The sequence below is a fragment of the Rhopalosiphum maidis genome, chromosome 2 (assembly GCF_003676215.2).
Source record: "Rhopalosiphum maidis isolate BTI-1 chromosome 2, ASM367621v3, whole genome shotgun sequence".
Taxonomy (NCBI): domain Eukaryota; kingdom Metazoa; phylum Arthropoda; class Insecta; order Hemiptera; family Aphididae; genus Rhopalosiphum; species Rhopalosiphum maidis.
This window is the reverse complement of record NC_040878.1, coordinates 44,211,040-44,283,128: the sequence shown is the minus strand read 5'-3', so window position 1 is coordinate 44,283,128 and position 72,089 is coordinate 44,211,040. Positions and strand designations below refer to the sequence as shown.

The 72,089-nt window shown below is 29.6% G+C and overlaps 1 protein-coding gene across 1 annotated transcript; it reads right to left on the bottom strand.

Moving 5' to 3' along the window:
* Positions 1-29,953: 29,953 nt before the first annotated feature.
* Positions 29,954-71,486, bottom strand: LOC113551013 (homeotic protein labial-like). The gene is made up of 3 exons (XM_026953001.1): positions 71,151-71,486; positions 65,643-66,870; positions 29,954-31,812 (listed from the first exon to the last, which is right to left on the bottom strand). The coding sequence occupies exons 1-3, from the start codon at positions 71,181-71,183 to the stop codon at positions 31,220-31,222; spliced, it is 1,854 nt and encodes a 617-aa protein (XP_026808802.1). The 5' UTR covers positions 71,184-71,486; the 3' UTR covers positions 29,954-31,219.
* Positions 71,487-72,089: the final 603 nt, after the last annotated feature.

The following is a 72,089-nucleotide window of genomic DNA, read 5'->3' as shown; positions in this document are numbered from 1 at the left end:
TTTACTCTTTAGTCTTTATTATACACTCTAGGGTTTTTTTGTACATTAATTTTAAATATGTAATATAGTAATTTTACAAAATATACACTCTGGAATTTTGCACATAAAATAGCTTTTAGAGAATTATACATAATTATATTATACTATATTTACTATTATACTATACTTGAGTATGTTTGAGTGAAAAAAATAAAGAACAAATAATTAAACATAATATTCCAAAAGTTAAATCGTTTTATTATTAAATTTATACGATAAATTATAGACATATAATCTTGTCATTTTTAAAGTATAATTTAACATAGTAAGATTCAGTTCTAAATTATCTTATAGTTAAAATAATAAATATAGCTAAAAATAGTCTTAACACAGTATTTTTACAGCCAATATGTTATATTTACAATATAACTTTATGAGTATATATATTATACATTCATAGTATATTATATACCTTTACCTTTGTATAATAATATAAATATTATTTTACTCATATATATTTTTAGAATCATTATAACTATTTAGAAGTAAGTTATTGTACAGTATAGTATTTATGTATTAAGTCAAAAAAAAGTAGTGAATAATCGAGCAAAACAAAACTAGACGTATTATAAATCAACGTATTACATATAATACGTGTCTGATGTGACTGAGCAATGTATGAGACACATAATAATATTATTATATTACATTGTATTATATTTATAAGACAGATGTGGATGGCAGATGAATTTGCTATTATTATAGTAGTTAAAATATACATGTTATAAAAATTGTAATTAATATAATATTAAAATACATAACAACAGTTAGAATCTATGTGGATTTAAATTGGTTAGAGAATATAAATTCTGAGTTAAAAGGAAATTCGTTAGAATAGATAATTAAATAGGAGAAACGTACACATATTTTGAAGGGTAAATAAGTGCACAAATCAACTTTAAATAGTACTTGATAACAAATAGAATATCAGGACTCAAGAACCTAAGTTGATTTAGTATAATATTATAATTTAATGTACACGAAAATTATTCAAAAAGAATTGAAGGAATAAAAGATAAGTGGAGGGTATGTTTAGTATGGAGCTACATAAATAGAGTTACCTATATGTAATATGTACGTAACTTGTTCAAATGTTAAGTTGTTAAATTAATGAATTATTAGAACGCATATTATATAATAAGCAAAACATTTATAATTTTAAAAGAATGTTCAGAATTTAGATATACAAAATAATATACAAGTTGTAAGTAATTTTTTTTTTTATAATAACTATAATAAGTAATAAACATTTTAGATTACAATATACAAATACAATGGTTTAATTGTTTAATAATATAATATAATGGAAAAATTGTTTCTAACTTCGATGCAATATACCTACTTTAGGTTAATAATTAAAATGTAATTATCTATTGTCTAGTGACAAAATTGATGCGGCATATAATATTTAATAATGTATTATTCACATGCATTACATATGTATTGTGTGTGTAGTAAATCGTTTAAATATAGTGCTTTGTTACTCGCTATGGTAATAATAACGAGCGTAGGTACCTCGTATATCTGAGAAATATTGAAACCGTATTAATGCTTACATTTTATTTTTATTTTTTTGGTCGTATTACTAAGACTGTCGCAAAACAATAAAAAAAAAATGAAAAATGAAAAATACTTGATCTCTTACTCTTATCAAATTTTATCTGGTTATAGGGTTAGGTTTGGGCATAGTCTATATATTATATTTATATATGTATATAATATAGGGTGGCCCTTTATTTTATATTGGCATCGGTCCAGTCATCTGCTCCGTTTTTATGTACAAGCTCTGTTTATTATATGCATACACTTGCATAACCCTGAGCAGCAAATATCGTTGGTATAATAATTTTACATTTTTTTCTTTTCCGGAGATAAACGTTAAATAAATTTAAACTTTTGATAGTTATACATATATATTATATAACAAGGTTTCTTTCACATCAATCCTCTTTCCTCCTGTACTTCTAAACTTTATACAATAATATCATAAACATGTACTCTCTCTCTATCTATCCCTATTATTTATTATTATTATGATAATTACGATAATAAATATTAATATAAGTATGTGCTTGTTTGTAATTCGACTATTGCGTTTGGTGGACATGTCGAATCCGCTGGGTATGTTCGGAAGAGGAAGGGCGTTGGAGTGATTTTTAAAGAAATGGGCCTATGTATTATAATAATAAACGGGTGCGCTTTGACCTCGTAAGAACGATAAACAAAATCATATATTACACTATCACACAATATTATAATATACGAAATTGTCTATAGTAAATAAAAAAACTTTTTTTTTTGAATTGGACGACAACTTCGATGACTTTTACGTGGTGCTTTAAATTTTCATGAAAACTCCCGTGGAAATAATCGGATGAATCGTGTATTCGTGTTTAATGTAAAAAATGACAATCGATTTTTTTTACAATATTAAATGGCTAAACTCAGCAAATAATTATCAAATCTAAAAAAGTTATCACAAGATATCTTGTATGCATTGTATAATATAAACTCTAAATTGTTCTTCAAATAAGAATAATTAAATTATTAAAAATGTTTTGATTTCTATTTTGACGAAATTATTAAGTACTTAATTACTCTTGCATGCACTTATAATCGATACCAAACATATTTTAATAAAATATCAAAATAAATAAATGCATAAATAATTTATAATAGATATTCAGTTTTGTTCAATGTATTAGATTCATTGTTTGTGTTTTATATTTATTTGTATGCCTGTATACATAATTGTCTATATAATTATTATTAACCGAAGATACTTAGTACTCATATACTGTCAAACATGAAAATATGAAATGCGTGTTCTTAATTATTTTTCAATTTAATTTTAATAAAATATAATAATCAACCAGATAAAATATAATTTTTTAGATTGGTATTGATGGATGATCTATGATTAAATAAATATAACTCCGTTTATAACGTATTATAAAATATTATCTGCAATATCTACATGACCATTAAAATCTGAAAAACTGTACCGTACTGCTGTGTTTTTTATGTACATTAATTTTAAGTAATTTAAGAGCTTATGTTTGATTTTAAGCTATTTGAATTTGTTTATTAATAAATGCAATAATTAAAATAAAAATTGTTTAGATTTTATTTTCTAAAATACAATCTGTACTTTTGCTTAAAAATAAGTTATTTTGGTACTTTGTTTATAAATATCATAAAATAAATAGGTATGATGGTGATTTGTCATTGTTGATACTCTGTGACATGATAGGACTTAGTTTTAGTTCGTTCGAATATCTTTACACTAAATACGCCCAAGATGTTGAAAAGGGAGAGTTCCAAGAATAATATAAACCGTATGCGTTTAATGCGTATAAGCGCAAAAAAATTGGTAAATCTCATCGCTTGTTATGGGAAGGAAGGGTTGTACACTAAAATACTATATTTTTGCAATTTCATGTATTTTATATTATGTAAACCTAGCGTTATCGGTAATAAAATAATACCCAGTACAATTTACTATGTTTTCTTAATTAACCAGCAATTCCAAAGGGTATAACCGTCACTACTCACCACATATTATTATTGTCTCATATGATATTATAATTCATATATGAACATTGAGCATGTGTGAGTGTGGACGCGTTTATATATATATACAATGTATGAGATATATATGTAGTACACATATTATATGCGCGTATTCACGACAGCAGCTGCTCGATACATAGTGGCAAAGGCTGGCAGGCTGCAAAGGCGGGCGGGAAGCACTGTAACGTAACCAAAATTGTATTTTAATCGCACACGCGGCTTTCGTCTCCTATACACATATGCGGCGGCGTGCGTATATAATGTATATAATACGTGTACGTGGATATCATAATCTCGTAATGTCGACCAAAACTAGAGCGTCGAGATTGCCGGTAACAGGTGGTAATAGTATATATATATATATATATATTTACATTTATATATACAGTATACCACCCAAAAGTGGAATATAAGAAAAGCTTTGGGTAAAAATCTTTCAGGGAAAAACAAAAAAACAAAACAAAAAAATAAAATGTAAAAAATGAGCGTGTACTAAAAAGTGGAGTTATATGGTTCGAAAAAATATTACATCCTACGGTTTGATACATTCGTATGAAATTCGTTTTCTCTGCAAACTATACTAGCATTTATGCGTACACACATACTCAGATATACACACGTATACTTCTCGTATTTTTTTTTCTAATTTTTCACCGATATGTTATTAAAATAATAACACCATTATTTCAAAGGGAATAATACGCACTCACACACGTCACACACATACACACTCGCAAATGAGAGAGAGTAAGTGAGCGAATGAGAGACAGACGACGCTACCGCGCGCCGTAATTTAGCATCATTAGTCACGAAGACAGTTCTTGTGGTCCGAATTATATCGTATAATAATATATGGGTAGGTGTACTTGTGTTGTCCGTCGTATATACATAATAACGTGTCGGGTTTGACCGATCTAACGAGTATATATATATATATATATATATATATATACACAACCAGACGTACGAACAGTCGGACGGACGTGCAGGTTAATTTCAGGGTGGTGATAGGAGGGAGAGGGGTGGCACTTGGAAGGCAAAGGGACTATAATTATTTGTAATATTATTATGTTCATCATACTACATAATACTATATCAATACGGCTAATATAAATTGTATATCTTAGCGGTTTTATTTAATTTTTTATCACTTTGTTTTTTATATTTTATTCATTGCACGTATGTAGCAATAATACGCATCATCAAGCTCAGAATGTTTACGACCATTAAGAATCTGAAAATGCTTATAAATAATAATATGCCAAATAAATTCCAAATTGCGCCCTTCTAACAATCAAATATTACATAAATACATAAGAAATTTTATTTAGGATAAACTACACATTTTTAAATAGATTATTTACTAAAACTACGAGTTTAATACCCGCGCATTTGCGCCAGTTGTGACACCATTACACCAACAATAATATTATAAACTATTGTAACGGTAATATACAATACTATGTTTAACTACTATAAATACGTCCAAGTACAGAAAATTCTTTACAATTCACTTCACTTATCTTTACTACACTAAGCCATCAATGTATAGAATACCGTAGGTAGCAATCCTTAAATTTTTCCATACAATTAATCTATCCTAAAAATTGTAAAACTTTTAATTATTGTTAATATTATATTTTTAAGGTATAATCTTTAATTAAGTTCGATTTTATTATTATTAACATTTCAAAAAAAAATTGTTATTAACAATATAATTAAATATTTACAGATATTTAATATTTTGTTAAAAATGTAAAATTATGTATGTGTGTTATGTGAACATTGTGAACTCTAGCAATTTTGGATTCCTCTCTTTATATTACTTATTTATACGCTGAATATCACGCCCGGAACATGTTCGTTAATAATACGTGATATTTATTAAAAACATATTTAGCCAATTTAGGTATATGAATAAAAATTATAAACATATTAGTTTTTAAGAAATCGATTTAATGTAAAGGAATAATTATTAATTAGTATAAGTCAACAATATGTATTGCAACTTGTGTTATATGTAGACAAATAGATTCGGGACTCAAATTTACTTACATAACCTCATTCGGTGAAATAAAATGGTGTTTATAGACTCTATATAATATAGAGCAATAGTATTAAACCGGTGGGTCACGTAAAATTTAAAATTGGATCACGATAAGTCTTCTTTTAAAAAAAAATGTTTATAAAATATATGTTCGTATGAGTTCTATACATTTTTAATTGATAATACCTATAATTAAATATTTTGCCTACTAAAATGTAACTTTTATTTATTCAGTTTTAATAGTATACTACAGCAAAGCATTAAGCAATTTTAGTTTTTTACAAAGCCTACGTGGGTCGCGAAAAAATTAATCCTAAAAGAGTGGGTCGCGAGTCCAAAAAGGTTGAAGACCACTCGTATAGAGTATGGGCTATGATAAAAAAAAAAACATGCAGAAAATATGTTTTTAATTCAAATTCCTGGCAAATTGTATTTGTGTTAATGAAATCACTTATACTCTGGCACAGAGATTTTTAAATTTTTCCTTGAGAATTATATCACGAATTATTAAAAATTATAACCACCAATTTATAGTAAATATGTAACTTAATTTTAATTCCTTCAAAACAGTTTTTCTTGGTGCCATGGAGTCCTCAAATTCTCAATAGACGTATTTATGTAATGTGTTCTTATAATCCTTTGATTAGTCCTCGAATAGTAAAATATATACTGTTTTTATCTAAGCACTTTATCCTGTATTATTTATGTATTGCAACTTTGACGTTACACTAAACAACATAGTTATAATACGAACAAGTGTATATATTATGCATGTTTCCTAGACTATATAATATTATACACACTTAGTTGGATAGTCCTCGATAAAATACTTCAGAAACTCAAAACAATTGTCAATTGAACAACATTTTAAATACGAGTAGTTGCAGTTTATTAGTGATTTACATTAGTTTCAAATACTGTAACACATATATAGGTGATATTATATAGATATGTTATCGTTGTTTATATGTTATTGGTTATTGATATATTGCACAAAAGGATATATATTATATGGATTTTTTGAAAATTGTCCATACTCAAAAAAGTTTAATTGTTTAGGAATAATATTATTATTACAATTTATAATATTATGAAATCTTTTAGTATTAGTAAACTTACATAATATACTATATACAATATATATATTACCTATATAGGTAATTAAATTAAGTCTGTAATAAATTGTGCATAGCCAATATTGTTAAATTTATCACCAAAAGTCAAGATGATACTGATAAATAACTATAATTACTTAAAAGAAACTAAAATAAAAAAATATTATACAATGTGTTCCGGGGGGGAGGTGACCGGCTGACGTCATATGAAAGTATACCTAAAATGATGACGAAATGCCCTTTAAAGAGGGGGTCTAACATTTTTATTTTTTAAGTTATGGGCTAATCAACTTTTTTTAAATAAAACTAAACCTCTCACACATTTTTTTATGTTTCTTCAAAACTTTTCAACATTTTAACATAATTCTTTTTTTATTTTAAAGCTATTTAATAATCCTATCAACCAACATACGCAATTAAGCCAGAATTATGCAAATTATTATTATTAACTTGAAAAAGTAAACATTTTTTATTAAAAGTTAGAACTTTTAAAAATAAATCTCGTATTACTCCAAATAATTCAATATTTAGTATGGGTTTTTTGTTTGTGTTTTAATTTAGTGAATAATACCTAGAATACCTTACAAGTTTGGTTTTCATATTTTCCATAATTGCAGAGTTATACGCTGTTAATGGTTAGTATCTTAATTTTTGTAGAATCGATTATCGGTCGTAAAACAAAGAACTAGTTATACAAATGTGTTTCATTTAGAGTTCAAGTTTGTTTACAGTCAGGTGGGGAACTTTGAAAATCTGATTAACTAATTAAATAAACATAACATTAATTTCTTTGTTATTTATTTTTATATGAAACTACATTATTATTATTTTGTGTTTTTTTTCGTTAGTTAGGTTCCATTTTGTTCTTAAAAAATAAACTTATACTTATTAAATTATTTATATCGCTTCTGGTGAGTTTATGTATCATGTTTAGTAAAATTATAAATAGCCAATAATTACGATCCCAAAAGATCTGAAGATCAAAAGATGTTTAGCTGCGTATAACTCTGCAATCATGGAAGTTATGAAAACCGAACTTATATGGTATTCTAGGTATTATTCACTAAATTAAAACACAAACAAATAACCCATACTAAATATTGAATTATTTGGAGTAATACGAGATTTATTTTTAAAAGTTCTAACTTTTAATAAAAAATGTTTAATTTTCAAGTTGATAATAATAATTTGCATAATTCTGGTTTAATTGCGTATGTTGGTTGATAGGATTATTAAATAGCTTTAAAATAAAAAAAGAATTATGTTAAAATGTTGAAAAGTTTTGAAGAAACATAAAAAAATGTGTGAGAGGTTTAGTTTTATTTAAAAAAAGTTGATTAGCCCATAACTTAAAAAATAAAAATGTTAGACCCCCTCTTTAAAGGGCATTTCTTCATCATTTTAGGTATACTTTCATATGACGTCGGCCGGTCACTCCGGAACACATTGTATTTAGATAACTAAATCGTATACTACTCGCGAGTTATATTGTAAATTGGACATTGTCTCTTTGAATTTTAAGTAAATAAAATAATAATATAATATGTATACCACTTACCACTATATCAATATTAAATTGTTAAAATCCCATATCCTTTTGATATAATAAATAATAATAATAATAGTAATGAATAACAATATATATACCGACAGTATTTTTAACATGATTTATTATACATATATCATCGTTGCGGGTTGTATGAAATAAAAATTAAAAAATGTGTTGTTGGCCAACTCTACCTACATGGGAACCTACGATTTTTTTTTCCATTAAAGTTGTACTGCATATTTCCCTCTTCGTCGTGTACACACTCTGTAGATACAGCGGTGGTCCAAAAGTGCGATCGAACTTTATTTTTTTTCGCCTCCCAAACATTTTGAGCGGTTTGACGGTAGGTAAACTCGATCGAAGCTCCATGAACGAGTTTATTATTATTATTACTATTAGTATAAGGCCGTTGTCGTGTACACATTTTTCGAAAACTTCACGGCGGCAGCTAATTACGGTAAAAGCAAAATATTATTACAACACACGCATTTCGTATATACATATATTTATAATAATATTATTTCCATATAAACTATGTTCATTAATAATAAATCAAACAATTTACACACCTATATCGGCTGGTGTTCCAACGTCGAACATTGCTGAACGTTATGTATATAAGTACATAAATGTATATGTATAAAGGTAGTATATTTCTGGTATATCGTATATAGATTCGCGCATCGTATTTTCCGTACGCTCTTTAAGTGTCGAGTTTGATTAAAAATTATATAAAAATAAGCCGGTCGGTATTAAATTATTATATTTGAATTCAAATAAATATATATAATAAACATTATAACCTACAATATAAAAAAGTGAAAAATTATCGTCTGTAATATCGATCTGAACATACACCATATTATTCATAATATAAAATTATTAGTAAATATACAAAGATCAAAGACATTATTCTATTTAAATAAATGCAATAATTTAACCTAACCTAACCGGCTTTTCAATTGAATTACTATAACTATAAGTAGTAATAATATTATTACAAACTCGCTTTACTATAATCAGGCAGTTGGTTAAAATATGAAGAGCATGGTAAATACGTGGTATTATTCTAATTGTATTAAATTAAATCAAAAGTATTTAAAATTATTATACACGCACCTAAAAATCAAGATTTATTCTAATAATTTGAATTTTTCGCAGTCGGTCAGATTGATATCTGTATATCCGAATAATATTTCTAAACTAACCCATAAATTTGCTTTTTATAGCTTGTATACTATTATATTTTACAATAAGATTTAATTTAGGTTTATTATACCGACTTATATATTATTAGTGCGCGCGTGTCGCGTAAGTACACGCGTACGTTAATATGTAAATTTCTGTTGTAAAAACAAAAAGTACGTTTTAAAATGATACGTTTTTATTTTGCACGCATCTGTTAAGTGCTAATATAATTTGATATGATGCCTGGTATTATTATACTTTGTGAGCGAGTATATGTTTTAATAAAATATATTGTATTGTTGTTGTAAGAAAATTATTATTTTACCGAGACAATTTTATTCCATTAACCGCGCGGACATCGAAAAGGGTCCCTTTTCGAGCGAAGGGTTAAGTAATTGTTTTATCCTATATATTATATTATGTATAATGTGTATACGTGGCTTAATAATACAATCCTTATACCTTTTACGCATTTCATACACTTGACTAATGCACAATATACATGCTATAATATAGTGTTATTGTGTGTGGTGCGTGGTGCTTTATATAATAATAATAATTGTTCAAAACTTTTTCATTTTTAAAGCATTAACTAGTGATTTCTGATGTATTAGTGAAATTTATTAGTAAAAAAAAAGTGTACGTGATAGGCTATTTAATATAGTCTATGTAAACATCACTGGTTTTTAATTCATTAAGTATTATATTATAAATATAAATTTATTAGTTAATTTATCATAACCATCGTGTATATTATTATTATTATTATTACCGATTATTATTTATGTATAATAATATTATACATAACTATAAAATAATATACTAATGTAATATCGTAACCGTATACATTATTATACTTAATTTAAGTAACCTAATTTTTGTAGTATTACGGTGAGGTAAATTATTATTATTTCCAATTTTTGAAATTTAAATCTATGCATTTTCCTCAAACGAGACACCAACAACCCAAAATATACAACTATTATATTAAAATACTATAAAATATACACGTTTGTTTTTAAATACTTGTTCCATAGAACATAACATTCTATTATAGAAGAATTAGAATATTTTAATCATACCATACCTATTACATTATTCGTATAGTTTATTGCTGCAGTAGGTACATGCATTCATTTTCTATTATATATAATACGAATAATAAAATAAATAATAATTATAGCCAAAAAAACTGAAATATAATGATTAGGTAGCTAGGTAGGCAGTACTGTGGTAGTAAGGTACCTATACATAATTATAAAAATTATATAGCTACAACAGTATTACTATGTATACGTATAAGGAAATATACGACATAAATGTGAAAACTCCGTTAAAAAAAATCACTTAGTGTTTGTAGGATATTATTATTGTCTCTCTCCGGGTAAAAAAAAATAATACTCTACTTATATAAATATATGGCCGTACCTGGCGATAATGTTAGATAATATCATATTTTGTGAAACGGGCGGATGTGTGTTCGTCAAATATAAAAATTGTTTTATACTTTTTAAAAACAATATAAGTATAGCCAATCTTAAATAGATTATTATACCTTAACAATATTAATACTATTTTTATTTTTGATTTTCGATATTATAGTATTTATAATATTGGATTAACATTTTAAAATGTATTTATTTATTGGGGCTAATCAAAACGTTTATCAAATGGACATTCAATAATGATTCAAAAATGTCAATAACCTTGACATTTTGAAAATAATAATAAAAAAATATATATTTCCACAGTTTTTAAATTTTCTTTGGTGACGATATAAGATACAAAATTTATTTTTTTTACTATAACGTGAATTCAATAAACTCATAAATAAGTTCAGTTCTTAACTCATCTTACACAATACATTTTAGACATTATAATAACATTTTAATATATAAGTAATTTTAGGTATGTTATGATTCTCTTCGCGTGACTATATTATATTATTATTTAAATATATCGGGCCCAGAATGATGAAATAATACTTCATAATATTATACGTCCAACTGCTGCCAAAACGATCGCCAAGACGCTGACAACAAGCTTGCATGCAATCATTTGAACATGTCAAACATGGCTGCTGTTGTGTGGAGAGCGCGGATCGCCCCTCACGACCCATCACTGTGTGAGGCAATACGAGCTGTCTGTCATAATATAATATCGTTACGACTTTTCTACTGTGAAAGGGCAAACAGCCATGCGTATAGATACACATCATACAGGTATTTGCATCAAAGATTAGAATATGTGTTGAAGGGAGAGGGCAGGGACAACGGTAGGATTTGCGGGGCCTTATTATACATTTTAAAAGGTTCTAATATAGGTATGAAAAATACTAAAAATTATAATCATAGAAGTTCTTTGAACACCTTAAACTTTTTTTGTTAGTGAAGGGGGAAAAAAAATAATGTTTATTATTGCATGTTTATAAATTATAAGTAATTATACTATTAGTCTATATGTTATTACCTACTTTCAAAAAAAAATGTACGTATATACATCTTAAATTTTTATTTAAAATTATAAAATATAATTTAATACCAAATATAAATAAGGTATACTCACTTAATTATTCATGGAATATTTGTTTTATATAAACTTTGTAGATAAACGTACCTCCTAGTGTTGCTATTAAAAAATAATAAAATAAGTTAAATCAGTTCACTTGTATAAATATTATAAAATTACTTTGTCGCGCGCAAGCAAAATTTTGTTATGCATATTTGAAAGTTTGAGCATATTATTTATAAAATATACTTTGCATATTTTAATAGTTAATAGTATTTATACCGAAGCAGGTAGCAAGATTGAAAACACATATTGATATATTTACTTATATCAAAACGCTAGAGATCTGTAATATAATGTAATATAATCGTCGGCTTATACATAGTTACATCAAAGTATAGGTAGGTAGTAGTTACTAGTTATAACTCATGAGTATTGTGACACATTTAGGAAAAATACCTTTGAAGACTCACTGATACTCAGTTTTCATTTTTTTTTTTTTTTTTACTTGACAAATGAACTAAAATACTGTTTAGTAATATTGCAATCTCGTAGGTATAACGTGTATAAATATAGACCACGGTCCACAGCGGAGGTTACAGACCTTATACCATGGTTGTGATATATGTATACCTAGTAAAATTTTTTGTAGTGCATTCGAATATTTGCAAGCTTCGTCACGGATTTTGGCCAGTTTTCAGAAAATTACTAACCTATAATGGAGCATTCAAAGAAAACATACCTGTCAAATGTGTATATTTTATATCCACACGGGAACGTATACAGTGGGTTTGGAGTTCAATCCCCCCATGAAATAATTTCGAGTAACGAGGAAAAATTGTTTTATTATGTTGCGGCACAATTTGTATTGCTATATTTTGTAAACCCCTTCCCAAAAAAAAAAAAAAAAAATTGTATACGTGTCTGTATCCACAGCCCACAGGTTTTTCGTAATATGCAAGACGTTATTTTAAATTGTTTAGTTGCACATAATGTAGTGTGTATAATACACTGCATAGGCCAGATGCAGTTTGTCAACCTATGTTATACACGTATGTTCTATTATAATATAGTTGTTAATAATTGATAGGTTGAACCAATTTGTATCAAAAACTAATTTCATGTATCGTATTATAATTTATAATTATTACTATTTTATTTAATAGACGATTTCTAGCTACTATTAATTGGTGATTATTTATTTATTTATATTTATATTAACGGGCGAATCCCTATACAACAATTTAAAATTTAAATAACATATATAAGTTTAAGCATGATAATAACAATGATAATAAATAGTGTTGGCCAACGATATCGATAATTCGATACGATATCGATATCGTGGGTATTTTTTCAATGATTTCGATATCGATATCTAAAAATAATTATCGAAAATATCGCAATATCGGTGTGATTAAACACTAAACTGAGTATATAATAAATTATTATATCTGATAGATATAATAAAGATAAAAACGTAGATTATGATACGAGGCGATATTAATATGTCCCAAAGAAATAACCACCACACCAAACAATTTAATCTAAATTTACGGTTATTTAGCGAAGCTGGAACAATCATTTCCAAGAAAAGAAATAGATTATCTCCTGAACGACTCAATCAACTGTTATTTTTGAATTCATATTTCAAATCGAACCCAAGTTCTGAAACATTGATGGAAAAACTGCTCGAAGAAGAAATTTTTTGATTAAATACATTGGATACTTTTCAGCTTATACAAAATAATATATAATTGTTAATTAATAATTAATTTACACTCATAATATAATATTAAAACAATATGTATTCTATACTTTTAATATACTTTCAATACACTCATAATATAATATGCATTCTATACTTTTAATGTTTTAAATTTTTAATATGCTTCGATATCGATATCGGTATTTTTCCGATATCGCAATACGATATCGGGGGGAAAAATACGATATCGATATTGAAAATTATATCGTTGGCCAACACTAATAATAAAGCATGAGTAACAATAATTTATAATATTTTAAGTTATGACTCATGATAAATGGTGCTCTCTTTGACCAACCGCTTCATGTGGTCTATTGGATAATTTCTGCCATAGTTAGTTAGGTTAGGTATGCGCAGGAACTACGAAAAGGATAATATGGTGTCTAGTAGGTAGGTATATTATGAATATATTTGTAGTTTAAATATCTTAAAATTAATATAAATTTTTTGAAAATTTTAATGTGTATAAAAGTAAAGAAATAGGAATATAGGATACTCTCAGGTAAAATAATTTATTCTGTATTAAAGTTTTATAAATTATGTTATTAATTAAAATTATGAATTATAATAAATTATAGTGTTTTTTGGTTAACCAAGTCAACATTTTTATTTTTTTAAATGTTGAAATCTATGTGGTTCAATTTATATAAATAATTCAAAAATTGAAAGTATTATTAATTTCCACGAAGATGTTAGGTACATATATTTAAAGACGTGTTGACAGAACTTGATGTGACTTCACTACTTCAAGAATTTTCAATGATATTTAATGTTTTATCTTATATTCGTTTCGTATTATATTTATGGACACCATTGATGAATAATATACGTCAACCTATATAATATCTAAATTGTTATAATTGCATCTCAAACTTGCTGAAGTTGCCGTTTGTTATAGCTCGATTGTGACATTGCACTATATTAGAATGTTAGAATTTTATTTATTATTGTTTTCGTATATACGAGCGCCATCTATGTATTGTCGGTCAAATGATTACTACCATAAAAATATTTATAAACATTTTACGTGTGGTTATAAATTTAACCACTGATATCGTTGTACCGGTTTTTTTAATAATGTCAGTATTATTTTGAATATTATATTAAGCTTATGCATTCGTATGTAAGAATTACATCTTATCAACGATATTACTCAGTGTCATTAATAAATTTATGTAAAACATAGAAATGTTACCCTTTTTTAAACAATATAATTTAATAATATGATCGAGTTATTTGCTATTACTTATTAGTTATTACTTTATTATATTTTTAGGTACGTATAATATTAATTATGTTGAATGATATGCAGAAATAACATTTAAAAACAAATACTATCATAATATTCATAACATTTTATTTTCAATAAAATAATTTAATTTATAAAAGTTAAGATATTTGAAAAAATGTATATAAATATTAACATTATTTATTTTTATTAATGAACAAGTGAATTAATAAAAATGTATTCTTTAATTTACATTAGGTGTCTAGTGGGCCACTGTAATGGATGTATTATATTATTATTGTATAGGTAATGTACGAAAAACTATTCTGAGGTTTAAGCTGATACAGTCTGTCAGCTTAATATATCACTCGATTTTTCAAAAATAATAATTTCATAAAAGTTTTCATTTTCTTAATTTTTTTCGCTTTTAAATTGAACATTTTCAAAATGTGACTGTAAATCATTTATGTATTGCCACCTAGTTGTCCACATAGTGTATTTGAATACGACTACCGGACAAAGTATTATTGAACTTGAAGTATAGATAGCGCTCTATGTTTGAATTTGGAATCGACAATATCAAGAGCATTGCCATAAATAATAGATAAGGTATCTATTATCTATAGTACCTATCTACATGACACATGGATAAGTGGTGACTTTCGACCATAAAAAAGATATCAAATATATTTTTGTTCTCAACACTCAAATTCCTTTTTTTATATACATGTACATAAAAGATTCACACATTCTTAAATAAATTCTCTACACTCAGATTATTTCATATTCGGTTCAAAATGAGATAAACACATTACGTTTTTAGTAAACCCTTATAATTTTTATTGTAATGTTTGACCTAGCATTTAAAATACATCCGACGTCGAGGACGTTAACTCATATTTTAAATACCAATTAAACTTACTGAATATGCGAGAAATACGAGTGGTCCTAATAGGTTACAGTATTCAATATTTACTGATGATTATTGTATATTATATTAATTTACATTTCGTACACGATATTGATATCAGATTGAATTTAGGGAAATTAAAGTATTATTCATTATTTAAAATGAATAATCAATTTCAAAATATTGGTTTAATTTTCATTAGATTTTTCAAATAGATAATAATTAAACGTTTTAATAATAATTTCATGCTCAAAAAACATCAATACCAATACAATATCAATTTTTATAAAAATTAATAATCTATCCATCTAATATTTAAATGTGTGCATATAACTTATGATACGAATATAACCAATATATTATATAAAATATTATAATTTATTATAATATAATTCCAAAATTCTTAGAAAAATAGTATGCTTTAGAATAAGATTTATTTTGTAATTTAAAAAAATAAGGACTTATTAATAGTTATAACTATAAATAATGTTATGTTTTATTCATTTAATTGTGTAAAAAAATTTTAAAAATATAATATTTATATAATCATTTAATATAATATCAATTAAAAATTTGATATTAAAATATATACTTTTAACCCTGTAAATCATTTTTTTTTTACTCACAATCATAATCATTTTTATTTAAAAACCAATATTCATTACGGTATGGTGCCTTGTCTGTATTGGATGGTTACTTAATATTAATAAAATGTATTACATTTTTTTTTTTTATTGTGTTACTGTTTTTTTAGCCAACAATTTGGCTATCAAATAAAATAATATAATGATCAGAAATATAACTAAGGAAAAAAGTCATCAATGGAAACAAATTGCAGTCAATAGATATTGGTACATATTATATACTAGCTATTATTAATTATTATAATACATTTATGCTGAATTTATAATGTAATAGCTATATATAGTCACAGCATATTGTTGCGTATATTATAAACCCATATATACTTTCGTTCTATACCTCGTATACATTATGGGAAACTGGCTTTAACCATAGGTTTATGCAAATGAACTCCCGTGCATAAAATCTAAACACCATTACTCTAGCTGATAGGATAGTTTTGGATAAAAAAAATTGCTTAAGTGATTACTAGTTTTCTTTTTCACATATTTCGATCGAGGTTAAGCAAACTAACAAGGGAATGTACAGTAAGTATGTATTATGTTAGGGGATCTTCCAAGTGCATCAAGCAATTATATTTGTATAGGTTGTATTAGTGCTGTATCTTAGTGCATCGCAAAAAAATATGACCAGTTTGTGCCCCAGTTCATTTCAGTGGCTTATACAAGGGGTGACGTAGGGGGTCAGATCCCACGATCATTGGCTTTTTATTATTTTTTGTTTTTCCTTACATTATACAGTGTTTAGTGTAATGTAATTTTTTTGATAATATGATCTATCGATCTACTCAATTTTGATAATTTTGTTAATACTGATTACCATAAAATACTATGTCTCAACTGTGAGTCTGTTTTTAAAATATTATCGGATATAAACGTTATTATTAAGTTATGAGAAATGAGATCATTATCGCTACGGGTTAAGTTCACCGCGTATACATAGTACGTATAGTATACACCTATATCATTCATTTATCTGAAATCTAAAAAAAGAAATACTCATGGAATGTATGAAAATGTATTTGTTACAAGAACGGTTAAATGGCCAAACATTTATGGTAGTTTATAGAAATTTTTAATTACAGTGAAAAAAATTTTTAGACGAACTAGCAAAAAAAAAAAGAGAAAACTAAATTTGTTAATTTAATTATTATTTATTTTATTTATACATTTAATGATGTAAAATTTTATAATACAGAAGTTTTGACTTTATGGAGTATTCGAGTGGATAATCTTCCACAGTGTGTTTAATGTGAATTTTGAATCAATTCAAATTATATTTATTGTTCTTTATTTATTCCTATATTTTACTACCAAAGTTTTGAGAGGTTAAGTTTTTCCCCTTCCATTTAGCTATGCCGTTTTCTTTTTTTGACCCCCCCTCCTCAGAAATCATGTCTACGCCACTAGTTAATTTAGTATTACTCATAATCATGTGGAGGTAAACTTGAAGTACACCAAAAATTAGTTTTCTTTTAAATTTTAAATTATAAAGTTATTAGATTATTAAGGTTCTTTGGTTGATTTTTCAATGACACAATCTTCATAAAATTGATATGATAGATTATTCGTTCTGTTTGATACTCGTATTTTCAATATAATTTCTTGAATGAATTACATTTTTCTTTTTTGACCAATCATATTTTGTTAATTATATGATTAGAAGATTAAATCTAAATAGTTATGTCTATTTAATTTATTTTTAATATTTCTAAGTTGTTTTAGAATATTACTATTTTCTTATAAAAGAAGTAGTCCAGTATTAAGAGTTTTAATTCCTATTGAATTTAATATATTGTAATGTAACTATCGTTTTACATCAATATTTAACATTTTATGAAATCTTATTTTATAACCATTCATAATATTAAAAGTTCTTTATCACGTTGGCTAAACAAACCTACCTATTCGACGGCGATATACGTCAAATTAATAATAAAAAAAAAATGTTATAATAATAATATATATTATATTGTTTATTTAACATAATATTTAAATGAAAGTATTTGCTGTATATACAAGCTGCTTCGTGGTTTTCAAAAACTGCAAAGTGTATACTGTGGAACTGTGGTGGTTATTTCAAAAATAGTATATGGACTTACAACGGTGTAAAACAAAACAATATAATATTATAAGTAGGTATCATTATTAGGTTATAAGTAATGGTTTTTTATACACGGTAGTACATTTGTAGAAGTTTCCCGTGCGATCTATACACAAAAAAATACGTAAAATTAGTCTTTTACGGATTACGACAAAATCTTAAAAAAGTGACAAAGGCCAATAAAAAAGAATATTGAAAATTTCGCGTTTTTTGTGCGTAAACTGTTTCGGCAACACTTCTAACAATGCGTGTAGAGTTTCGAAGTTCAAAAACAAATCCTTCATCCCCAAAAACCTATACACAAGTTTTTTTTTAAAAAAAATAGTTTTTCGTACGATATACTCTTTATGTAAATGAAAAAATGTTTCATTTCTATACGCAGTTAAATTATTGATTAATTATTGTTGGACGAGTTCATTTAATGAAATAAGTGTGATAGAAATGTGTTTCAATGTTGTATATACATATATGAATTTTCTGATTTTCTTATACTATAGACATACCTAGGTTATATTAGACATCGCGTAATAGTTCTGTATTGTTCATAGCCAACATTTTTTTTTTTTTTTGGTCACTTCAAAATACATTTAGTCGTGTTATCGTTGTCACAAACTATTTGTCGACGAATAACCTGTGCATCCCCAAGATATCCACAAGATCTCCGTTTGCCATTGTTGGGTGTTGTGTACCTACTTAAAATTATTATTCACAATATACATTTATTTATTATTAAGTGTAAATGACATTTCAATTGTTTATTTTTGAATGTTTTTAGATATCTGCTATACGATTTAAATCATTTCACTCAGATTACTTTAATCAAAAATAAAATGATAAGGTCAGATAATAAGCTAAATAATTATAAATCTACAGTTACTAAAAATTCCCTTTTATCTAGGTATAAACTGTATAAACTTTATAGTTCCTCGTAATCATACAATTTGTTATAATAAAATACGATGCAATAAAACTAAATTTCAACTGAATTCGATCACAGCTCTTATTTTTTAAATAGAAATTCTATATTATACTTAAGAACTAAATAAAATAAGCCTAACATTTTAGACTGAAACTTAAAATATAACGTGTACAACATTGTATTAGATAATAAAATGTATTTTTGCGCATTTATCCCATTATACAGAGATTCAAAAGTATAAATCTGCGCTTTTGGACTATATGAAAACATTAGCCAATTTGGCCAACCTGACCTTGAGTCACTACTATTGATAGATCTCATTGTATAAAATAATAATAACATAAAATAATGGACCATAATATATAATACTATGTGAGTATAATGACTTTATAAGTATTATTAATATAATAAAATAAACCAAATACTGAATATAAAAATAATGAGTATAATACTTAATCATACGAATGACTCGTTATTATTATTTACGTGGTTACGCGTATACTCATTCTACGATCTCAATAGTATAAATATATAAAGTTTGTTCGGTATCAATAATAATCAATAATAATTAAAGTATTGCCGAAATGCCAAAAGTCCAAAAAGGGTCAATTTATTTTATAAAACAATATTTCAATGTATGTTGGTCATCACGGCGCATTGAATAACGATGTTAAAATATATTCTGTTTAAAATTTAGAGCTTCAAAACTTAATGAATTTTGATCATAATTTTAAGCCTTTAAAAAACTATTCAATAGCGTGCGGATAACATATCGGTTAATGACAAACTTTTAAAACAGATAACGTATTAGAAAATAACAAACGATTGAAATATAATAGACATTAGACAATAAACGAAAATATCATTAATTATCAGTATAACATAAAATACTGTTAGGCAGTGCCTAATGTAACTATTTTGAGACCCAAAATTGATTTACCTATCGTTTTTTTCAAACGCATATTTACAATTATTTGGGAACTTGTTATTTTTGTAAAATTGTTACTTGACTAGTCCTAGTGACTTTTAAAATTAAAATACATTTATAATAAAATATAATAAACAAAATAAATGTGAAAAGAAGTTTAAAAGTATTTTCCTTACATTTAGTAAAGTCACATCCAATTGCCCACTGATTCTGAGTATTTCATTAAGTATCTGCTACTATAGTTTATTTTTAATTATAATTTAATTATTAAATGATCAAACAATAAAGTCTGGGTGTTGATGGACAGAATTTAATGATTTGTGTTATGGCTAGTGGCTTATATTCATTTTATTATTCGTTTTTATATAATAGTATATTATTATTTATTATAAAATAAAAAAGCAATAAACATAATATATATACATAAAAATATTATTATCCACTCGAATCATGAGATAACAATGATAACATGCTACTAAACTAAGTAATATATGTATATTATATTTTAATATTTATTATGTTTTTCTTTAGTGGAGTTGTAAAATGATATTATTATTAGTAATTAATTTTATCGACAAAGTCCAACTCTGATATGACGAATAATTATTTTAAATCTTACTGTGTGCAAAGATAAGATATTTCTTGTGTTCAAATCGACACTTTTACTACAATTCGTTATTAATATATTATTAATATTTCGTTCTGAATATTTATAGGATTTAAACTTTAAACTTTTAAAGTGTGTAGAAGTCTTTAGAAATGCATTAAATTTGTTGATATAACATCAAAATGCATACTACAGTCAAGAATTTATAAAATATCACTGGTGTGTTTTCTATATTATAATATTTATATGCATATTATATCCCATTTGACGTCTTATAATACCAAACTACCTGCTAAAACGAGTAACAACTTACTAATATTAATAATAATACTTATTAGGTACCTATGCAGTTCGTAGGTACTGGAACGGAAGCACTGTCGACGATGTACAGAAGTACAAAACAGTCTCGTCTCGATTCCCACGTGGTGACGACAGCGGCAATACTATATTTATATATAAATAAAATTATATTATATACCTATTATTTAGCGGGATGCGATGTACAAAAACCGTGTTGGAAATTTTGTAACACGCCATATATCAGTTGCCCTTTCTGCAGCACACGGTCCTCCGTATACACGGCGAGTGTAAATATATATATTGTACACCAATACTCACACAGTATCCCGCCGTATATTTATGTATGTAGACGTCTCTATATGTATGATGGATCGGCTTGTCTTCGGCAGATCGGCGGCCTTTGTCGACTCGACCGGCGGTGGCGTACATAATACCGTATGCGGTGGTATACGCTATATATATATATACGTACCTTACGGGCGTTTTTTTGATTTCTTTGGCAATTTCACCGGCCACGAGTACGCGTCGCGCCCACGCACAATGAACGCTATTATTGCGCGCGTTCTTACCGATTGACATGTTTTATTCTTATCCCGCCCGACTAGGAGGATATAATAAGTAAAATATACATTGCACGCGCGTATAACGTATAATACTGCACGGAATCCTTTTCGATCCGTCCCTTTACGACAGTCTCTGCCAAACCCACCCCCTCTCAGCCACGGCCGATCAGTCAAATTTGCTCAAGATATATCTATATATATATATATATAAACAGACATTGACCCTTATTTGCGCCTTTCGTCCGTATCGTGGACGCGTATTTAATAGTGAACATGTTTTTTTTTTAATATCATACTAACTCGCGCGTTCTGCGTAAAGGATTATTTTGGAAACAGGCAGAAACACATTTCCAATCCAATTCATGAGCTGGACTCGACTCAAATACGTTAAACCTAGTAGCATATAATATATTTTGTTCATATAATATGATAGTCACTCATAACTGTTTGTTAGGTTACCGGAAGAATCCGATGGGTTCGGAGTTCACTCCAAAAAAAGAACATCGCTGATGAAATGTATGTTTACCAGCAGTATATTAATAGATACATATAATTTACCCATCACAACAAATTTTAGTATTAAGATTTAGATAATTTCTTATTATAATAGTTAATAGATAATTTTATAGACATCGTAGATAATATTTTTTTACAATTTATGCTTTTTCTCCACGAGCAAGAGAAAGAAAATTACATTATCAATACACGTGACAATGACTATACAAAGTCTTGTTATATGATTTTATTATTTTATCAAGCTTTATACAATTTACATGTTAAGGCGATAAAATTATAAAATTCTGTAAAAAATTGAATTATTTAAAATAAATTAATCTATTTGTTTTTTACATTACATTATATTTACGTTTTACAACCTACCAAATTTCTCATTTCTCTTATTTATTTTTAAATAAAATTTATTCTTGACACAAATAAAATAAAAATGTCGTGGTCATGAATATTTTTAAATAATGTTTAAATATATATTAATTCATTTTTGTTTCACAATCATCTTTACAATGTTATGAGTTAATATCAAATATATTTTATTTGTAGAATACAAGTCGTAATGGACGTCTTATACACATATAAAATCAATTAATTACTATAATGACTTAATTATGTCACAAACTGATGAAAGTTAACATATTGATGCCTGATAAAAAAATGCCTAATATATATTGATTACAACAAATACTTTTTTTGTTAAGTAATTTAATTTATTTTTATTTGAAATATAATTAATAAAATCCAAAACCCAATTGTAAAATTAATTTATGGCGTTTAAAAATTTCAATAACGTATTTTTGGTTTTTATTTTGGCTACTGATAAAAAAAAACTCAGAAGGAACCTTGTATTAAGTTTTAAATTTTTTCTATCAAAGAATAAAATATACATCAAACAAATTGAAAAAATACCATATTCGAACTGCTGTATAGTAGCTATGTGTCAAGCGTAACTCATCATTGACTATATGGGATGATTCTTTTATCATGAACCGCTCATTATTTCAAAAACTATTCATGTTTTTGAAAACATTTTTTTACATAGTTTCAAGTTGGTTAAAAATCAACGATTTTATTAAAAATTATATTTTTAAATATTTTTTATCCTTATACGTTTTTAAGTTTTTACTTTTTTGAATGACAACATAGTTTTTATTTTATATTCCAAAGCAAAATAATTTTTTGAATATTTTGATACATAAAAATCGAATTTAGGGCGAGTAGTTTATGAGTTATACGTATTTAAAGTTTAGACAAGCAAAGTACTTGACAAACATTTTGCCACTCCACTCAGCAAATCAAAACTTTAAATACTTAAAAAAATTAAAAAAATTAAGGATAAAAAATATTTAAAAATATAATTTTTTAAAAAAACGTTGATTTTTTTAACAACTTGAAACAATGTAAAAAATATTTTCAAAAACATGAATACTTTTTGAAATAATGAGTGGTTCATGATAAAAGAATCACCCTGTAAAGAGATACTTAATGATTCCATTATTCAGAGTATAATAATGATATGAGATTACACATTCAAGTGGGTCATAATTGTTATGACTATATTGAATTTGAGTCAATGATAAATCATTACGTACGAAAAATTATTTTGAGCGAACACTCCATTTGGATATTTTCTAATTCTACATTTATATCACTATTATTTAGTTGTTAGTATGGTAATCTCATTTTTTAAATTGGTTAATTCTTGCCAACAATTATCCAATTTATTATATTGTTCTTAACTGTAATTATACTAAACATGTATTTATATCATTAATAATTGTGATTAGCTTTTTTAAAAATATTTATCGATAATAAATACACACTAGTTATTGTTTATATTTTTTTTACTCAAAAATAACAACATATTTTCAATATAAATTCAAACTAAGATGAGTTCAATCCAGTGTTGTAGAATATATATATGGAAAAAGTTCAAAAAGTGTTAATGACAGTTATAACGTTTTTATTATTCTTAAGTAATATTTGTATAGATTACAGAGATATTCAATGTATTCTCTAAGTGTTTCATACTTAAGAAGTACCAAAGTCAAGTAATTGAAATTTATTGTAATAGAAAATGAAAATATATATGTATTGTTATACTGCTAGTATATTGGATTTGCAATAAACGAACAAATCAAACTTCAAAAAAAAAAAATGTCTACCTCTTATTTTACTTGAGTCTCAGCAGTAGCATTAACTGAGGTAGCAAAAGTATCGTTTTAAAATCCCAGAAAGGTCTATATTAAATACACTATATTAAATTAGTTATTGAAAAGCATTTATTTTGTTATAACCCGTGGTTACTTAAGGTTTTCAGTCAAAATTATTTACGATCAACATATATTTAAAACCCCATTACGGACTTTAGTATAACAGTATTATTGTATAGACTGTAAGTGGTTAAATTATTTTTCGCATGCGTATTTACACTATTACCGGAATAGGAATAAAATAAATGTCAATATTTAGCAATTTCCGATGAAATGACGGATTGTTTTTTGTTCTCGACTAGTATAGTCAGTATAGATATCAAATTCTTAAAGATATTATACCATTCTTCCTTAGTATATTTAATGCTATCATTCTTCAAGATAATTTTTTACCAAGTTATTTAATGATAATTTTAAACACAGTTTCATTATATTATGAATAAATTAAATTAAATATATTATTGTTTTTTAGTTTTAGTGTAAGTAGTAGTTATTATTAATTTATCAAAATCTTTATATTACAAATTATACTAGATAAAAGTTCTAAAAAGTATAAAAAAATTAGATAAGCAATTATAATTTGTATAAAGTTGGTTTTCGTGATTAATTAGAAAGGTAATTTAACATATTAATTCTTCACGAGGTAATGCTGTATCGTATAAAAGAAGTTTTTTTATAATTTTATAATATTATTTACAAACTATAATGGGATAGTAACCATGGAATACTTCAGATTGAACTCTACTAATCGTGTATTATAAATAAAGAGGATACAATTAACAATATTACAATGATTTGTATTTTTTCTTTTTTTTTTGTGAGTGAAGAGTGACATAAAACACAGACACTTTTATTGTATACAATTGCATTCATTTTAAAATGTGATAATGGTTTCTAGCAAATTAGATTTAGATTTTAGCTGGTATTTTTGATTCCTAAGAAGTTAAGAATGCATACAATTTTTGTTTTAAATATCAAAAGTATGAAAATCGAGTTCAACATTTTTCATTAAATGATATTAGAAAACTATAAAATTACTAAAGAAACTTTTTCATTTAAAGTACTGATTTTAACAAAATGTGATATTTATTTATACATACATAAAATATACGTAAATATTTAAAAAATATTTTTAGAAATAGTGGTAGACACACCGTTTCCACTAAGAACAGTTTTTTTGTACGAATATGCAATGAATTATCATTGAACTAAAATTGAAACATCTATTACTCCATGACGAAGTACTTTTGAATTTTAATACACAGAAACACGCGTTTTTAATGCATTGAATTATAACACTACTTAAAAAATCTTTTTTTTTTAAATTTTTAATCTTTAAACAATGCTTGAAAATTAACTGCATTTATACTTTGAGTAGTCTAAACATTGCTACTAGTTATCTACCTACTTAGCCTGTAACACATATACGTGCTAAATACTAGTATTTATAATCAATGGTACTACATTCCAATATAACGTTTTCAATTAAAAGTTAATACACTGTATTCTAAAAGTCCTTTGGATTATTTTTACATCAGGTTGTTAATTGTCAAAGCTATAAACGTGTAAATGTTTTATTTACATGACTCGATTCGGACATATATTCGCGTCATGCATATGTACAAATCCTAACGAAACATTTACAAAATCTTAAGTACACTGGATATGGTTTATTTTATAGTTTCACTTGGTCAGAGTGAATTTTTGCCAGCCTACAATAGTATCATATAAACTATCATATGATAAATTATAAAAGACTTACCTAAACCTATACAAAAAAATAAAAATCTTTGACCTACAAATTGTAATTATCATTGGGATAGCGTTAAAGTTTAAATTAAATTAAAGTCTTAATGTAATTTGGATTACACTTCAAATCGATAATTTTTCTGATATATGACATGATACTTTTGGAGCATGAATTTTCTTTGTATGAGTATTAACTAGGTATATTGTAATGCTAAAGAAAAACAATTAAACGTCTGTTCGGTAAGAATGTAAAAAATGTGCGATTATTTATAATGGTGCCAAGCTGATCCATCGTCATATCCAGGTATATTTATATAAATTCGTATAGTACAATGCATTATTATTAAATATATTATCAAAACACATCACGTGGTTACATTAAAGAATTCGAAAGTTCGAACGCGCACTCGCCAAAATACATTGCATGATGAAAATAACGCGCGAAATAATGGTAGTAGTAAAGGCGAACGAAACGGCGAAAAAAAATATATAATCGAAATAACCGAAAATTCTCTGAAAAATATAATAATAATAATAACATAACAGACGGCGTCGTATGTATAGAACACGATAGCTGTATAGGTATATATACATATATTAAACGTATTATATATAGGTGGGAGCTGTTGGCGCGATGTGCAAAGGTCGTAGAGCAGTTTTGACGTAGGTTTTTGCGGGTCCCTGTGTGTATATGCAAGAGTGTGTGTGTGTGAGTGTGTAATAATAATAATAATAATAATAATAATACACACGCCACTTTCTGCGCACATGCACCGGGTCGCCCCCGGGGGGAAACTCTCGCGGGCGCGGGGTCTCTCATAATCCATCATTATTATCAGCCGACTGCCACTCACTGCCACTGCCTGTTCGCCCCTGCAGCCCGCAACCACCCCCGATAACGCCGTGACCGGCGGACCCCCATTGTGTTTTATTTTTACTCTTTTTTCCTCTCTCTCATTTTTTTTTTTTATACTTCGTGTATGAGTGTTTCACCCTCCCCCCCAAACACTATCGCACCCTCCCCAAAACTATCCGAGACACTCTCTCGCTCACACCCGACACTCTCCGACGAAACATACTCTCTCGCTCTCTCTCTTTCTCTCTCTCTATCCCTCTCTCTCTCACTCACCTTATATCGACGCGTATACAAGGATAAAGTCATCCGCACGTCCGCGTGTGCGTGTGTAATATATATGTACATAATATACGCGAGGCGTGCAGACAGGCAGCAGGGACACATAATGGTAGATTAAAATGTCCGGTCCCTATTGCTTGCTTTCGGCCCCTTGCGATGATCGGCCGGCGAGAGAGTGGCGAGTGGCAGAGGAGACGAAAAAGTGGTCCGTCGGACGATGAGAGTCGTTCAATTCTCGCCGCTCGATCTCTATTGTCCACGGCGACGGCGTCCCTTCGCTTGTACGCCATTGGCGGGCGGCGGCGTGTATGCGTATTATTACATAAACGTATAATGTAAATGCATACAGATTATTTATGTGTGCGCGTGTCTAGTTAGAAATTTGGACTCCGGTCCCTAAACGGAGCGGGCTTGAAGAACGTTTTTGGTGCCTAAACGTTTATATATTATAACCCATATACTTATTATACATAATAGATGCATCCTGTTCAGGTCCATCGCCGATTGCACGACGTTGTTCGTTTTATCGAGTCAACTGGTGTGAAACAACGCGTAAATATCATACAAATTATTACAAATTTTTATTCGTAAATTCAATTGATATTGTACATTAATTAATTGTTACTTAATGTTAAATCTATTATTAATACTTAACAATTATTATAAAATCTTATACTATTATATTCATTTTTTAACCAGTGTGTTTATTTAAGTCTTTATTGTAAATTTATCTTAGTTGTATTAAAGCTTTATAGGCGTTTATATCAATAAATAAATAATGCGTGTTTAAAACTTTCGACGTCCAAAAATACGTTTACTTGAAATAATGCGATGTAGTCGGGTATCATATACACCTATAGATACCTAATATTTTTTAAACGTAAAATATTATTTTTTTTATATCAAGTTTTGTTAAAATTTGTTACTTTTGATATACATAAATATTTTTATAAATTATTAATTTTTTTCTTTACAGCAAAGTATCATTGTCATTCTTCGTCTTGGTCTGATTATATATTCTTAAAAATGTTGTTGCATAAATATAATATTGAATTGTGAACCAATATAGCTTATTATATAATACAAACCTTTAAAGTTTTTCGCTCCATTTTTTGTCATACTTTTAAACATATTTTTAAACTTTATTATTTTCTCCCTTAGTTTTTGTAATAACTTTGTGGCCTATAATTGCGAATAATGTAATGTCTACACGTCTATAATCTACAAATTACATTATTTATAATATAGTATATTACAATTATGTTTTTCAAGAATTTATTAGATCATAAAGGTATAATTAAATATGTGGTCTAACAAAAAATTTAGTTATACTCAGCTTAATAATACCAATTAAAAATAATAACTTATTACGTTGGACATTCAAATAATATTTCAACATTACTATAAGGAGGTTGGATCGATTACTAAATTTCATAAGCAATACAAAGAAAAATAGTTGAAAAAGGATGGTTGCTGTTTATTTTGAAAAAAGTGGTGTATTGCATACACTTGAAATTCAAGTATTAAAAAAAAAAATCTAATAATATAAATAATGAAACTTTATATTAAAATATTTAGGTCTAAATAAGTCTCAGTATTGGTTTGAGGTGTTTGGGTGTTTCCATTTTATCGTGGATATGTAAAAAAAAAACATTTGCCAAGTAATATATTATGATTTGTTTGTTTTTTCTTTATTTTATAATACATATCGTCCACTACAAATAGTACAACACAATTAATATATAGTATACATAGGTATTATATTATATAAATCATAACACGAATATAATTACATATTATTATTCGAAATCGTGTTCTATAATCCCCATTGTACATACTTAATATAATTAATAAACCATATTTGAATAGATACTTTCACACTACAAATGTATAATATAGTTTAACATTGTCAAAATATTAAGTCCATACAAAATTGTCGATTAATTAATATTTTTTTATTTTAATCTCAGTAAATTGCAATCAGAGGAGAAATACTGTTTTCAAACTCTTGCGGTACAGTAATAAATATAATAAACGCATTTATACCTATAATAGGCCATTTCTCATACGAATATGTTAGATATTTAACGATTATACTATGATATAATTTATCATACAAATTAAAAACTGTACTGGAGGATATTGTGTATAACATTAAAATTTAAAATTGTTTGGATAGGTACGTGCAATGACATAGTCATAATTGTATAATGTATAGGTACTGTACAGTCTTTACATATGCATTACTACATAATTAAACACGTAATAAGTCATATTATAACTATGTAATTATGTAATATAAATATAATAATAATAATAATAATAATAATAATACAAATATTATATAGGAACTAAAGAAAACGCGACCGCCATCATACAATAACAGATTAATTGTTAAAAAGCGCGTTTTGATCGCCGATTGTGAAATGTGGTAATACATTGTTTATCACTTTTATGCTATAATACTATACAATAATAGTGATTATTAAAATTATACTTTTATGATTTCTTCAATTAATAGCAGATAAACTCGTTTTTGTGATTTATAAATGAATAATATGAATTTATTATTTTCCATACTGATAAAATTTAACAAATACCATATAATTATGTATAAATACGTAATTGATAATTGATATACGATGAACGATTTTCTAGCACTTTCGTGTGTTTTCATAAAATGCTTTCAATTACACTTAATTAATGTGCCTAGCTAAATAAAATAACAAATGTATTATAGTAAGTCAATAAAAAAAATATAACTCAAAATGTTACTTTTAATATATAAGTTATGTTTTTCGATATTTTGCGACTGTTTGGCATATTAGAAAAAAAAAATACTCTTGATCGATATCAGTATACACTCACTGTATATTAGACGTCGGAATTGAAGATATTTTGTTTTTAGTTTTAATTTAATTTTTATCACATAGTTGTATAATTTTGTTGTATGCATTAACATTGCATAATTTTTAAATATAATATTTTATTTTCACAATGTAGTGTAACACATCATGGTTTTCGATCTATTACTCAAATCGTTTTATTATTCTTCAACGGGCGCCAGTCACAAAACACAACAATAATTTTTATACACAACCACACGTTTTATAGTACCATTACATTACAATATGCCATATTTCTATTGCATATATTTCGAGGTACATGATAGAGGGTTAGATTAGAGTTTGGCGATCAGATTCAACATATGCCAGATTACCAGAAAATATGAGATAGAAAATCGGATAGATAAAAAAGCGTGTACATCAGATTCGTTATGATATAGTACCAACGGACGGTATGTTATTATTCGATTACAGGCTACGGTGTCGCGGAATCTACAACGACGGGGACGCGCGGGCGGCGGACGTCTACGTAGATGTATACGCGTGTGTACGTTTCACAATCGGATCACAACAGCGCGCACAATTTGATCTATCGTCGTCTCGTATGATAACCCTTTGATGAGCAAATTTTATGATGAAACGCGCGTCGGCACAACCTCTAAAAACGGTCGTCAAAGGATTAGTACACGGGTATGAGGTAATGTGTGCCGCTGGGTCACACGCTTTCATATTATTTTATAACTCGCGGCCACTGGATCCTGTGCTCAGTGGTCCGGACATTACACGTTCGAGGACGCGGTCGGCGAGTTGCTGGTGCTGCTCGCGCCGCTCAGGTGCATGGTCTCCTGCTGTTGCTGTTGCTGTAGGTGGTGCTGTTGCTGGGCCACCGGCAGCAAGCCCTCCCGCTGCCGTTTCTTCTGTTTCATCCGCCGGTTTTGGAACCATATCTTCACTTGAGTCTCGTTGAGCTGCAGCGCGGACGCGATCTCGATCCGCCGGGCCCGCGTGAGGTACCGGTTGAAGTGGAACTCCTTCTCCAGCTCGGTGAGCTGCTTGTTGGTGAAGTTTGTCCGGCCAGTGTTGTTCATCAGCATCATGGCCGCGCTGCTGCCGCCGCAACCGCCACCGCCGCCGCCGATTGCCTGCGAACGGGTCACGGAAACCGGTGACTGGTTCAACATGTTTTGCAGCTGCTGTTGTTGCTGTCCACCGCCGCCGCCGCCGACGCGAGACGCGTCCGCAGCCGATATCTGCAGGCCTTGGTGGTGACCGGCCGCCGACATCATAGACTGAGTGCCGCCGAACGCCACCGCCGCCGTGTTGGCCGCCTGCATTTGGTGCTGATGGTGATGATGGTATTCGGTTTTCATCACTGCAACAGTACAGGTAACACGTAATTATATAAGTATAGATTAAGGGTGGTAAATTACAACTTGTAATACATGACAATACTTTTTTTCATGCAAAACTTTTCGTTAGAACTTTTGGGTGGAATTTTGGTAGCGACAATAATTAATAATGCTAATCAATAGCGGTAACACGAAATTTATGTCATGGAACCTATTATAAAATTACCTAAATAACTGATAAAGACAAACGATGGCCAACAACTCGTTAATGATATTATATTATTATGAATTGAGAATAATATTTACAGCGATGAATTATCACTATCATTTTTCATAATAAAAATATAATTTTACCATGTCTACCTAAGTTGTTTTAAAACTCACTCTGATTATAATAAAACATTACATTGATACATTATAACCGATACTCACGAAGCTGTTGTTGGTGTAGCACCAACAAAATGTCAAATCAAATTTCTTTTAAAAATATTTAAAACGAGTTGTCAATTATTTTTCAAGTAATGAATATAATGTTATTGAATGCTAATCTAAACCTACTTTTCATTCTCGTATAAAAAACAACGTTATAATGGAATATTTGGCTCTTTTTCATTAGATTCCTAAATCATAAAGTAACATATTTTTAAATTTTTTTTAAAACATGTAACCCATGAAGTGTCATCAATGGGTTGCTTCTCCATTCAAATTGTTCATGTTTTCTTTCTTTTTTTCACATAGCTCATAATCTTATTGTACCTACTGGTACAGATTGTGTATAATTTATAACAAATAAAAATTTAAAAAAATGTGTGACATTTATTTAAATTTAAAAAAATCATATAATGCTTATACTAAAATTATTTTTATCTCTCGCTATTAAGTACATAATATACACTATAAATTATAATTTTAATGAAATTATTTGCACACACAATTATTCAATCGGAATCATACACCATTTAATGCGTATAATAATTGAGACTTTAACGTAGTAAAGTTAGGCTATGAATCAAAACGTAATAACTGTATCATAATTTGTAAAACAAAAAAACTAAAATTAAGATCGTTGGTTAATTTACGGGACTGTGTGGGAAACCGAATGAGTTGGGCGGTGCAGGTATAGCGCACTATTCTGCGGTTAAAAGCTACCTACCTATCTATATATTTCTTTTGTACTATAACAGGTTGACGTAATTTATCAGAATTTAAGTAGGTAGGTGTATTTGATTTGCGATGATTGTATAACTATACGAAAGGGCTGTTTTAAAAGTGATAAAAATGTATAAACGCATCAATTATTATATTTTTGATTTGTATACAGGGGCCAAATATACGAGAATCGTAGGGTTGCTTTTTAATGACCGCTGCTATAGTTGGGATTCGAAAAAAATAGCATATCCCTTGGGCGATCCATAAGGTCCACCACGACATATTATGTGCACATTATTAAATCAGCAATGTGTTTTACTTTTGCAGAGACCACATAACAGGTATATGTATAGTGTAAGAACAGCCTAAAGTGTTGAAAACCGTTTGGGAAAGTTTTAAAAGCAATGCCAAATGTACGTTTCTATATACATAGTATATATACTTTGTCCAAAACTCTGAATTCATTTTTTCGTTTAAACTTTATATCTGCGCTCTTCCCTTAAGCTAAATGACCGATGGTGAAACTCTGATAAATCACTTAGTTTCGGGGCGTAGACACTAATTCGTTCCATCCAGTTAAAAAAGACGGATTTGTTTTGATTCGTCTAAACATACTTCCCAAATAGGATAGGGAGAGAAAATGCCCGTACAGCTTTCACGTCTGTTTAATCATTTCGCTTTTACCCAGAAAACTCCACGTAGATAAATTATGGTCTTTCGACCATTTCGTAAAAATGACGACCGTTACTACATGTAACTTGCGCAAGAATATATTGTTTCCGTTTTTGTTATTTATTTCATATGTTTCCACCACTTAGATGATAAAATATTGTCGAGATACCAACAGTCTATAATATATACGCATATTACTTTATTATACGACGTAATACCTAAATTTATATTATATAATATTTAGTTTTTTATAAAACTATAAATCTAGTAAAATCTATAGGTATATAATATAGTGTATATAATATTTTGTCAGTACTTCAATAAAATTGTTGCTGCAGGAATAAATACAATTCGACAATCTACCAAACGAAACATTTGTTATGTACTTAGCCAAAATATATTTTCCGCAACAACGTTGACGGAATAATAATAATGCAATATACGATTTTGTATGAACGGTTTGTAATAAAAAAATAAATAAATAAGTATATGTTTTGTTTTTGTCTATATTGTTTCACCGTCAGTGATAAAAATTATTAAATTGTATACCTGTAGTTGACGCAATAACGCGCGTTAAATCATTATTATATATAAATATAATAAACGCATATTGGTCACGTTTTATCAAACATTTATCGCATGATTTATAATTAAATATTTATATTGTCAACGTAAAGAGTATAATCATATTGGATTTTGAGAGTTTTTAGACGGTCTTGGCAGCGTACGTTTTGGTACGTTTGATAAATCAAAATATTAAGAGCATCGGTGTAAGGGAGACGATAACACGTTGGATTATTAAAAACTCGTATCATAGCCCATAGGTACGTATATATTATAAATTATGTTTTTCTATGTGTGTATATTATGCGTGTTTGTAGAAAACTGCGGTTATACATTACATTACGGGAAAACTATACGGCCCGTCGGTGTCCGCGTGACGAGTAAGAGACGATGAAACCTGCTGTTGTACATCGCAAAATTCAGCACGCGCGTGTAGGTACACGTACACGATTTTCACATTATTAAATTGACACTGTAGTTCGTATACATCATAATATGTAGTAGCCAACGTATATAGTTCGTGATGTGTGGCTATGATGAAAAATTAGTTTGTGTATACGCAAGTCTGAAATCATATTATATTATAATAATATATATGGTTCTGGACATTTTTTCATTCGCTTATTCATCAATACCAGATGAAGTGAACGATACGCTTCCAATAATCAAAAATGGGTTATAAACTATTTCGAAGCATCTGCCTATACTTATTGCCAATTGGCTATTACACATTTAACCATATTTTTATATAGTTTATTTTATCATATCCAATATATATAGTACATTATTACTCATAGTAACGCAGTATAGTATATCATATTTTTACGGGACACATTAAAATTTCTAAATATAATTGGTAACATAAGTAATAACAATTACATTTTTTTGAATATACAATCAAATAAATAACTATACCTATATAATATGTGTATGTAAATAATATAATAATAATAATGTAAAACACAATATTGCTTTTAATAAGAGATATCACTATTATAACGAATAAAATCCTTAGCCCTAGAAATTTACTATAGGACCGGTTTTTATACTAAACATTATAAGAACTGATAAGTCATTTTGACAGGCGTATTATACGCATAATTATATTTTTAGTTTTACTGTTGTTGTTAAATTAATCACGCGTCGCCGGATATACAATGAGAATATAAGACAAAATATATTCTGCTACAATGATGATTTATCTATTAATTAGTCAGAGATTAAATTAAATATATGATATAAATATGTGTAGAACACTATAATCTAATTGGTATATTTTTATTTATTATTATGTATTAATATTTTAGAAGGGTTGGGTAGGTACAATGGTAATATGTATATGTAAGTTTTATATTTATAAAAACAATAGTTTAGGCATACACTTATATATTTTAAAACAACTTGGTAAGTCGAAATAAACTTCCAATACTTATACTAAGTGCTTTTTGTAATACTGTGTGATCAACGTAATGTTGCAGAGAAGCAATGAGAAACGTTATGTAGTTTACACACACTTGTGTTGTAACTAATACCTATACTCTTATAGTCTATATGTTAGAATGGATTTGAAGAGGATTTACGTATATAAATAAATAAATTTTTTTTTATATATCTATGTGTCCTTTTACGCAATTATATATTAAGTATTATTATTATTATTATTATGTGTAGATTATTCACAAAATTGTAATATCTCGCCATTTATTTTGAGTCACGACTTTGACCGCTGCAGTCCAATAAATAACATTATACGTGTAAAATATATATTGTATTGTATCGCTTAGTATGTATGTGTGTTTGTGTGTTTATTATTACATAGCGACGCGCTTTCGCGAGGGTCTAAACGAAAATGTCAATTTTTCACGTATTGGAATCAACCGAACCGGAGTAGCCTGTACCCCACATACACGTATACGATATTCGTGTACACCGTGCGTATACACCGATAACCATAAGTGTCACCGCAACTCTCTTGGGAATCGTATACACGGGTTTCCCTGGTATATAATACGCATCACGCACGACGTGTATATACGTACAAAAGTCAAAAGAAACTGGGAACTAAACACACACACACACACACACACACACACACACACACAAAGCACACGCTCACACTCGCTGCTTGGGGGGATTGTTTTCCTTTAATATCCCTTGTCTGTGATTGATGACTGGGTGGACAGAAACCGAAATGTCTTCGGGGCTAATGCGAGCGTGTGCAGTGGTGTACCACCTATGTCCTATTATATATATTAAGTATATTATATAGATGCAGTTACGCGAGAATCTCTGGTCGTATTCTCAGCTGATTACAAGCGAAATAAATCTCAACGGCGTTATGACACCACGAGCAAACACGAAATTTGAAAGACGTCGAAATGTATCACGGTTCTTATTGTGTGATTATAACATGTTAAATGCTTTCGTGAAATGACCGCTGTATATTTAAATATGTATAATGCATATTTTACGCGACGAAATTGTATATTGTATTATTGTATGACATTAATCAATTGAAATATTAGACTATTATTTATGTATTATGTGTAGTGTTGTGCATTTATCACTAAAGAAATTTCATTCAAATACAAGTATTTGGTGGTACTGTAATAATAATAACAATAATAAATAACAAGTCCATAACTGTATGATCTCGCGTATTGTAAACGTACTATTCCAAGTTATTAAACAAATTAATTGCGTGTTTACATTTAATTAACAGGGTAAAATGCAATTGTCCAATGTGATACAAAAAATACACTATATTGAACATTATTGATGCATAGTGTATACCTATATTATTGATCTTTATGTATTTACTGAGTGTTATATTGTATAACTCAGACTATTTTCAGTAAGTATAACAAAATGTAAAAAAAAATCGCATTTCGCAGTCATTTGAAATTTTTATCCCGACACCAAATGGATTATTTATACAATTGTTTAAATATCACAATATTTAAACCGGCAACGTAACGCCAATGCGAACCCATAGGGATGTTATCAACGGAAGCAATTCTCAGAGGTATACTATTTCTTAAGATGCAAAACGTATGAAATGTTTTAGTTTTTATATTATTTTATTTTTGTCAACATATGTATTAATAGCTTATGTTGCTATATATTATATATTTTATAGTTTTAGAAATGTCATTTTTTTAACTCCATTTTCGGTAAATAATGGTTACTTTATAAAGTATAAAGAAAAAATACGAAGAAAACTAGTAAAATTTATTTAAAAAATGGATTTTAGTTATTTAATCATTTTATATAATTCAGAAAAGAACTTCTAAATATTTTTTTATTTTTAATGAGTGTGTATTATATTATTATTTAAACAATACAATTTTCAAAAATATGTTTACAATTTTTCGTTTAATATGGAATTATGAAAATATATGTTTTACGATTTTATAGAGTTTTTAATTTTTATTATTAAAAATGTAATTACTTTTTATAAATCAATAACCAAAGTATGCTTTAAGTATCTCAAAAATAACTGTTGGTAAAATTGTTTTTGTAAGTGTTCTAAATCGAATTAGCGGTCATCGGTCTGGGCCTAAACATGTATAAGGGCTAGAAGATCTGTCACGTCCCCTACATCCCCCAATGATAATACTAGGGGAGAATTCAAAAGATAACTTACTATAGAACCCAAAATGGCGGAACTACAGACATAAACGAATGGCACATGTCTGGGTCGTCTGAACCAAAAATTTTAAATGGAAGTGAGGTACTGTCATATCCCTTGGCAGCCTACCCCTGCACGAAATATGAATAACATTTTTAGGGGTGGAGCATTAACGAACATTTTTTAACCGAACGAGTAGTAACAATATAAACTAACAGTTTTGGTTTCAAACTTTTAGTACGAATAATGACGTGTTGGCATATCTCAGCTGTATACCTTATGTGTAAAATATGAATAACTTTTTTTATAGTAAGAGCAATAGCAAGCATTTTTTTCCACTATTGAATGTACAAAGCTTGGCATCGGTATGATTCCATAAAACCACGATTGGAGGGTGTCAGCGTGTACCCTGCACTCCCTGTTATATTTTGGGGTAAATTCAAAGGGAGTGAATCACAAACAAATTTAAATTAAATATTCGAAATGAAGGATGCATAGAAAGTACAAACTGCCTGGACTTCAATTATACTGCTCTAAATAGAACGTTGTAATCACAAAACAATCATGTTATAATCTTTATTTTTATAATCGGTAAACTCAATCTTTTATATTTAATGTGTCAAATACTTGATTTTATATAAAAGGAGTTGAAATAAGTCAAATATTTTAACGAATAATAAGTAATAACACCGCTAGTCGTTTTTATCACATATTCACATGTATATTTAACTATTATAATATTGCGATGGACAGTCGTATGGTTCTGTGAATAACTTTATATTCAACCCGTAAAAATATGTTATACTGTAAACAGAAATATACGAGTAGTATTGTAAATTGTATAAAGACTATGAACATCAATAATCATATAATACATTTAATTTATTTTTGTTGACATGTGCTAATATTTTTAAATTTATAGTATTTCATATTATATTTTGTACCCTTATAATTACTAAAAAAAAAAAATCATTAATTAAGTTTTTAAAAATTAACATCGAAATCCATGTGCTGAAAATCACTGAATTTATTTGAAATATATATTTTTAATATAACACGTGTTTTTTATATTTTGACAATTGTTTTAAAATATGATGGAAAATGTGACGTAAAAACTATACGTATTTAATATTCTAGAACGAATGAACTACTAGTTGTTTTGTATTTTAAATTTTGTTTCAAATTGATATATTCAGGTTCAATTTTAGTAGGATATCAAATATCAATCGATACAATACATAGATATTACTCTATTTTGCTATTAGATATTGTACAGTGACGTATATATATGTATGGTAAGTATTAGGATCATGGTACATAATTCAATTTTAGCTTAAAATTTAAGACCCAAATAAATGAATAAAGGTATATTTCATTATAATTATTATTATCCAGCGTTCTAGAGCCCATCAACAAAAATAATTGGCACACAGTGAAATTCTTATAATAAGTACGATTGATATGAATTTTCATGTTAAAAATCGGTGACTTCATTTACTCCGAAGCGGTTTTTTGTGTAGTATTTGGACAGCCGTGATAACTGATAATACTGACTAATATATGAAACTAATCAAATGCGACAACTAATCACAATAAATCAAGCGAAAACGAGTAACAGATAATAAATATGTAGCTGTTGAAAACGATTTCTGACGTAAATATGTAATATATGTACTGCCTATACTATATATTTAATATTTAATGTACTATTTAAAACAATAAATTTAACACGTTTTATGTAGGTATAATATGTATACGTAAAGTATTACCGACAGTAGCAAGTGGTTCCGTGGTGATTTAACTCTTGTCCTGATTATTAATAATATGAAAAATATTCAGTGGAAAGACAAAAAAAAAATGTCTGAACATTCAGCCGACGCCCGACACGCACATGTATTATGTGTATTATTTATTGTTACACATGGCGCAACTAGCTCTTCGATTTAGAGTGAGCCAAAATAATACAAAACCATTTCAAATAAACTAAAAAAGAATGACTAATAGTAAGTATCTATATATCTACATAAAATCAATTCTCCTGTCTTTGTTTGCAATTTTATTCAATAGCATATTGAGTTTTTAGTTGATATTTTAAATATTTTTCAATATTCCGTTTAGAAATCAAGTCCGTCAAATTCTTATTCATTACGTAAATTTCGTGTAATATACCTAGTTTAAGTAAATAACTTATCATGTTATTTTGAGGAGGATCGAATAAAATATAAAGGTCCTGTGCATCCCTTCTCTTGTCAGCCCCACCTACAACTGTGCTTATGTATCCACGTCGTTTTTAAACAATTAATAAACGCTATAAGGAGGTGGCTCCTTTAAACACATCACTCACATATTCACATATTTTATGTGGGTTCAGCATCGGTTCGAATCATTTAATAATATGTTGTATTAACCGTTACGACCGTCGTTAAAATTGAACAAATTTCGAAACAAACGCATGTAACCGAGTCCTGTGCGCATTGCGTTTCTATAGTAATATATTATATATATATATATATATATGTGTGTGTGTGTGTGTGTGTGTGTGTTTATATTGTATATAGATTGTGTGTATTTACACCTATGTACATAGATATCTAATATTAACACGAGCGTTAATAACGCGTCGAATTAAAGTTAAGTTGACACACGATACATCACAACCCTTTCGCGGACAGGACGGAGGACATCTGCTGTCTAACACCCCTCCCACCCTCCCACCCTCCCCCCTAACAACACGCTATTCATAACCATTGGAGCGCTGGGGCCGTCTCAACCCCTCGACGAACGCTTCCGTCAAACAATCAACCGCTTAGGAAACACCACTTTTTCTCGACGCCCACTTGATCTTCATTCATTCATTCGTGATTTATTCATTTCGTTTGGAGTCCGTACGACTACACATATTATTATGTTATATTAAATTAAATATTGTTTATGCAGGTCTAACAGCATACGCAATACAAAATATGGTTTATAGCGTCGTATTATATGTGTATTTTAAATTTTAATAGGCGTAGGTACATTGGTACCGATGGTACAAATAAAAAATCACAAAATCATGATAACTAGTATTGGTTACACAATGCACGTGGTCATACCTATGTACAAATCGTTATTAGTTATTATTATCGTGATTATAGTAATAACGTATTACTTATTATATTAAATTTGGCAAATAAATGTTTTGGAAAACAACGCATCACAAATTCACCTCAATAAGAACAAACGTTTCTATTACAATCATCGTGGAGGAAATAATTGTTGTCCGTTTGATGGAGATCCTCATTCATTCAATCGCGTAATTACTTATTTTTGGTATATAGGAGTTATAGGGCTGAACGCCTATCACAGTTCCAAATCAATGTTAAGCAAATTTAATATTGTACGTATATACAAGTATGACGTGGATTTAAATCTAAAAAGATACAAACACTCACGCATATATGCAATATCGAATATTCAATGTTGTAAACCTTCAACAGATTGAGAGATATAATATATAAACTGTCAATTTCGAAGTGGACGTACTTCTATAAATGTATATGGCATTGTATATTTGTATGCCTACGCGTTTAAAGTTTATTGAACGGAATTGAAGATGACGAGTATTGCGATTTACGTTGCACTAATAATATGTATGTATATATACATATGTGTAATATGAGTAAGTGAATATATTTTGTCGTAATTATTGTAATCATACATTTATGTATACATCCCCGAGTACACTCATATAAATACACACTTATAAACATGTAAAGAAATATTAAAATATATAAATTTAATTCCATTAATAAATAATAATAATTATATTCTATTATTAAAACATTATTCACGGGGTTGTTTATTAAATATTATTGTTGTATAATTACGTCACATCTGACTTCTGATTAAGGTAATAACTAATTAGTTGTCAGTGTGCATTCGTAATAGGAACGACGTGACTTGAGTATAATATAATGATAATGTGATGCGAACCGGTAATGTAGCGGTGTTTAATATGAAATATTAACCACGGCCGTCTGTATACAGCTTTTACGGATATATATGATGTTTTTAACATAATTTTATATACAATCAAAATTAATCTTTATGAATATTATGCTGTAATTTCGACTTAGATTTTCAGAAACTGGATTACTAAAACCTGCCTTTAAATATTTATGTTAATGGTACATCACGATGACGTACATTATTCATCTATTATGTAATCCAATATTTCTAAACTATAATATTATGTAGCCGTGTTTGATGTTTCTTTTACGACGCGTCATATTTTTATTTTCAATTGACATATTATAAGACTGGATTTCGCTAATCGTCCTACTTTATAAACTAGTAAACTACGCTCAAGGTCGCATATTTACTTTCAGATTAGACGATAAAACTAGTCTGTACACAATAATAATTAACCATAAAACATAATACTATGTACTTAATATCATAATATAGTGAATGAATATTAAATTGCAAAAGACAAACTGCATTATACATACATAATACCTATTATCGATCTTGTCGAGCATACGTTGCTAAAATATAACTATTTAAAAAGTGCTGATCAAATATGTATCGATTATCTTGGCCCTATTTATGAAAATTCTATGCACTCATATTATACAAAGAAAAATACGGGCTGGGATTTTTAAATTTACTGGAATATAACAAATATATTATAATATGTGTACTCTCGAACAATTAACAATTAATTTTAATCTCGAATCACTTTAAAGTAAAGAAAGTTTAATAATGTTCTCTAACTATAATGCAAGTTACTCAATTCTCAAATTGACTGTCCTGAACTGGCTGAAATATCGAATCAAAATTCCTTAAACGTCCTTCGCGTTAATACTCATGTATCAAAAACATTTTACACATTTACCTAACCACAAAAATTACAGTCAGTTTGCTCTGATCAATAAAATTAGAATATTATAAGCACGACAATTTTACTAAAAAATTGTATTTCTTCAACGACGACAGAATTCGATTAAGTGCATTAATGGATAGAATGGGGATGATTGTGTTTAATATCCATTAAACACAATCGTATACTACACTCTGTATAGAGTCGGGTGTATGTTTCCAACTCAAATATTAAGAAAAAAAAAACCAAGTCAATATAGGTTACAGTATAGTATACACGCATTAAATATAGACACCCGATAGACTTGACCTGAACAAGTTTTTAGCATTATTATTATATTATAATATTTATTGTGCGCAATACATGAGTTTTGGTATTTATGTTTAAAAAAAACCACCACCGGTTGCGTGCTATTAGAGTTCCCTGTTGCAGCAAGTGTAAATATCTGCCGAGTCACCAAAAACTGTACGACGACAATACCGCGACCACCCGGTACACAGTATGTGTAAGCAGCGTCTGGCCCAACAGGTGACGCGACCTTTATTAATGAACGTCGTGTAATATTTTGACAGGCGATATTTTTGTATACCGTAGTCACGCATAATATATATATATATATATATGTGCGCGCGCGTGTGTATATCAATACCTATATATGATACTATCCGTGTTCATGTGTAATATATATATATATATATATATGAATGTGTATATACACTTAGGTCACGGACGACGCATTTTCTCAGACAATAATATTATACATAGAATTTAATCTCTTCCTCCCGAGGGAATTAATTGTATAATTTTCAAAACTGCAGATAGCCGTATATATATATATATATATATGAGCGAACGATCCTTGCGCGCAACCCTGACGGACAAAAATTCCATTCGGTGGACGAACAAAACCGCTTGGAAATATCATACCCTATGTAAATATTATGTTATGTGTTCACGGTTGTAGGGTACATCATGAACTGGCTGTAAGTTAAACTGAGATTTTTAGTAGATTTAAGTGTGGAATAGATAATATAATTAGATATAATTAATGATCGTGCTGCACGATGGAATGCCATAATGACGAGTTCACGCGAATTTTATTTGTTTTACTGTACGAAAAAAATGCGCATTGACGTAAATAAATCATAAATGTTTTAAAATATCATTAGATTACATCTAAAAAATTTCTATCGATTTTGAGTGAAATTCAAAATCCTGTAACTATATAATATTTGTATTTGTTTTCATAGGGTATAGTTAAATTTACATAAAACCATAATTTCTTAATGCATTCATGTATAATAATATAATAACAAATGTGTACAATTAATAAAATAAATCGAAATTGTTTATTAAATTGGTAACTTAGAAATACTTAAAGGTATACTTAAAAATTGTGAAATCTCGCTCTGCTAGCTATAAAATGAGTTGGTATATAAATAAAGTTTGGTAGTATATTATCAATGAAAAATTATTTTGGTCTTGGTTTTGATTGGAGTCTACCTAGGTAAAATAAAAATAAGAAAATATAACGAAATATCGCCCGAGTGTTAAGATGTAATTAAAAAAATGTGTTATGATTAAATTATTTTATCTAATTTGTTTTGAATGATTAATTAAAATAATCTACAATATTGAATTATAATGCGATAAGCATGTTTAATGATGCTATTTAAAGGTAGCCAAACAAAATTTTTTATCTACTTGTTTATTATAATATCGGAGTTTGATTGGCTAATTTCAACATCGACTGATCTATATTGTTTACCAAAAGCTATTAATTTTTTCAACAGTTATAATAAAATTTACAATATTTATTCATTCTCCATCAATGACAGCAGAAGGACCTCTAACCAGTCATTCAATTTTTACCGATGCCTCGACAAAATATAATTCTTGTTCACTATAATCTAGTAAAATTAAATATATTATTGTAAGGCAAAGATTTTTTTTTACTTTTACTTTAATATAAATGCACATAAATATTAAATTTGTATATTGTTATCTTTTTTTACTCAAAAGCTATCAATAATTACAGCATATTCTAATCACTCGAGTAAAAAAAAAACCGTCTAATTTTAGCAGGTAAATATATAAATATTCTATGTACTTTTATGTTATTGCACCGTATTTACATCATAAAAAAAACCCAACTTAATAAAAATAAATCAAAATATATATTGATCTTCAAAAAATATTTTATTAAAATTATTGAAAATATTAATTTCAAATTATTTTATCAAATACATGTTCTTTATCAGCAATGAAATATATTAACAGTTAACCAATAAATAATTATAAAATTTAATTAAATGTTCGAGTTAATAATGTTTTAGTAAAAATGTTATTAACTTATAGATACTCTTAAATAACCTAAATTATTTGAATATGATGACATAATTACTAAAAGCACCTATTTGTGTAGATATTTATTATTGCTGTATATAATTACATCTATAGTTGTTTATCTTTGCTTAACTAAATCTAAAATCTAAAAAAACTGACTCAAAAGTACCAAAAATACATTTATTCATGTAATATCACAATAAAGTACAAAAAAATTCTACAAAAATATTGTATACTTGAACTTTATAATGTATGAAATGAATTTCGTTTTAGATGGACTATGTTTTGAAGTTCCTACTATCTACTATGAAAAAATGCAAATGCTACAAATTCTTTGCCCTAGTCATAACCATATTATCGCCGTATAAAATTTGAATTATAGACCAGCTGCTATGTTTATACGTTATTAATATATATATATATATATATAAGCGGGTTAGTCTAATAAATGTGTTATGTTATATAGACAGTAGTCACATATCTATATAATATAACACTCACACACACACACATACACACATATAGATAGATAATATATTATATAAGTATATAAATATAAGAATTACGCGCCTGAAGGTGGGCTGCTGTAGTTGATATTTGTGCGCGCATATTTCATCTTAATGTATTGAATAGCCTTCTGAAGAAAAAAAATAACAGATTGACAGCAGATTAAGTTGTTTTTTTCATCCTATTCGGTCTCGTTTGCTTTTAATTATTGTGTTATGATATGTGATTTCAACATTCTAATACCAGCAAGCGCTCGTTTTTCTAGTGCATCACTAGTGCAATCATTCCGTAAGATGTTTTATTATTTTCAAACCGAAATCGTTGAATATAGTCATACCACACACACACATTAACGGTGGCTCATCTTCTGACCGAAAAGAGAACGGAAAATTGCACGACGAAAATACCTGCGATGGGAAAAACCTAATTGTTTTTAAACATAATATGCATATTATATTATTATACATAATATATGTATATGTAATAAATCGGTGTGACTTGCGAGTCAAACTTAATCTTATTTCACACCTATTTTACTCAGAGAGTATTGGCTAAAGCTCTAAAGAGGTATTCACCGTCCGATCACTTAACGATATTTGAATCGACGTATCGGTTTCGTATATTATACAAACAAACACGCACACACGCTTATTATATGTGAAATATATAGTTTCGAAATATCGTTTGGTGTGTAAGCCATAGGCGCATATTATAATATATATATATATAAAAATACCTATATAAAGTCGAATACGTGTATTATAGTCCTTAGCGCGCGCGGTGAAACGTGGCGCCTGTAATCGACGCTGACAGTGAGTTTTATATAATAAAAAAAGAATACCGCAGCAGCAACGACGGCGGCGTCAATAATTCCACGTTTATAATATATTATTACATATATACGTATAATAAATAATAATTTATACGGTAATATTAATAAACCGGCCAAGCGTACCTATGTTTATCTCCTCTTCGGCGTCATCGTCGTTTTTTTTTTACACCACGTCCGTTTTTGGATAACATATTTTCTCGTATCTGTTTCAATATACATAATATATATATATATAATATGTACGTACGCGCACAGCAGCGAAGAACCGATGGCTTCTAGAGCTCTCCCATTCAACCTTATCTGAACTGTCCAAAGTCTTCTGGTCCGCACAACGTGAATGACACACACAAGCACGCGCATGTTCCCAGGCCTTATATATTTTATAATATATACGCCCGCGCGGCTTGTACCTCGGTCGAGTTTTATAATATTTTTCATTTTTTTTTTTTTATTATTATTATTATTTCTCCCGAACGGTCGCGATGTCGTATATAATACATATATAATATACCTATACTTTATACCAACAACCTACTACGCACGCGGTCTGAGACGAGTTTAAAACGTATATTACAATATTATAATGCACACGTCAAACATTCGTATCGGAAACCAGTTTGTCCGATCGTATTTGGATCGCAGTGAAGTTGTACATAATATAATATCACATACGTATAGAGGAGTGCACATGACGACCACTATAATATCAGATATACGCATGATATACCATAGTATTTAGGTGCCCATGCATACACACATATATGTACACAAGACGCGCTTACACGTCACTTATACCGGTACAACGACAGTGGCGATGGTGCAGGCGGAGAACGGTATATTATATTATCCGCAATGTACGTATAAACTTACACGGATTTGAAGATATATTATGGAAAAGGTGCCCATTATCTATAGATAATATCGAGCTCATAACCATTGAGGTTTTGGTTGTTTATTAATCATACTACAAATTGTATATATATACCTACGTAATACGTGTACAGATATAGGGTTGACTATTTCGTCGATATTGATTCGCCGCCGCTAGAGCATTTTTATTTTATACATTTGCACGGGTCACGAGTACAATAATTAGTACAATTTATCAATATATGTATTATCAACGTACTATACACCATAGGTAATTTCATAAATATTAAATATGTTTATATTTATTTATTTATTTATGATAAACGGGTAAAGACCATTTTGTATATATAAATAGAGGCGTAAGCTCTGTGCTTTTTATAATATCACACTTACCGTCGTACGTAACATTAAGTATATGAGCAACTGGTATTTTGGTTACCGCTGATCGTTGTGTGTGTGGTTTAGGTTTGAATTTTATTATTTATATTTTTTATGTACAAAACTGGTTTGTGTGGCGAGTATAGATACAAGGGAAAAGAAAAAAATTACGTGTTAAACGATAAACGCGAGTGCGGCGATCATTTGAACCGTGATTAATTTACACGGAGTACCACTTAACGTTTATACCATTTTTCTCCCTAGTCGGGTACGGGTTATTACCGACGACGACAAAGTACAGCAAGAGTGAGCTTGTTGTGTATGCCTTCACGGCAATCACGTGCCACAACGCCTAAAAGAAAGCGTAAAAATTTAAACTATAAATGCACTAAAAATTCGTTTGGTTTTATATTTTTGTATCTGCAGATGTTATGCAATTATGTGGTGTACATAAACACAGTGTGTCTTTTTGAGTGTTATTATACTTCATGTAATAATATTATATTGTTTTTAGTGTAGGGCATGGAATGGTTAAGAGTTAAATGTGTCTATCGTACTAGTAATATAAATTATTTTTATTATTGTAATTATTGGTATTTAATAATATTAACAACCTTCAATAAGTCCATTAGATACATAAATCATATTAAAAATACAATATTTAATATCTATCTGCGACAAATGAAGGATATCTACGCTATATATAATATATATAGCGTTATATTATAACAAATTATAATGTATAAATTATGTATTAGTATATGGATTTATTATATTGTATTTTCGTATGTTATGAGCATATTTATTTTTTTTAAATTTAATAATTAAATAGAATTAAAATCAAGGTTTATTACTCAAATTATTTATTCAAATTTTCAAATTTCTGGTTCAGTGCAGGTATTAAAATATTCATTATCTCCCCCCAAAATTGAATTTAAAAGTTAGGAGTATATTTCATTTATAGGATATTATTCTAAAAATATTATTTCATTTCATATTTTCATAAAATACTACTATGATATGATTGTTATCTACTTATAACATAACTTCATAAATTATAGTTGTTTAAATCATGAAATGTTATTTTTCTAAAAAGTTAAAACATATTCTGTTTAATAATATTATTATTACTAAAGAATTAAAAACAAGAAAATTAAAACAATAACAAACATACATAGGTACAAAAAGATATCACATAAAATTATTATCACGAAAAATAAATATTTGCAATTTGAACAAAAAAGACATTTAGATTATATAGATTTTGATGTTATGAATTCTAGTTAATTTTGGTAAAAGCCTTGAATTCAAAAGCACACGTAACATCTGTAAAATTACCATCGACGACACAGGCTGGTTTCAAGAAGGGGGCATTGCTAGAATAATCATTAAAACAATTATTAAAGCCGAAAAATCTTATTGAAAACATACTTAACTGTTAAAAAAACTTAACCTGTAGCAATAATTGTACACTCCGAAGAATAAATTTCAAATTTCATAGTTCTATTACATTTTTTGAGTTTTATCACACAGAGATACGATGCGCATATAATATATCTATAATGTAAATATACTATAATTTACGCATTGCATACTACTTTAATATCTATATTAAACGGCTATAAAAGTACACAATAGGATATTATATTTAATAATTAAAATGTACAATGAGTAATTTAGTAATATAAGTTGAATGTTGGTTAGAGAATTGTATAGAATAGAATATGACAAATAAATGAATTGCTTCTTACCTTTGGCTATAAGAATTAAAAGACTAAAAGACTGTTTTTAAAATATTTTTATGACTTAAAATAAAGCTAAGTACTGAACCCAAAGTCAACTGAATGTGTGTCTGGAACAGTGGCTAAGACGAGCTCTTTCGTGTAAGAATTTAGTTGCCAAGAACAGACTGTCTTTTTTTTTTATTGATCCGAAATATACATCAGCAACAAACGCCATTAGTTATGTGATGTTTTACAATAGGTTAAAATTTACAATTGGATGACATGATGCTATTTTTTTAAATTTAAGTTGCATATATTTGTTTGTTTGAGAAAATGGAATAGGTCTAACCGTCTAGTTTATGTTCGTGATGTGGTTTGTGCGGTGTCGAGGTTGTGGGATATTCTGTATTACAACCGATATTGTAAATATGTAATCTAGGCAGTTTAAGATGATGTGCTTGACGAATAACTTGGTTCCACAGATTTAGCATGCTATGGGAAAGTACTGTCTGGCCATTAGGAAGCTGACCAGACTGTTTTATTTACGAGGTTGTTGCGAAATGATAGAATTGTTCACTCAGTGACGACATTATATTTTTTTTTTTTACTTATACGATTGTTTTCTGTTAATTATGAATTGTGATTACAATAAGCATAATTAATATCCATTATTTTAAATTTCGACTAAGATAATTCATACAGTATATAATAATAACTCTATTAGTTGTATTCATAATGTATGTATATAGGTATCTACGATCACTGTTTTTCTCGGGGAAGTATATTTTTTGGAATTTTTAATTTGTTTTGATTTATTTTAATTTGGTGCTTTTTCATTTAAAACGATTTTGTGCGAAAATGGTTGTGGTTCAGCGGTTCGCGTGACAAACGCTGTGGTACTCCGCAACCAACTGACCATGTTAAATTATACAATATACAAGTATATATTATATATAAGGCAAAGTTAGAAAGGTATGTCACATAGGGTAATGTATCTATTATATAATTTAGTTATTATTTGACAATCAAAAATATGGTTAAGTATATATATATGTACTAAAAAAAACCAAGTGTTTCATTATGATAAAAATATTTTTGTCATGAAACACTTGGTTTTTATTTAATTAATTAATATAAGTATATAGGTATTTGAAATTTTAATAATAACCAAGAACTTTTATCAAAACGTTAGTTACATGCAAACGATATACTTTATATACATATTATAATATTGTTGTATAATAATATTCTGGTATATGGTGTTTACGTAAATTTAAATTTATGGACAAACATTCTGCATTGGTAAGTTAAATAAAAATAAGTAATCTTGTAATAATAAAAAAAAAAAGCGGGAAATCAATGTAGTCCTTTTTATGTAGCTATAAATTTTGATTAATAGTCCTTCGAGTTATATAAAAACGCAATGATCGTGGTTTCTGGTCAGATAGATATATATAAAGAAAGAAACGTGTCAAGAAAATAATAAAAATAACATTACCCTATATCTACGGTCTACACATGTGCGTGTGTATGTACGGCGATGGCAAAATAATATTCACGCGGATATACTTGCTACTATTTTAATATTATACGACGCGTGTACCTACCTACATATTATAATAATAATAATAATAATAATAAAATAATATACATGAAATATACTGTACTGTACTCTATAGTGTATATACATACTACCATGACTGCACTTGTACTGCACTTGACAGGCCGACCGGCCACCAGCGCCGACTGCCTGTCAGATGTCGGTGACCGATAACGAAACTCCACTACGACGGCTACACACGACGCTAGAGTATGGGCTAATGCTCGAAATAAGTACACTGTTTATTGTCTGTCAGTCCGATCCGCGACCCGGGGGACGCGCAGCCGTGTTAATTTTTTGTTTTAAAAGAATTCTATTTTATTATTATTATTAACGTTCACACGATCCTCGTCCGAAATGTCGCGGTTTAATGTTTATCGTGTAAGTAGTATATGAAGGTAGTGTATACCGATATATTATACATGGTATACTATTATGAGTATTATACTTATTAGTATACAGCAACTCGTGTATGCGACATTTTGTTTTGGATAGGTATTTTTAAAATAAAATAGACTGTCTGAAATATGAAATAAAACGCACAATGTTTACCAACGATAAAACAATAATGTATTTGATAAAAGATTTTTTCAAGAAAAAGAAATGTTTGTAACGATAAAATCTCTTGATGTAATTTAATTCACTATTCATAAATTCACCCTTACTTCCCCCACGCAGATCAATGGTGAAATGCAAACACTGACATTTAGATGAGTGTTTATATGAAATCATTATGGTTACAGTTACTATAGGTCAGGGGGTAGACAACCTTTTGAGACAGCAGACCCAAAAGCTACAATTTACATAATTTCCCAATTTTTAAAGAGTTACTAAAAATGATCGTCTCAATATTTTAATATTTGCTTATGTATAATTGATTTTTGATTTAAAATAAACAAATTTATACGCCAAATAATATTATTATCAATCATTTATCGCTAGTAGTTTATATTAATATATAAAAATATGGGTTTCCTGTATGTATTATACACACTTTTAATTTTAGTGGATTACGATGACCTGTGCAGGTATTTCATATTCTTAAATGCAACAAAAGTATAATAATAAATAATATATATATATATTTTTTTTTTATATGATGAAATATTTTATTTTATTTTTTTTTTTGATAATGAAATAATTATTTGTGCGTGTAAACCTAGAGAACCGCAACTTAAGATCCGTAGGTTGCCGACCCCTGCTATAGATATTGTAGTATATGTCATCCACGTGTAGTGTGAGTATTAAATTCTAAAAATTGTATAACTGTTTTAAAATAATATTATATTTTTTTTAGTTTTGGTGAGCATTGTGGATTAAATGAAATAGGGGATATTTCTATAAATATTGGATTTCTTTTTATTATTATTATCAAATTAATTAACATTCATAATAAAACAGTAATAATCGGTAATTAATTTCCAATCTATTTTGTGAGAACATCAACTTTAGAGCTCTTTCCCAAGTATTTCAAACTAAAATAACGCATAGTAAACACATGATATTGTAAAAACATGAATATAATAATAATTTTTCTCAGAAGAAAGAAAACACTATACAATAATCATATCAATAATGATAGATATTTTTCTAGATAGTTAGTATAGACCACTGATGTATGTCTAATGTATATGTATATAAATATATATATATATATAAGATACAGAAAATAAAGCTACAGTTCTCTAACATTGTAATGCATTCACGCGTGTATCTATATTAAATATGCAGATGTAAAAAGTGGCCATCGCATCAAGTCCGCACCACTGATTAATACCTATTACCTTAATATAATTAATATAGGTGCACACATATTATATGAATACAAAACTTTTCTGTGATCACTGTAGCGTCACTTTAAAACGTAATTTCGCGCTATATTTTATTATTTTAATATTTTACTATTATTAATATTATTATACAACGGCGAGTCGGCGATACTTGTTTTTTCTGGACCAAATACGTGTTTAGGACACGATACTGTGTAAAATATTATATTTTGATCGTCTCAGTTCCTCGACAACCCCAGGCCACAGGCCTTCCTCGCACGTCGTCTTATACTAAACAAACACCCGTACTGTTTAGTCGCCAAACTGGTTCGCTGTCGATTTTTAATGGCGATGCAAATTACAATTACAAATGATACGTACAAGAATATTAATGATACATAGTGATGTAATCGTGGCTACCCGCCATGTCTGGTATTCGTGAATCGAAATAATTATCAAAACGCAAATGATTAATGCCTCACGAGTACTGCGATTTTAAATGATATTAATATGATACTATCATATAATTGCCAATAGCTTATATTACATTAAAACTTGTTAACGATTCTGGTTTATTACTTTATCATATTTTTCACAATCTTAATTTGGTTATTACTTATAAGTTATAACTAGTTATATGTTTTTACTATTATAGGTATGTACAACCTAATTTGATAGCAAAATACCGTGTGTTACACACGCCGTATTATTCTACTGATAATCATATACAATACTGCACTGATGATATAAATACGCAAGATATTTTTTTCATAACTCCCTAACTTCTCCACACTTTCACTAATGTACGACTTAAAAGCATTTTATTATTTTCGCTTAATATTTAAAATGTTAAAACATACGAGTACTTTAGAATAAAGTAATATCAAAGTATAATACAAAAATTAAAACCCGTGATGTCACTCTGCATGGCACATTGTAGATTTTTAGTGTTCTTAGTCATTGAGTAGATCATTGTAATGAATTTGTTAAATCACTTTGTTTTTTAGAGGAGACGTATATCGGCCTCTATTTCTGAGGATTTTTATAATCTATGCATATTACCATATAAGATATATTTTTCTATTAGTAATACGGTAGATTGATTTTGTTTATGTAAAAAACAAAATATATATATTATAAATTATGATAATTAATATAATATTTTGTTCATAAATTAAAGATATAAATACCTAAGGTTTATATTATATAAATTATATTCCCAATTTCTATAAAAAAAAAGAGTAAAATCACGAAAATTCGCGTCTAATAAAGCATTAAAACAATCACCTATATAGTTTATATGTATAATAACGTTTCCCAGTTCACCGGCGTTTATTCGGCGCTAAAAGCACTTCGCTGTTGGTTATCGAATAGCGCTTATTATATACATATAATATTATAAATATACGCACACACACACACACATATATATATACATGTAAGTCAATCCCTCTCGGGAAGGTTTTTCGCACGACTTACGTCTTGTTTATGCTCTTCGGCGAGTGCTGGGTAAGGGGCGGCAAAAGGAGTATGGAGGGTTATATGTAAGGTGGCGGCCGTCCACAGTCAATTTGGTTAATGGTATACGCGCGCGATATACCAGGGAGGATAAAAGTCAGAACCGGTGATGGTGTGCAGAGGGTCTCGTTTTCGGGTTGTCGACTCGAGTTTCCCTCCACCATACCTCCAGTGCGATGTGACGGTTGAAACGTTAAGGGCAAACGGGGTGGTGAGGATTTAGGGGCAACGTCCTGTTTATATACATGCATGAATTCCCTTTTAATATAATATGTATAATATACGTATATGAATTTAATATAAACATGAGCGTCCGCCACTCTTGTAGAATAAGGAAAAAGGTGAACGAAGAAAATAAATAAAAATAACGAAAAATCTTATTAATTCTGATAAAATATAATACGTATATTATTTGAACACAACAATTTAAAATTGTAGATACATAAATAAATTAAATTATATACAAGAGGTATAGGTTTCGGGTAAATCTGTTTGTGTTTTAATTGTTCTTAAAACACTGATGCGTTTTTTAGGACATATTGTATTTACATGTTTTTGAAAACATAATAAAACTTACTGTGATGATAATCAATGTTTTATCATACAACTTAAAATTGTAACTAGCCAACAACTCTGATGTATAACTGCAATTACCAATGATGACTAATAAGTAATAATACTATAAACACCTAACTTCGGGTTTAAACAACTTTTGAAATAAAACACTTCACGTCATACAAAACACCGTTATTGATAAAAATATTATAAAATCTTTTTAATTTTAATAATATTTACAATGCAATTGTGCATTACAGTTCAATTAGGTATCAGCATTCAGCTATAATAGGTGAAATTACGACAAAGTGTAAACCCGATGAAACGAGCTTCGTTTATATCTATATTCAGATGTACCTACTAAAATATATTGGTAATACAATTATTATTCTCATTTGTGTTGTTTCCCAATTTTTAAAAACTATTTAGCTTATTTAAAATTTTTATCCATTAATAAATTAATATACCGTATGAATTTACACAGTTTTAATTGTATTTTAAATTTTAATACTTAACGATTTTCACTTTTGGACTATTTAGTCGTTTACGTATATTCTTTAATCTAACTACCTATCTATCTGCTTTATATTATTTAAAATCACTTTTACTATGCTCTTTTTTAATTTAAAAATGTATGATTATTATACCGGTATACCACTAGCTAATATATAGGTATATCATATTTAGCTATTTATACTTTATAAAAATAAGTTACTATGGTTTATAACCCTTTTGGCGATATACTCATAAAATTGTTTGTCATATAGTAATAAATAATAAGAAAGTATATTTTATAAAATTATAATAAGTGTGTATACAAAGTATGCCACAAGGATTTTGTATATTATTTAAAATGTTAAATACAATTTAAACGTAAATTTGTCCAATATTCGCCATTCAAAATCACTTCACAGTGCGCAGTGCGTTTATGACCTACAACAGCTCGTAAAGATATTACCTATAGTATAATATAATATAAGATCGCGTTAGTTCAGCTGTATGTCATCTGAATGTATATATTTATAGGATCCTGTGTCCGTGTTCCTTATCCGACGCGAAGTTCTGACACAAGACGGATCACTTTCTTTTGGTACGAAGTTGGTATGTATGTATATGATATATTGTATTATACATTTGAGCGTAACACAATACTATGTGAGATTTCTATAACAACGATAGGGTAAGGTAAATATATATATATATATTTTTTTTATTGTATGCCGTGGCGATGAATTCTGTGGTTCGGACGTCTCTATAATAATATAGTATAAATTATATCATATATGTGTATAAATCTATATATAATATATGCTATACAAAATAGGGATTTCAAAATCCCATCGTATTTTATATAATATGCCTATTTACTCTTTTCACAAGAATTTCCAGCGTATAATATAGCTGTAGGTGTATATATATATATAACATAAAAGTAGTCTAAAAACCTGCACTTATATGCAACCACTTTTAAAACTTATCGGACTCAAAGCGATATCGACTACAAGACAGGTTGCGTGCCACCCCCGTAGAACCTCTGTGTGTTTGTGTTTTTTATTTTTAAGTGAAAGCACAATAAAATCCGCGTGTTTATACATATATATATATATATATACACATAAATGTGTGGTTGTGCACAGTGAGATAAGAGAGACCTCTTAAGCGGGGACTATATAATTAGTGTCCGATGACTAAAAATGATATTATTTAAATAAGAGCGTAGACCAGCTATAGGTCAGTACTCAGTACGCACACGAGGGTGAAAACAAAAATTAAAAACTTTGCGCTCGAATTTCGAATGAAAAAAAAAACAGAAGTGGCCATATAGTTGTATATAACATTTTATAATGCACCGTATATACTTGTAATATGGCGTGTAGTGCCTACAGTTCTATTTATTTCCATTCACGAAACGGACAATCAACGGTCGTCATTGTTCCAATGCGGTGTTTCTAATTAAAACACGTATAATTATTTAATATTCCGTTCGAAAAATACTTCGCATAATATTGTTCACGAGTTTTTTCCTACGCAAATCAGCCCCACAATTTTTGAACAACTTTCACGAATTATTAACCATAGTAATTACGTAAAATTAATAAACATCAAGGTAGGTTTAGCAAAATCGTGCTTATTATTCATAATGAAAACATATAATTTTTTGTTGTATTTAGTATTAAAATAATAAAATATAATGTTTACACTAAGACTAGGTTTTTAATAATATGTTAAATATTTATAGATATATTTTAGATGTAAATACCTTATTGTCAAGTGCAAAACATGTTAAATTAAAGATAATATTATACTTCTAGGAAAACTAATTGCATCATTATAACTGTTTTTAAATCATTCGAAGCAGTGCTATACTTTTATACATACATTTATTGATTGTTTATTAAATATAAAATGTTGATAAATCAACATTTTATACTTTCTAACGCAAAATTTTCAAAACTCAAAATTATATGGCATATATTTTACATATTGTACATGGTATTTTTTAGTCACTTGGGTCCAATAAATAGTACCTATAGATATTATAATTTATGAAGTATAATATTAAAAAATACTGAGAACGCAGTTCATTCTTATGGACCATCAAAGCATTATTATATTTTATAGTCAATAGTACATTAAAACACTGAATACATATATACTAAATATATAATATTATACACGATAAATCCGCTTAAGCTCTGTACATAATAAGTAACCGACTTATTGCGCTCCCACCCACGTTTATCTATATATTGACGTTTAAAATTAAATCAAATTGTTTTGACAGCGGACTATAATAATTTATATCGTGTTTGTCCTGATAAAAAAAATGTGAAACGTAGAAAAATTACGCCATTTCATTGTGAAAATCGGCTCATGTCATACGTATAAGTAGTCATCGCCGTCGCTTGTATACACATAATATATAGGTGTGTGTATACATACATATATATATATATATAAACATTCTAAACACGTCTTACACTGTGGCAGGTATGCCAGTGGAATAACGCGTGACAAGCGGTGGAGGAGGAGGAGGATGACGATGATGAGAACGCAAAGGAAAAAAACCGTTTATACAATGATAATAACAATATTATATTATATATCCGCGAGAATGTCCCGCCGAGAACGGACTTCCAGCTCTCCGCGACTCGACTCGCGCACAAACAACCACGTAGCGGCCTATTACAGCTATATATGGTATTATATATATGACAACGATAATAATAATAATAATAATAATGTATAAATATAATATAGCATCAGATGTGTCACGTGGTGCGACATTCTTTTCTTACAGTTAGCATTACAAAGCCACAAAGGTAGAGATATATATTTATTTATTATTATTATAATAATATCATGTACGGAGGGCCGGCGAGTATCGAAAATTTTTTCATAGCGTTTTATTATAATACGTTTACGTGTATATTTTTTTACATTAGTTCCACACGCGTGTTTCTGGGTGATCAGAATTTTAGTAAAACGGGATGAAAATGTACGACTATTTAAAATGATCAACATTTTTATAAGGCGGTATGACCGTTTACCCCGTGTATAACAGTACGAGTATTAGGTATGGGGTCAAACAAAGTGAACGGAAACTGTTTTTAAAATATGACGTGAGAACAATATTATGACATAATAAACCTATGATATCTCTATTATTCTTTACCGTGGTGTTTCTGACTTAACTTTCAAAATTACGACAGTAGTACCGGCATGACATCATAATATCATAAAATATGTACTAGCGGCCTACAAGCCCGCAGGATAGGGTTAATGAAAAACGTTCCCACGTTAATGTGTGAAAGAATAAAGAATACTTATATCGAACTCTTAAATGGCTTACAAAATAGTACGTTTTCTGAGTAATAAAATACATAAAAATATTATTATTTAATTCATGTATATTTATGTATTTTATTAAGAAACAAAATAATAAGTAAATATTATAACTGGCGTAGCGATTCCCAAGGGCTACAACATCAACGGTTATTTAAAAAAAAAATTAATAATAATTATAACGTAATCATTAGTTATAAATGCTTTAAAATCAATTATTTTATGATAAAAGTAGTTATGAAAATAATTTATAGCTTTATAACAACTAATAAGTATACAAACATTATGAATTATTGTGACCAATTCGGTGACGGATAAACCTATGTATTACAGTTTTTTATCTGAGATTTTAACCTGATCTTTGGCTGCCCGTTTCATAAACGCGTTGTTCAATTTTTCCTATGACCGCGTATCCGTGAGAAACTACTATTTGACAGTTCATGTGATCGACAAATGATACGGGTTACTGTTGATGTCCGGTGATCACCTGGATGGCGCTTACTACGATTGGATCATGTATAGATTTAGGTTACAGCTACGGCGTCTACGTCGTGTCATGTTCTTTACATCGTATTTTAATTGGCTGTTGTAATCGTGGTAATATTCACTGACCATGATCTACCGTAAGTCAAACCAAACTCGACTTTTGAACACCACACAACATACGACGTATAGCTGTGAACACGACTTTAGGTACAACAACGATTGTCAATTGTTACCTTCCATTTTATTTGTGTTTTTCTTGACGCCTAATCGTTCAAAATTTTGTATGTGTATTATATAGTCTTGTGTAGTGCGATTGAATTTCAACTAGTCTCATACGACTACACGAGCCTCTATATCATCTACGTAGCTTCGCAGCACCTAATTCTTCGTGAGGATTACACACCGAGTGTCTCACATAAAAGTAGGATATACGCATCGGCCAACTTAATTGTATACGGTAATAATTAAGAATATTTTATTATCATTATTTTAAACTTTACGTATTCGGTTTGTAAAATCCAAACTTATTTATTTTGTATACGAAGAGGATGTTGGAAATATATTGCATATATGATATATCGTATATTTTTATAAAAAAAATCGATCATTTTCATTTTCATTTTTGTTCTATTTATAATAACTAAAAATCAATCCAAACGATCTTCTATTTTGAAATATGATATTCTTGAACTGATCTAAACGCACTTTTCCCATAAAACATTATCCTATTAATTACAATTCGATACCTTGACATTGCATATACGTGTGTTAAGACAGCTAAATATATTCATTCTTATACTATGTCGTATATACCCACAGTCATGTATTATTTGGCACAATGGAATATGGACACGAAGTATAAAATATATATATTATTAAGACTTAACCCATAAGCTATACCTAACGCAGCGTCTATCACTATCTATGTACAAGACATTTGTCTACATAGTAAATATAATATGCTGTTTTGTATAATTCGACCAAATGTACCACTAGGATTTTCGATGTATACAGTAAGCGGCGGTGTCATCACTCAGTGACGCTCACCCGTACTACCTATATAAATTAATTGATCTATATGATGCGCCGCGCGTACCATAATAATATTATGTAACCGCATGATATTATATATTATATTACCCATTTACATGTACAATTTCATCGTACCATTCGTACTGTCCATTTGTTATAGACTGCGTGCAATAACAGTGACGTCGTATAATAATATAATGCACAGAATGTAATATCGTGGATGGCAGTAAGGGTGGTCATCGCTTAATGCGTTTTATAAATAGTAAAATTGTATTGACGTCGATGATATTATATTTATGAGTTATATATATAAAGAGAAACATAGGAAATACGTTTACGTTGTATACCAGATACCTAGTATGCACGGGACATATTATATATGCGTATCGAATTACACGCAGGCGATCGTTTTGTATGTGTTTAGCTGCCGATGAGTATTTTACCGTGAAATGGATATTTGATTGCGTAAACTCCGACCGGACCCTCTGCGAAGTGAATAGAGATATAGGCACAATATACACAACACATCATATGTAGGTTATACATCCCATATTATATGTATATAATTATAATAGACGGCGTGCGTTCACGGGATAATAACATAATACTACTACAATAAAAATCATAGATCGAACATTGAAACGTGCAAGATTTACGAACTATCAGTAATTTATTAAAAATAAAAGCAAATAAAATACAAAATAATTGCTGAAAAAATATTAAAATAATTCATTACAAGTGATTATAAACTATGAATGTAATAAAATATAAATACGTCAAGTATTGAATAATTTTAATTCACAATATTATTTTCATTCTATTTAATACAAGTCTATCGCTATTGTGATTGTAAATCTTGCTTTTGAGTAAGTATTCAGTATCCTACGTCTGAGGTAAGATTTAACCTCTGAGAGAAACTTTGGTAAGTAATCGCACGCAGTGGCGTATATAAGAATTAATTTCGGGAGAGGGAGGGGGGTTATAAAAAATGATATTTGTTGCATATTCAACATTATCGAGTAAAATTACAATGTTAATCATTACGATTTATGCTGTAGATAATAAAGGTCTATAAAACACGTCTGTGTTGCTATTAATAGTAATAATACTTAACAATATTGAATTAATATTATAAATTAATTTTATTTTAATAATAAATTATAAAAACTAGAATATTATAGTTAAATTAAAGTGACAATGGTCGAGTGTCTAACTGTTGGTCACCAGCCGTAGTAAATCGAAAATGTTAAATGCGTACCAGCTACATATAGACTATATTATGTATGCATTTATTTGTATGTTGTAGTGTATACTTACCTATATCGTCGATGGTTATAAAATATATTACAAATTATGGACAATTTTCAACAGCAGAGAGAAACTTTATAAGTTTATAAACTAGTTCTAATCTTATCCATAGACCATAAGCTAAAACTTTCAAAATGAATATTTCGTTTAAAATAAAACTTTATGATTATAATTTTGACTGTGAATTTTATAAATAGATGCCTGATTAATTCTTATTGTTAGTTGTTTATAAATTTATAATCAAAGGAGCTACATTAACTGTGGTTAAAAATATTTGTAAAATAATGAAAACGATGCACTAACCCCGAATAATTATTCTATTCACCGCTTTCTAACGTTATTGTTAGCTGACTGAGTCTTCTTCAAATCGGCCACCGCGTTGTGTGTTCATCTACCATTATACTTGTCAAACACAAAATATGTACCTTATACCTACGTATACTTAATTAGGTATAGTAAAAATTTATTTTCGAAAAATAAAAAACTTATAATAGAACTATATTATAATTTGAAAGCATTACACGAAAAACAATTGAACACGTCATCAGCCCTTTACTACACAAATGCAGGCATCACAGCCGGTATTCACTTTTTACTATTAAACACACACGCCCCGAGTGTGATTATTCCTTATACGATGAGCGGCCTGTGCGAATAGCGAATAGTATACTACTGGCTGTGATCCTCCAAGATCGTAGGTCATCTGGTGGCGCGTTTGCAGTCTGAAAACGTTCGGAAAAAATCATTCGTGCGACTCTTTCGTACAAAAGTCTATAGCCGCAACTCACCACCACGTAACGGCTGGAACCGAGCACGCGGTCGTCGAGTTATGCGCTGTCATGTCATTGACAGGTTGGTCCTGGCGAAATCGGTCGCCGACTACGGCCTTTGCAAGCACTGAGCGCCTCAGATTCGCTGTCTTGCGAAGCTGCGGGTTCTTGGGGCTCTAAAACGGTGGCCATCAAGTTACGCGTCATCCGGTCGTTGACGGCCTGGTCTTGTCGCAATTGATTGCCATCCGCTTTTTCAATGGCTGTAGCCTTTTCAAGGGCTGTGCGCTTCAGATTTATGATTTCGCTAAGCCGCTGGTTTTCCCCGTCCAATTCAGCTGCTGTGGCCTCGCCGCCATCATAGCCGGCCTGTCGCAATTCATCCGCGAAACGATCAAGCTCGGCGGCCGCTCTGTCCGACGCGGCTGCCGCACGCTCGTTGTTAGCTTCGAGTGCGAGCCGTGTTTCGGCCACAGCGTTCCGCGAAGTCCGGTCCAAAGCGTCGGCGAGACGCGCCCGCCGCTCGATTTTGGTCCGCAACAGCTTCACGAATGACTCGTCCCGAACGGCCGCTGACCGCGACCACGATGCCAGCTGTCCCGTGATCTCGGACGCCCGCAGTCGGTAGTACTCTTCACACTCATCGTGTGTGCCGCTCATCGTGTTAGTGAATTATTTTAATATTTATTATTTAAAAATCGCTCGAATGATAGCTATTTTAATTACATAACAACGATGTTTGTTGTCTGAGCAATGGGCCGACAGCAATACGAGATCTATCAATAACAAGTATTGTATAAACTATATAAAAATTTGGATATTGATTTTTACAAGCTAACCAGAATATAAAAAAGATCAATAAATGGAAATATCACAGCAGAAGACTACTACAGGTCCAATGTGTATATACCATTCTTGGACAATTTTTTAACAATTTTAATTTTTTTAAGGGTAGATTTTTAAAACACCGTGAGTTGTTACAATGTTTTCGTTGTCTTCTTCCAGGGTATATAATTCATTCAGACGCAGACAACGACTTTAAACTTCGGATTAAAACATACAAAGACGAATTAGACTGCAGTGAAATGCAAACCAGGGGAGAAATGTATCTATGGCAAAACAATATAGTGTAAATCTATGAGAACGTCAACAAATATCGTGTAATTGTTTTGTGAGTGTGAGAATACAATTTTTCCATGTATCTACAAGCTTTAGGGCAGTTGTAGTTAAATGGATTGGCTTTAATGAACATACATCAAGACATTCCATTATTTACAGAAAAAATAATTGATGAATTTAGTGTAAAAGCCAGAAGGATGAATTTCCGTCTTGATTGAATTTTTTTTGTATAATAATAAAGAATGAAAATAATACATTTTTATTTATGACATCCCCCCCCATACCAAAAATCTTGCGCACGCCACTAATTGCAACCCGCTGCTCTTTATCCGCAGAATCGGTTACGTTTAAGATATATCTAAACATTTTTTTTAACCAAAGTTTAAGAATGTCAAAGTAATAAACAGTTACATATTATATTTTGACTTTATAATTTTCATAATTTGTTTTCTATTTTTTACACGATGAAATGCATGGATAAAGCGTTTGTATACAACTTATCTGCAACTAGCCAAAAATGTACTTTAGAAATTTTAGAAAATTTGAAATAACAATATCAGAACTATGAAAAATGATAAAAATATATTATGGAATTTACACGGGTGTAATTCGTTTAAAATTTAAAATCTAATATGTTCATAATCACTGTTCACCGTTCGGTAATCTTAAAGAAAATATTCTAGAGACTTTTTAAGTTGATGGTTCAATGGATTATTATTCATTTGGACTTATTTTTGTAAAATACTAAATTTCTGAGATACCTTATCAATAATAATCTTAAAATATTAAAACTGCATAAGAATGAACAACTATTTTATCTATTTTTCTTCTCTATATACATCATGCACGTATTAATATATGATGTATTTCAAATTATTTGTAAATATCTTTCATTAGTCAATTTATACACAATATTATGCATGCAATACAGCAACTCGCTCTCCATCGTATAATTCTGAACGCACGCCATTACAATAATAATTAATTTTATTATTGCGCCTCGAACGATCTTAACGTGGGTTTTACGTGTCTTAGTCGTATTATGGCAACCAGTGGCGGATTTAACGTTAATTTTTCGGCAAATACCGACGAATCCCCCACCTGTCTGTATTTTGCCTGTGGGCTGGGCTAACCTGAATTATAGGGAAAATGTTTTGTTAAAGGTATACACGACTCACGGATATATATCGCACGTATCGCCTCCTTTGTTTTTACCAATTATCACTTCAATCTTAAACCCACCACTAGTAACAACCATTTTGACATTATATTTAAAATTAAAACGTAACATTCATATTGCTCACAAATATGTTTAAGGTAAAAATATTAAAATGAAAATCATCATATGATATTTCATCTGACATGTTTTGTAATGACCACGCGAGTTTCTGCTTTTCGGTATTATTTTCAGTACAGTGTTGTACGTACCTATATCATGGTAAAATCATATATTATTATTTACTCGTTATAATTCTGAACAAAATTACTGTACCCATTAGATTTAACTATTACTTGGAAAAGTATATAATTATATACTATATTAATATGCACAACAATATTTACGAGTATAATATTGATTCTCTATCAGTTTTTCAATATCGAATTATTTAAACTCTGTAGAACTTAAATTATTTAATTAAATTTTTTAACTGAGTACCAATTCTGATTGTTGTATTTGCTAACCCTTATTTTATTTTGAATGTATTCAAAACAACATGTTTTTAAATAATATCTATATATATATTTTTCTTTTCACAATCAATTAGATCAAATATATATAAATTATACTCAAATAATTATAATTAGGTATGTCATATAAAATATATATATGTATAATATATTATTGAATAAATAATAATAGACAATTATTTGTAAAATCTAGTCGTAGTAAACCTATGGTACGTATAATACGTAACGGTATTATGTAATGCGACGTTCGACGAAGTAATACTCCCTCCTCCCCTCATCCGCTTAAACTACGTTTCAGATCCTCTTATATTCAAAAAATGGCCAAAAGACGTTTCTGGTTATCTCCATTTCCCACATACCGCAATGGAATAATAGTTTTTAAAAACTCAATTTTTACATTTTAGTATCGCATCCGAGTCATCTGGCCGATTGTGCATGTACCCGTATATAAATATAATCGCACTTTAAGCCATTGTAAGTATGTAATATAAACATATATGTTATAATAAAATATATTTTTAGATTTCAGTGGAGGGACGGATTAAAAATCACGTGCATTTCAATAAGTGATTGTCCATGTACATGTCATATATATGTCATAACGTTTAAAAGGAAAAGACTTACCAGCTGGTTTAGGAACATTTCGTTTGACTTGCATCCACTTGTAAGTGGGTACGGCCGTCTGGACGGCTGCTGCGGCTGCGGCGGCAGCGGCTCCGTGCTTTTGCTGGCCACCGCTGTTTTGCCGGCCACAGTGTTGTTGCTGCTGCTGTTGTTGTTGCTGCTGCTGCTGCTGCTGCTGCGGTTGGTGGTGCTGGTGTTGGTGATGCTGCTGTTGGTGATGAATGTGGTGGTGATGTTGCTGTTGCTGCTGGACGTGTTGCTGCGGTTGGCCGGCGATCAACGTGGCGTGGTACGCAGACGCGTCGTCACTGTACGGTGACGTACCGTCTCGGCCGCCGTAACACTGGCCGCCGGAGGACGCCTCCTGCTTGATGACGCGTGGACACCGATCGTCACCGGACGTCGGCGCGGTCTGTAGTTGAAGCGGTACCGCGGCCACGGTGGCCGAGGTTTGAGCGGACGACTGGACTGGTGGCGGTGGAGGTTGCGCGGACGGCGGTCGCGGCTGCTGCACCGCTTGTCGTCCAGCGGCCGGGTGTTCGTTGTTGTGGTTCAGGTGCATGTTGAAGAACGCGTTGTCCACGGACGCACCGCCGCCACCACAATACGACTCGTTACGGACAGCGTTGTTATCCCGATGGTGATGACCACCGTAACCGTTGTAACCGCCGCTGCCACCGCCGCCTCCGACACTACCATCGTCCGAATACGCGCCATAGTCTTGTCCGTGTACGGCGGCTGCGATGCCGTTACAGTCCAAGTTTGTATAGCTCAGACCGTCCGACGACGTGATGATGACGGCCGCTTCGGCCGACTGCAACGAGTGTTGGTGGTTGTGATGGTCGTGTTGGTGGTGGTGCTGGTGGTGATGGTGGTGGTGTTGGTGATGGGCATGGTAAGTGCCAACGCCTACGTCGGCCGCCAGCTGATCGTAAGCGCCGTCGCCGCCACCACCGTAATACGAACGGTAATCGGCCGCCGACGCGTTCTTCTCGTAGTAAACGCCGCACTCGGCCGCGTACGCAGGTTCCAGTGGCGGCCGGCCGCCCAGACACTGCGGCAGGTCGTAGTCGGCCACCAGTCCGCTGGCACCGCCGTAATAATCGTCGGCCGCGGCCGCCGGCGTGTGCGTAGCGTACGACATCATGTCGCCACTGCCGCCGACGCCGACGCCACCGTTGACCGCACCGCCGCCGCACGTGTTGTTGTGCATTCCCATGTTTGTCGTCTGCGAAAGTACATACAACCGCGAGTATTACATTATAATATTATATTAATATTTCCGTTACGAATTCAGTGGCGTGGTAAAGGTGAAATGGCTATACAGTCTAATGCTGTATCCGCCCACTTAGAATCTAACACCGAGGCACATTTACTGTCATATTTTTTACCCACTTGTCGTAATAAAATATTATACAGTGGATTCCGCTTAATGTGGGCACCGGTTAATAAAGGCATCCGCTTAATATGGTCAAAATGGTCTGGTCCCAATATAAATGTATATTAACAAAGTGTCTCATCCTCCCGGCGTTTTTTACAATAAGTACATTTTTATCGGGAAAAATAAAAATTCAAGTAGAAAGGGATTTTGTTGACTTTTTTAGATATTATAATTTTTTTTTTTTTTAACCAATTTCGGTTTTTACGGGCAACCGCTTAATAAACAGGGTTGGTCTCGACGTGCCCGCATTAAGCGGAATCCACTGTACTTATCACTATAAATTTTTATCCGTTTGTCATTTTGAGGCCATAGTTTTAGCCCCGCCACTGGTTATAATATTAAGTAAGTTATAATGTATAGTATATTATAATATTAGCTGCTGATCGGTTAGGATTTCAATGCAGGACGTACTTTCACGTTGTGAAAATCGCTGCTAGTAATGCACAATACATTTTGTCACGAATTTCATGTCATATTAAATATATAAGTAAACCGAATTTTATTTATTATTAAATACTCGATTTTTGAATTTTTATGAACTTTAAGCCATTTTATGTGTGAATTTATATTTTTACTCAAGATTATAATGACAATTTTAATGTATTTTATAGCATTTGTATATGTAAGTTTAAATTTTGTTTCAAAATTATAACGAGATTGTATATACAATATATTCGAGAACTAATAATATAATATAACGTATTCTATATACCTCATGTTTAATACTTGACTGTTTAACGATCACTTAAGAGGACGCTCAATATTCTTAACTTTAAATTCGATAATAGTTAAATTTACTCTAATATTAAAGCTAACATCACAAAATATATTCTATTGAACTAAAATTTGTTATGATGTACGTTAATAAGACAGAGACAACACTTGCGGGTATGGCGTCCTCTTAAGACAAATTAATCAAATTCAGCTTACTAAAAATCCACTTATAAAAACATCAAATTATCGTACTTAAAAAATTTAAATAATATGTTTCTATGTATACAATGCATATTAAATTGTAAAGGTTGTGTATACTTAATAATTATTTTTGGTTTTTATTACTCCTTATTAGCTAATTATTTTAAATGATTAGAGTATTAATGTATTTTTTTTATAGAGACATTTTTTAGTGTTATGTTGTAATTTTTACTTAAAAGCAGCTGCTAGAGTGTATCCCTTTCCTTACACCGTATTATTATAATGTATAACAATAATCTTTCTGCAAAAAAGATTTTTTAAATATTTAAATAATAAACTATATTCTATTTTTAAATTAAATACATCATTCATACGTCATAATTCAAAATTCATCAAACTGAATGATTTTTAAATCTATTCGCAAAAATACATGTACGATATCTAACAGAGCGTGGAAAAAAAATTTAAATAATTATAAATATATTTTATTATTTTTGTATACAATTTACATATTTACTGCATGCGTTTGATTTTAGTGTTTCATTAGGTAAAAAAGAGCCATGTATATTTTTAATTTCTGTACGAACTCCTCGCAACATGGTATTAATTTAGAATTCGTTATTTTATTTAAATTTCGATTTGAACAAATTAACAAGTGAATGTCCATTAAGTTTTTTTTTATCTATAACTTCGCGTTGTATTTAAACATGACAATGTCTTAATTTATGCGTCTACATTAAACATATTAATTTAATCAGCTGCAGTTGTATACAACGATCGATATAAATATGTAGGGCATTAAAAAAGGGTGAATATTATTTTAGTTTTTAATTAATAGTATAAGTTTTATAAGTATACACCAATACCATTATGCATTAGTATTGGTATATAATAATAAACAAACCGCATACCCGCATACATCGTTAAATTGTATCTTTATTTTATTTAGATATTGTATATAAACAATAATAAAAGTTAGTTTTAACTCAATTGTGTATGTTTAAATTGTAAAATGAATTATAAAAATATTAATGCTCTTATCATTATTGTGTTAATAATATTTTTTTTGCAGCTAATTAGTATCTACTTTTTTTGAAAAGATATTTAAAATAAATATTTTAGCTGGAAATTAAATTTCTATTGTTATTTATAAATGCTAACATATTTTTTCTTGTATCTTTTACAACATGTAGTTACACTTAATTTATTGTGTCTATATCTATATTATACATGTGAGTATACTAAGTACTTACTATACTACTTACGTAAATATATTTGTATACTTCATAATATTATATTAAAACGTTTATCATGAAACGATTGATATGTAAATTGTACTGTTAACGTTTTTAAATGAATTATTATATTTATTTTCGTATATTTCTGATAATTATTTAATTATGTATGTTAGACTCGACAAATATAGATACTCAGTGTATTACATGCATGTACAAAATACATTGCATTGCGTATAAAAAATTATAAATTATAAAATTATAATATGTATATTAATTGTTAATATTTGATAAACATTAAAAAGACCATTAATAAACCATGCGAATTTCTCAGCTAGGAAATTGTGATTTAACTACACACATATTATTATGGTTAACAGGAATAATGTTATTGCAGTATTATATATAGATAAATATGCGATTTATACGCATTTATTTTTAACTGATTTGACTGCTGCGAATATTATTGAAGTAATAGAGTGGTAAAACGTGTATTTATAGATGTTTGTGTACCTCTAGAGTAGAATTTACTATCCTAACAAACGTCAGATTTTATGCATGAATAGACTGAAATTGACTGTCACTGGATTACAATAATATGTCTTTTTGATGTTGACGTATCCAGGTGATGTTTATCTGTTTGGAATACGACAAATCTTTTATGCAGAGTATATAATGTACACGTTAACAATGTCTGTTTCTTTTCAAGTTTTGACAGTTTTCAGTAAACTTTTTTAATAGAAAAGTTTAGTTGTAAAACACGACTGTAAAACTAATGGAACAAGCGAATTTTTTATTTATTTTTAACGGGAAATCATTATAAGCATACCAATATTTTTTCAATCTAATTCCACACCATAATGCATTTTTAATGTATAACAATATGATTTCCGTAGTTAGCATAAAATGTATGACAAAAACTATGACGTATGAAAAATCGTTATTAAGTGTGTAGTAGGCTAAACGTGTATTTGTATATTATATTATTTATAAACACATTTATAGCATGACCAAAATTGTACAACAATTTTTGCTGGTTCTATTATGTATACCTAGTTATTAGTTAAGAATGGTTAGATTGATTTTCTTATTTACAAAATGACAATGGTTTTAACCTTAAGTGTAGTAATTAATTCATAAATTATAATTTAAGATCAAATTAACTTTAACACGTACGTAATTATGTTTATTATAAATTAAAAAAATATTTTAGGTGAACGATATTCATATTAATACAACTAATAATTTATATTAGTACCTAACAACAGGTATTTATTAGCATGAGTTAAATTTAAAGTAATAAGAAAACAAAATATAGATTTTGACGAAGATGCGCAATTCATGCAATACAAAAACATATTGGCATTTTTTTATCCGAGCCTGAAATATGTTCATTGTTAATCTATATTGTTTACTGTTTTCCAGTTAAAGTATAAAAAGTACAAAACAAGAGAGAAGAGTTCAAAAAATTCCTATCAACTTTTAACTTTTTGTATTTTCCTCCCAAAACTGTTTCTATAGTGGTCAACACATATTATTTTGTATCGTGGCAAGCGTATACTATTATATTATATTATGTTCTAATATGTATTATGTAGACCAACTACACCCAGTGGTGTCATGGTAAGCATATTTCAAACCCTATGCAAAGCATTTAAACGATGACAATGTTATGTGACATAGCTAAGTCATTAACAATTTAATTTTAAAAAAATATTACGACAATACATTAATACAAATTTTAATTTTTAAATTCGAGATAAATTTCTGTAACGATAAGCAATTTATTGAATTTGACAAACGTTGTTCGCCACACCACTGCCTTCGCCTATATACGTACTGCTGCGGTCATTAACGGATAACGAGTGATGACCAATAAGAATAAAATTAGTGTTTCCCCCATTTGGCAGTACCCACCTGATAGATAATAGGCCTGTTCATCGATAACATCACTTCGTCCCGCAGTGGCGACAGGGTCGGCGCATACCACCGTAGCGGGCGCGCGCGCGAAACTCGCAGGTAAAAAGAAAAACTAGCACGAAACTCGCGGCACGAAAAATTAACGCGGACGGAACGGGCGATCGCGACGAAAACGGTAATGTATTATATGGGCACTGCTGAGGAAGGCGGCGCTAGAACGACGATGATATTATCTCAAGTGTAATGATAATATACTGTTGCTGTGCGCGGTCAGTCAGTCGGCATATGTAAAACGATAACGGCAATAGTATTATAACGGCGTACCGTGCGGCCGGGCGGTACGTGCCTAACTGGACGTGGACGGTATATCGCGCGCTATCGCGGTACACAACTGCCCGACGGTTACCCACACCTATCGGCATTACGATAAACGCCGCGATGAATCGTCATACTACTGGTTGCGCGCGGTTGCCTCCTCCGTAAGGCGCGCTCGCCCGCTGTATCGGTATCGCGGCCGTGGTTTACGGCGATCCGCCGACAGGGTGGAGTCCGGCCGCGGCGCGCGGTACGGCGACACCCATCGGGCACGGCCGGGCCAATGGCCGCGCGCTGCCCGGTCCACGTGGCCGCAGCATCCCGCGGATGGGCGTGAGCGATCGTCACCGCCGCCGCCGGTGATCGATTGTTTGCCGGCCGCCGATTCCGCCGGGCCAATGGGCGGGCGGAGCGATCGGCCTAGGTATATCACCGTATATTATCCGCTATTGTTGTTGTTGTTGTTCTTGTTGTTCTTGCGCCTGTCGTTGTCGTCGATGTTATTGTTGTCGTCGCCGCCGCCGCGCATATATGACCCACTTTTCGCGGCGCGTCTTTTGTCAAAAGCGGTAGCACTCCCCCTGCAACCGCCGCCGCCGTCGTCACGCCGGTACGACTTCT

Bases quoted from the DNA above. Each gene is read 5' to 3' on its own strand.
- LOC113551013 (XM_026953001.1), bottom strand. From the start codon at position 71,183: ATGTTATCGATGAACAGGCCTATTATCTATCAG. The intron at 66,871-71,150 runs GTGGGTACTGCC...GTACTTTCGCAG, and splicing joins ACAGGCCTATTATCTATCAG to ACGACAAACATGGGAATGCA. The intron at 31,813-65,642 runs GTAAGTCTTTTC...GTACTGTTGCAG, and splicing joins AAATGTTCCTAAACCAGCTG to TGATGAAAACCGAATACCAT.